General features: G+C 43.7%; 3 protein-coding genes and 1 pseudogene across 5 annotated transcripts; all 4 read right to left on the bottom strand.

Moving 5' to 3' along the window:
* Positions 1 to 4,629: 4,629 nt before the first annotated feature.
* LOC139577002 (probable G-protein coupled receptor 21) lies at positions 4,630 to 11,842 on the bottom strand. The gene has a single exon (XM_071403688.1). It carries the CDS (start codon positions 10,673 to 10,675, stop codon positions 9,617 to 9,619), a length of 1,059 nt encoding a protein of 352 aa, XP_071259789.1. The 5' UTR covers positions 10,676 to 11,842; the 3' UTR covers positions 4,630 to 9,616.
* A 10,810-nt stretch (positions 11,843 to 22,652) lies between these two features.
* Positions 22,653 to 27,289, bottom strand: LOC139577001 (zinc finger and BTB domain-containing protein 26-like). The gene is made up of 3 exons (XM_071403687.1): positions 27,137 to 27,289; positions 26,197 to 26,364; positions 22,653 to 25,987 (listed from the first exon to the last, which is right to left on the bottom strand). Exons 2-3 carry the CDS (start codon positions 26,335 to 26,337, stop codon positions 24,776 to 24,778), a joined length of 1,353 nt encoding a protein of 450 aa, XP_071259788.1. The 5' UTR covers positions 26,338 to 26,364; positions 27,137 to 27,289; the 3' UTR covers positions 22,653 to 24,775.
* A 24,324-nt stretch (positions 27,290 to 51,613) lies between these two features.
* On the bottom strand, positions 51,614 to 53,362 carry LOC139576999 (UDP-glucuronosyltransferase 2A2 pseudogene; annotated as a pseudogene).
* Positions 53,363 to 61,757: 8,395 nt separating this feature from the next.
* Positions 61,758 to 71,763, bottom strand: krt1-c5 (keratin, type 1, gene c5). 3 transcript variants are annotated; one of them, XM_071403684.1, is made up of 9 exons: positions 71,191 to 71,758; positions 70,089 to 70,513; positions 69,724 to 69,806; positions 68,903 to 69,059; positions 67,642 to 67,806; positions 67,241 to 67,366; positions 66,002 to 66,219; positions 63,010 to 63,035; positions 61,758 to 62,863 (listed from the first exon to the last, which is right to left on the bottom strand). In XM_071403684.1, the coding sequence occupies exons 2-9, from the start codon at positions 70,494 to 70,496 to the stop codon at positions 62,748 to 62,750; spliced, it is 1,299 nt and encodes a 432-aa protein (XP_071259785.1). In that variant the 5' UTR covers positions 70,497 to 70,513; positions 71,191 to 71,758; the 3' UTR covers positions 61,758 to 62,747. The 3 variants fall into 3 exon arrangements, with proteins under 3 accessions (XP_071259785.1, XP_071259786.1, XP_071259787.1); XM_071403685.1 differs by having other exon boundaries at positions 70,089 to 70,508; XM_071403686.1 differs by lacking the exon at positions 67,241 to 67,366 and having other exon boundaries at positions 71,191 to 71,763.
* Between the last annotated feature and the right edge of the window lie 326 nt (positions 71,764 to 72,089).

The raw sequence follows: 72,089 nt of genomic DNA, 5'->3' as shown, positions 1-72,089 counted from the left end.
CCATTGATCATCCTTGAGATGTTTCTACAACTTGATTGGAGTCCACCTGTGGTAAATTCAATTGATTGGACATGATTTGGAACGCACACAACCTGTCTATAAGGTCCCACAGTTGACAGTGCATGTCAGAGCAAAAACCAAGCCATGAGTTCGAAGGAATTGTCCGTAGAGCCCCCCGAGACAGGATTGTGTCGAGGCACAGATCTGGGGAAGGGTACCAAAAAATGTCTGCAGCATTGAAGGTCCCCAAGAACACAGTGGCCTCCATCATTCTTAAATGGAAGAAGTTTGGAACCACCAAGACTCTTCCTAGAGCTAGCCGCCCGGCCAAACTCGGGGGAGAAGGGCCTTGGTCAGGGAGGTGACCAAGAACCCGATGGTCACTCTGACAGAGCTCTAGAGGTCATCTGTGGAGATGGGAGGGAGAAACTTCCAGAAGGACAACCATCTCTGCAGCACTCCACCAATCAGGCCTTTATGGTAGAGTGGCCAGACGGAAGCCACTCGGCAGTAAAAAGCACATGACAGCCCGCTTGGAGTTTGCCAAAAGACACCTAAAGACTCTCAGACCATGAGAAACAAGATTCTCTGGTCTGATGAAACCAAGACTGAACTCTTTGCCCTGAATGCCAAGCGTCACTTCTGGAGGAAACCTGGCACCATCCCTACGGTAATGAATGGTGGTGGCAGTATCATACTGTGGGGATGTTTGTCAGTGGCAGGGAGACTAGTCAGGATCTAGGCAAAGATGAACGGAGCAAAGTACAGAGAGATCCTTGATGAAAACTTGCTCCAGAGCGATCAGGACCTGACTGAGGCGAAAGTTCACCTTCCAACAGGACAACGACCCTAAGCACACATTCAAGACAATGCAGGAGTGGCTTCATGACAAGTCTCTGAATGTCCTTGAATGGCCCAGCCAGAGTCCGTACTTGAACCCGATCGAACATCTCTGGAGAGACCTGAAAATAGCTGTGCAGCAACGCTCCCCATCCAACCTGACAGAGCCTGAGAAACTCCCCAAATACAGGTGTGCCAAGCTTGTAGAGTCACATCCAAGAAGACTCAAGGCTGTAATCGCTGCCAAAGGTGCTTCAACAAAGCACTGAGTAAAGGGTCTGAATACTTCTGTAAATGGAATGGTAACTGTGTAGCTGTTACCATTCCACATTGGGATTCGATACCACTACTACTATAAACTTACCAACCAGTTTATTATTATTAGGTACACCACCTGTTCACTTCTACAGACAGAGAGTCATGTGACCATGGCTTGCTACAGTATATAAAACAGGCAGACAGGCATCGAGGCATTCAGTTACTGTTTGATTGAAAGTTAGAATGGGCAAAACGAGTGACCTAAACAGCTTTGATAGTGGTATGATCGTCAGTGGCAGGCACGCTGGATCCAGTATCTCAGAAACGGCCGGCCTCCTGGGCTTTTCACGCATAACAGTGTCTAGGGTTTCCCAAGAATGGTGTGACAAAAGAAAATCCAGTCAGCGGCAGTCCTGTGGGTGAAAACAGCTCATTGATGAATGAGGTAGAAGGAGAATGGCAAGCTAACGGGCGGGCCAAAAACAGAGAAAAAACAGCACAGTACAACAGTGGTGTGCAGAACGGCATCTCAGAACACACAACCCATCGATCGTTGTCACGGATAGGCTATTGCAGCAGACGACCACACCAGGTTCCACTCCTATCAGCTAATAACAAGAAGAAGCTGCTCCAGTGAGCACGCGATCACCAACATTGCACAATTGAGGAGTGAAAAAACATTGCCTGGTTTGACGTATCCCGCTTCCTGTTGCGTCATGCTGATGGCAGAGTCAGGATTGGGCGTACCGCCGTCAAATCTGCAGCAACTGCGTGATGGCATGGACCATCATCCCTGTGGAATTTTTCAACTTAATTTTCAACTTCTAGAATCCACGCCCCGGAGAATTCAGTCTGTTCTGGAGCTAAAGGGGGGTCCAACTCGGTACTAGATGGGTGTAGCTAATAAACTGGCCAGTGAGCGTATTTAAGCTACTGTTCACTGAGAGTGAGTTCCCTTTTACAGCATGTCTACATGTTTACTGTGAGAGATCCATGTCCTCATCTCACTGTGCTCCATTGAGTTACAGGACCAAGGCTTCAGAAGAATTGCATTGCCATACGTTCTGGTATAGTCTGTATTAAATGATGAAGTCTGGAATGGTGCCATTTCACATATCCATAGGCTCCCACCATGAATCTATCATGAGATGTGATGTGGAAGGGAGATGAGCTGTTGCAAGGATTACAGTATATTACAGGGCCTGTCGGCCGGCGCTCAGACCCAGGCATCCAACCATGTGCCACATAGATTACAATCCTGCTCTTTTCAATGATTAATTACCTGTAGCTCAATTATTCATGCTATGTTTATGTGGACCAGAAAAACCTCTATGAATAATAGATTGGGGCTGGCTCCATCATGTTCACCAGCTCTGGGTTGATTGAGGAAATCAGAGAGGAGAGGGGGAGAGAGGATCCAGAGTGTTGTCTCAAGCTCAACACCTCTCAGCTCATCTCTCATCCTACTCTGACTTCACTTTATACATTTACTGTACAGCTTAAGGAGGGATTCCTTCTTTACATGTTTTTTCTTTTAATTATGTGACTGTTTGCGAGATAAAACGGTGTTGGTTGGTAGGGTTTCCTGAAAGTGCTGAGGAAGTGGATGAGAGTTGCCAGACCGGGCTGAGAGCTAGGTTACAGTACAGTAATGTCATTCTACTGGCCCATTCATTTCCATTTAATCTCAAACAGAAATCTTCACACAATAATCAAACACCTACCATGAACTTTACTTGCTTGTTTGCCATATCAAGTGTCTTGAGAACTGTACAAAAAGTAATGTGATTTAGACAAATCTTTCTACAGTACATTAATAAGGCACTGTGTTTAGGGGTTAGCCTGCAGTGGTAGGGTTATTGTAACTGTGGTATGTAGTGGTAGGGCTATTGTAACTGTGGTATGTAGTGGTAGGACTATTGTAACTGTGGTATGTAGTGGTAGGGCTATTGTAACTGTGGTATGTAGTGGTAGGGCTATTATAACTGTGGTATGTAGTGGTAGGGCTATTGTAACTGTGGTATGTAGTGGTAGGGCTATTATAACTGTGGTATGTAGTGGTAGGGCTATTGTAACTGTGGTATGTAGTGGTAGGGCTATTATAACTGTGGTATGTAGTGGTAGGGCTATTGTAACTGTGGTATGTAGTGGTAGGGCTATTGTAACTGTGGTATGTAGTGGTAGGGCTATTGTAACTATGGTATGTAGTGGTAGGGTTATTGTAACTGTGGTTTGTAGTGGTAGGGTTATTGTAACTGTGGAACAGTTACTGCCTGTTCACCCCGCTATCATCCAGAAGGCGAGGTCAGTACAGGTGCATCAAAGCGGGGACCGAGAGACTGAAAAACAGCTTCTATCTCAAGGTCATCAGACTGTTAAACAGCCATCACTAACATTGAGTGGCTGCTGCCAACATACTGACTCAACTCTAGCCACTTTAATAATGGAAAAATTGATGTAATAAATGTATCACTAGCCACTTTAAACAATGCCACTTTATATAATGTTTACACACCCTACATTACTCATCTCATATGTATATACTGTACTCTATACCATCTACTGCATCTTGCCTATGCTGTTCGGCCATCGCTCATCCATATATTTATATGTACATATTCTTATTCATTCCTTTACACTTGTGTGTATAAGATAGTAGTTGTGGAATTGTTAGGTTAGATTACTCGTTGGTTATTACTGCATTGTCGGAACTAGAAGCACAAGCAGTTCGCTACACTCGCATTAACATCTGCTAACCATGTGTATGTGACAAATAAAATTTGGTTTGATTTGGTTTGTAGTGGTAGGGTTATTGTAACTGTGGTTTGTAGTGGTAGGGTTATTGTAACTGTGGTTTGTAGTGGTAGGGTTATTGTAACTGTGGTTTGTAGTCATCTACCCTCTGGCAGAATGACTGACTGCAGCAGCTTCACATCAGAGATGAAGTCGCTGTTGGCTATTTCTGTGTACTGAGGGAACATCCACATTAATTGGGCATAAACAACAAACTTACTTAAACTTACTTACTTAACTTACAGCTATCAGAACCCCAGTTCCCATTTAGATTAGAAAAAAGGGTAAAACCAACAAGAAAGAAAGAAAGCAAGGAAGAAAGGGTAATAAACAAAGAACTTCCAGGAGGGAAGCCGAAGGAATTCACATTTTCCATATCGGAGGTTCCCACCGACCACAGCCGCCATCCCGTCCATGGGCGGTGACTCAGGCCTGGATCAGGTTGGCAGCATCCAGCGATCCAGCCAGCCTGGTCACGATAAACATCAATGCTCGTATTCCCTCTATTTCTGGCTTGACATACACTCCGACATGGTTACCTCACTGCCATTGCTGCATCACAGCACCTCTACATCAACACACTTTGTGTGTGAGGGAGAGAAACACTACAGGTGTGTGTGTGTGTGTGTGTGTGTGTGTGTGTGTGTGTGTGTGCGTGCGTGCGTGCGTGCGTGTATTTGTTTGTATGTTTGTGTGGACAGATGAGCCTGAAAAACAGAGGGTAGAGTCCGTGCCATGTCAATTTGAGGAAACATTTATCTCATTGCCCACAATGCTAAAGCAAAAAAACACACAACCTAAAAGAAATGAGCCAAAAAGTGCTCCAGCAGGTGGAGTCACATTTAGTTATTGGTTGCAGGATACAATCAGAATCAAAATGGTCATCAGTAATTGTCATAAAATACATACAGTACGTATCATCACGTCAGGTACAGTCACCAACACGCGAGGTACAGAACATTTGTTGAAGAGCTTGCTTTTTACATTGGAAAACCAGCATTGTCCCACCTTATATCTTAGTTAAAATGTGCAATAAAACATCACTTGTGGAGTTTCTAATGGTGGCAGCAAAGCAAAAGTCTCTTTCCTGTTTAGTATGTATAATAAACTAGTTGTTCAGTTACACGTTAATTAAAAACACAACCCAAGGAAACATTTTATATTTCATGAAGTTTGGCCATTATCTCCCTGTATTCCTTGGAATTAATGATAATTCATTCCTTATCAGAATTCATAGGAGAGTTGAGATGGTGGTCGCGGTTCTAAATACATTACAACTCAAACCATCCCAAACCTGCCCTCATTTCAACGTTTCTGGAAGTTTCACTTCATTTCACAATAAGGTACAGATATGAAGTGAAACTTCCAGAAGCTTTCAAATGAAGGCCAGGTTGTCAGGATGGGTAGTGTACTGTACAAGTACACATTAATTACAAGTAAGTACCACTCAAGATACACTTCATTATAACTAGCTAAATCCTGTGTATCACCTAATAATTACATTGTACTTAGGCAAACATTACATGTACTACAGTATGCTTGAAATAGTGCATTTTTCCTCATCTGGGATGACCAAGTTAACCCAGATGGTACACTTTATTTTGGTGGCAAGTGCTAGCAATAACATTGAGTGGAGATATATTTTAAACAGTGCACATTCATGGGTAAGTAATTAGAGCCTATTAAGCATAATCTCTCGGACACCCAGCACATCCACAGACAGTTGTTACTGAATCGGATGCAGCTGAGAAGAAACAAAACATTAAGCCCATTTGTAACAAGCATGGTAAAAAGCATAAATTGTTACACCTTTGTAATTACAGACTGCAATTACTACCAGTTACATTTTGTTACTACACTGTAACTATTGGTTGTTACTGTTAACTACAATACGTGCTACAGTGTAATTACACATGTAATTACATTGTAATAAGAACCCCTTAAAATGAAGTGTAACCTAAAGTACATTGAGTACTGTACTTTCCCATTGAAGAGCATTCATGTGAGCTCAATATAAAACAAACACTCACGTTTCTAGTCATTTGAGCGCAATAGAACACACACTACATGCTCCCATTCTAGAACAGTCATGTGAGCCAGATAAAGCAGAACTACTCTCCAATCAGATACAGATATGTCACGTTCCTGACCTATTTTTATGTTATTTTGATTATTGTTTAGTTGGTCAGGGCGTGAGTTGGGGTGGGCATTGTATGTTGTGTGTGTTTTGGTTAGTCTATGGGTGTTGTATGTGTATGGGATAGAGTTTGTTAGGTTGTCTAGTTATGTCTATGGCTGCCTAGATTGGGTCTCAATCAGAGACAGCTGTCATTCATTTGTCTCTGATTGGGAGCCATATTTAAGGTAGCCATAGGCAGTAGGCTTTTGTGGGTAGTTGTCTTGTTTAACGTTTGTTGCTCGTCTGGGCACTTGCGTTATTTAGCTTCACGATCATTTGTTGTTTTGTTTGTTTGTAATAGTGTTTTCGTTTCATGTTCATCTTCGTTCGTTTAATTAAAAGAAGATGGCTTATTTTCCTCATGCTGCGTTTTGGTCCGTCTCTCCTCCACACGATCGTGACAGAACTACCCACCAAAAGCCTACTGCCTATGGCTACCTTAAATATGGCTCCCAATCAGAGACAAATGAATGACAGCTGTCTCTGATTGAGACCCAATCTAGGCAGCCATAGACATAACTAGACAACCTAACAAACTCTATCCCATACACATACAACACCCATAGACTAACCAAAACACACACAACATACAATGCCCACCCCAACTCACGCCCTGACCAACTAAACAATAATCAAAATAACATAAAAATAGGTCAGGAACGTGACATAATCAAAATAACATAAAAATAGGTCAGGAACGTGACAAGATAGATATCAAATATCACATGCACATAATGCATTTTACCAACAAGCTTGTGTTAGATATCCAAGAAGAGCCCTTTTGTGGCAGGCCTGGCAGTCATTGTAAATAAGATTTGGTTATAAATGGACCTGCCTGGAATAATACAAATAAATAAAAGTAATACCACTACTGATATGTTTTTACTATCTTGAGAAGAGTTGGGAGAGGACAGAGACTTGTATTGCACAGACCCCCACTGCACAATCAGACAGAGACAGCAGCATGGGGAGAAGGAAAAGAGTCCTACAGATGGCCCCTGAGGAAAAACAGACATCTTTCCAAATATTCTAAATAAATACAGACTCTTTTCTGACATGGCCTTTTCCCTGTGTAAATCTGATCTTTTGGAATCTGATCTTTTGAGTTCAGATTTATACCACATCCATATGTGGATCTCAATTCTGATACAGTTCTGATGCTCCATATGCAACCTCAGTCTGGACGCTCAGATCAGATTTTTTTGCTCTGAAGTGCCGTTACCAAGACGACTACCCAAAAACGTTAAGGAACACTGACAGGAAATGAGCATTGCATCTATGTGCTACTTCAGATAGAATGCTCAAATCTGATATGGGTCACATATAAAACTGAGTGTGGACAGTCAGGAAAAAAATATTGTATATGGAGAAAGAAATCTGAATTGGGTTCTTAGTGTGGCTGTGTAAACACAGCCATAAAGACCCAAACAAAAATACATCTGTTTTCTTGAACTACTAAGGTCGTTCCCGGAAAGGTGACGTTTCTGAAAACTAGACGACCTAAAGGAAATACTGTATAATATGCTATTTATACACCATCATAAATTGTTGTGTAGGCTATAGCCGAAAAAAATTATTTACGTAGCATCATCCTAAAAGGAGTGTTGATTATCTCACCCATTATTTATTTTTTTTAAATCTAGGATTATCCTATATTAACCTGGGATATCAACTGTCATAACTCCACAGTGACACACTATTCTTGCAACAGATATCCAAAAACATACAGAACAGTTCATTTTTGAAACATAACAGATGTATACAAGCTTTGCATACACACTATAGTAAAAAGATGCCTGCATGCTGTCCTTGTGGTTCTTGAAATTCCTAGAATGGAATGCAATCTTTCCTGGGGATAAGAATATAGAGTGCTGCACTGCAGACCCATCTTAAAATGCTCTTTGCTTAATTGCCACGGTAGTTTGACCCTAGCTTGCTCTACTGTGTGTGTGAGGGAGTGATTGTCTACACCTGGGTACCAATGGGTTCGTCATATAAGAAGAGTCCCGCACATACAAAACAATCACTGTTGCACCTTTTATTGTATTGTTTCAATTAAGTTTACACTGTCCAAAGTCTGCTCTCCTATCCTACATATCAGATCTAACTTAGTTCACATAGAAACCTATATGAAATTCACAAGTCTACTTTCCATAAAAGCCTTCGAGACCCACTGGAGTTCCACCTAAACCTACTTTACATGAAACCCCTAGAAACACATTGTCTCCATGACCCCACTGCCTTCTAGAAGGACAGTCTAGACCTCTGATTAATGTGCTACTCCTCCACTCAGTTCATCTGTACAGATATCAGGAGCCAGAGAGCACAGAGGGAGAGAATAGCTCGACTGTAAGTAGTCAGCATGCACACAGTAATGAGTGTGTCTCTCTTTGTGTTTTGTTGTGCATCTGGATCGGTAGCATGCCTAACATGATGCAATTCCAATCTATAAGAAAATCTTGACTATGTTATTGCTGTCATATTATAATGTGGAGCATGTCATGCATTTGCAGTCTCAAGACCAGTCTAAAGGCATCAGCAATTAAGAGTGAACAAACAACTGACGTTCAACCTGAGGAGGGAACATGGACAGAAAATACAATTCTCAAATAAATCTACTTGTCTCCTTGTTGAGAATGCAGAATGAAGACATAGGTCCATGATAAACCGAAATGCCGGTGGGCATAGAGTCGGCCATCTTGCCAAAATTGGCAATTTTATACATCAACATTCCCGCCTAGAAGAATCCTTTGGATAAAATACACAAAATACGCTTCTGAACAAACTAAATGATTTTCTCGGAAACTGACTGTTACTGGTAACTGGTATCCTTTCTGTATGTAATACTGTAATGTAGTGCACAGCATCATTAACAGATCATTTGACCCTCAAATATTTGAAGTTTTCAATAATTGCTACAAAACTGAAACTGTCTGTTGCAGTTTCTAAGAGAAGAAATACAGTCTTTTTAGTACTTTTGTTTCGAAATACTTGTTTTGATTCACTATTGTCTACCCTGAAGGAACACAATGTAACAGTTTTGCATCAATGTTGAAATAACGTTTTTCACTGCAGTGGTTTACACAATACAAGTCGTGTTGTGCTGATATTGTCATTTTTTTGCATTTGGAAGATATTTGGTAGGCTAAAGGTTCACAGGCGCCAAACATGGCACCAAAGCTATACGACTGGAGTTGCTACTTTTTTCCTCAGATCCTTTCTGATGTTCATCTAAACTACCTTACACCTTCTCCTCCACGCACAGTGGTGATCCACACAGCCAGAAACAGACAGCCCACGCTTGGGAGAACACTGCAGAAAAAGACTGGAGAAAACCCCTACCGTCTGTAGACCACCCCTCTGAAATGAAGGGCATAGACATGGGCACCTCTCTGGCCTGGCCTCAGGGGTCTATGCACTACCATTGTAGAGAGACACCCTGTGACATGCAATGTAGTAATACACTGCACTCACCAGGAGCTAAAGCCGAGGCCTTAGCTTACTGTAGCTAACCAACCAGACAGTGTCTGTAGGAGACTGTCACACCTAGCAGGCCTGGGCTGGGCGCTGGCTGGGTGGAGCAGGACCCTTCTTCCCCTCGGTGCAGCAGTCCAGTTCCAGACAGGGGGAGAAAAGTGACGTGAACAGGCGGCCCAGGACCTTCCGGAACATGCTGTTGGAGAGACTATAGATGAGGCAGTTGCAGAAGCTGTTGCTGATGGCTAGCCATGTGGTGAGGAAGGAGGCCACCAGGTGGCAATAGAGGCCGGCGCTCTCCAGCAGGAAGTAGACGATGTAGGGCATCCAGAGCACGTAGAACACGCTGGTAATTCGGAACAGCACCATGGCGTAGCGCTTATCCAGGCACCCTTCACCACGCTCGCCCCTCTCGTTCCCCTGGGGGCCGAAGCGTGTGAGGCGTTGGGTGATCTTGCGGGTGTGCTGACGGCAGATGCGGAAGATACTCCCATAGGTGAAACACACAGTGAGGGTGGCTGGAGCATACAGCAGAGCCACGATGAATGAGCTGAAGCCCGGATCGGTCTGCCACGAGGTTGCACACCAGCTAAATATATCTCCGTGGTAGCCAGGCTTCCCCCACCCGAAGAGGGAGGGCAGGAAGATGAGGGCGGAGTAGAGCCAGATGAGGCCGATACAGACGCGCAGGCGACACGGTGTGACCAGCGTAGCATAGGAGAACGGCCGTGTGATAGCGATGTAGCGGTCAACACTAATACATGCCAGAGACGCCATGGACACACTCTTCAGCACAGACACCAGGTAGACAAACACCTTACAGGTGAGCTCCTCATCCAGCCCCTTGAGGTAGTGGAGCAGGGACAGGGAGGGCACCAGGCAACTCACCCCCACCAGGAGGTCTGCGTAGGCCATGGTCTGGATGAAGTGGCTGGTGGTGTGGTGGTGAAGCAGTGGAGCACAGTGGAACACAAAGATCACCACCAGGTTGCCGCTGATAATGAGGATGGTGAGGAAGAGAATGACGGACACCTCCAGCACACAGGTGTTGAGGTTGTAGGAGTATCCCAGGCCCAGCAGGCAGAAAGGAGAGCTGCTTTGGTTCACATCAGAGGAGGAAGAGTTCATGTTGGAGCTGCGGGAAACAGACCGGTCAGTTCAGTTCTGCTCTCATCTCTTATTATGGTCTTTATCACTTTCTTTAACCAGATGGTCAGTTTCTCTCTCTTTAACCAGACGGTCAGTTTCTCTCTCTTTAACCAGACGGTCAGTTTCTCTCTCTTTAACCAGATGGTCAGTTTCTCTCTCTTTAACCAGACGGTCAGTTTCTCTCTCTTTCACCAGAAGGTCAGTTTCTCTCTCTTTTACCAGATGGTCAGTTTCTCTCTCTTTAACCAGACGGTCAATTCATCAATCCGTGCTCCTCTCCCTTGCACTTTAGTTCCCCCCTGGAGGTAAGCTGCTACTCAATGGTTGTTTCTTCCCCTCCTCTTCTCTGCTGCTCCTCTCCTTCTTGTCTCTTTTTTGACTTTTCTGGCCTCAGAGCGCAATGCAGTCTTACAGTAGCAAACGTTGTCCTCTGTTGCGCACTGAGAACAGCAGAGAATGTTGCTGTGTATGAGTGTGTGTCTCTGGGTGTGTGTGTACGTAATTGAGTCGTGCGCCAGTACCAGCCAGCCTTCTGGTGGGCTAACCTAGCACATGCAGGCTCTGGTGTGTACAGTACACATGGCTGCAGTAGTCTGTCTACCCAATAGTTTCGGTTCCACCTTTAGTCCTCTCTCCTTCCCACTGAGCTGCAGAGGTGCATACAAACACAATCTCTGGAGGTCAACTTCTGTGCATGCCCTGTACAGTACCCGCAGGTGGAGTTCAAGGAGTCCCGGAGGTCATCTAAAAGTCTAGATCTATAAGTCCTCGGTGAAATTATAACCAGTGTAGAGAGAGATTTAACGGACAAAAACAGTCATCAGAAGCCAGAAACACATTCCAACCAAAACAGTGCCATAAATGTCTAGAAGTAGCAGCAGCAGCAGAAGTGCTTAGCAGGAGAGACGCAAAGAAATAGAAATCCAGAATACCACAGCATCCACAGAGAGTAGGAGGATAGGAGGAGGATAGTAGAGCATCCAGCGGTGCAAGGAGCTCCAGTCTCTGATTCCAAACCTCTTTTGAACCAGTGAGTGTTTAGAGTAAAAGAATAAGGAGGAAACGATAGTCCTTTACTGCTCCACTCTGCTGTGGCACTGATGCAGCAATGGTACTGCCCTCTCCTCCCCTTACTCTCTCTCTCTCGCTGTCTCTTTCTCTCTCTCTCTTTCTCTCTGTTTCCTTTGCTATGCCTGCAGCAGCAACAGCCTGAGAGGAAGAGCTCCTCCCTCTCTGCAGGCTCAGCCAGTGAGTATAGCTGGGTAGAGCTCTCTCCACACAGCCTGTGCACACCCACCTACGTATACACAGAAGACTCTGAAGGCTACCCCATCACATACTGTACACATGTGTGCATGCGTCCCCTGACACACAAATATGCACACAGAGAGACAAAGTTATGCATTCATGTACACACATGCATGGACACACACACACACACACACACACACACACACACACACACACACACACACACACACACACACACACACACACACACACACACACACACACACACACACACACACACACACACACACACACACACACACACACACAAACTCACACTGACACACACAACACTGACACAAGCACACACAGGTTAAGGAAAGGGAAGCCATGGAACCATCCTTTTTGATCATGCATAACATAACTCACTGTGGGATTTAAACAAGATACTTGGTGAAGACGAAGGTTTTCAGACGGATTTCTGCTGGGGTGGGACGGCCAAGAGTCCAGAGGGTTGAAGTGTAGGGTTTGAACCTGAAATTAGGGAGGAGCAGTTCCCCTTGCGTATCCATAGGCAAGCACCAGGGTCTTGAAGTAGTTGCGAGCTTCGACTGGGAGCCAGTGGAGAGCGTGAAGGAGTGGGTTGACATGGGAGAACTTGGGATGGTTGAACACCAGACGGGCTGCAGCGTTCTGGATGAGTTACAGGGGTTTGATGGCACAAGTGGGGAGCCCAGCCAGCAGAGAGTTGAAGTAGTCTACGTGGGAGATGACAAGTGCCCAGATTAGAACCTGTGACGCTTCCTGGGTGAGGAAGGATCATACTCTATGGATGTTGTAGAGCGTGAACCAGCAAACCAGAGTACTGCTTTCAGAGAACGACAGGATGTTGTCCAGGGTCAAGCCGAGGTTTTTTGCACTCTGGGATGGGGACACCGTAGAGTTGTCAACTGTGATGGAGAGGTCTTGGAGTAGGCATGCCTTTCCTGGGAGGAAGAGCAGCTCCTTTTTGTTGAGGTTGAGCTTGAGATGGTGGGCCTTCATCCAAGCTGAGCTGTCTGCCAGGCACGCAGAGACGCGTGTCGCCACCTAGGTACCAGAAGGGGTGAAGGAGAAAAGTAGTTGAATGTCATCTGCATAGCAATGATAGGAGAGACCATGTGAGGATATGACGAAGCCAAGTGACTTGGTGTATAGAGAAAAGAGGAGAGGGCCAAGAACCGAGCCCTGGTGGACACCAGTAGCGAGAACACGTGGTGCAGACACATCAGCTGGTAGGATCAATCTGACAGGTAGGATGCAATCCGAGAGACGCCCAGCCCAGTCTGCAGTGTGTGCGAGTTTGTGGAGAGGAACAGAGCAGGCATTGAGTGGTGGTTTGTTATTCTTCACCATATGGAGGGGGTGTCAGTCATTGATCGTGTTTACCACTGGGTCAAGGGTCACTTCATGCACATCTGCCGCCATTATGGGGCCAAAATCGGCCTGGACCTGCTGAACAAGCGCTGAGTTGTTCCATGGCCTTCACCATGCAGAGTAGGTAAACATCAACCCACATGTCTCACCCCAATATTACCACAGGAAATAGTAAACCAGTAAATAGTAAACACTGTTCTCTGGGAGAAGGTGGTGGTTGAGGGTGGGGCTGTGACTAATTTCCCTTCGTTTCTTCAGGTATGATCAGCTTCACAGAAAGGTCAAGCTGCAGTGTGTGTGTGATGGGTATACAGCTATATTGAGAGAGTAAAGAGTACCAGAAGTAGAAGTAATTGCTTATACAGTGGAACTGGAAATATGATATAGCCAGTATTTCTGTAAGAAGATGTATATCCGAGTACAGAACATAGAGCCATACCTTCACTCAAAATCACACACACGTGCTGTGCATCACTGTAGTGTATCCATTTCCCTATTATAACTAACTCCTACTCGTAAAGACAGTCTCTTTGCCGCCACACTCCTTCTGGCCAAATTGAGTTAGACACTGGCACTTGCTCGATTACTAAAGGCCTGACTGGTGCCAGAGACAATTTCTTTCATTTCTGCAGGACGAGTCCACTGTCTGGTTTGGCATCATCCTCAAGGGACGGACTACAGACAACCTGATGGACAGTGGAGAATGAGCCTATCTTGATTGTGTTGTCATCTGCCTCTGTGATCTTGTTGTTGTCAGTTGATCTCGTTGTTGTTTGCATATGTTGATTGTCTTTGAACTAAAGAGCTGATGATGCAAGACAAATTCCTGAATAAGGTCAATAAAGTGAACTGAGTCTGTCGGTCATTATTTCATGACTCAATAAATCAGGTGGGATGACATTCACCCCTCGCATCAAAACAACAGCAAAAAACGGATAAAAAACAGCAATTTTATCTCATGAACGTTATCCATACCAGCATGAGCCAGTGGGGATGCATCATCACCTAAAGGTCATAGGTCAGATGTACTATCTAAGTGCTGAGACCAGAGAGAGGCGGTGGCATTTTACTTTTCCTCTCCATGACAACCAACCAGTCCTGACACATCATGTTGTTCCTTGATAATGGCCATGATCAACACAGTTAAGCCAGTCAGTTATAGGTGCTGAAGTGTACATTACTGTCTATGACCCACGCTTCTATAAACTGTACACTTCTGTGTACTGTACTTTACCTTGCCCAGGTATAGTGCATGTTGTTGTATTCTACATTGTAAAATAGGCTTACACCATCAGACACACATCCAGGTCTCTTTATAGGCTACCAGTACACTGTATTGTAATACTTTCCTGTAGCTAGATTCAGACCTGATACAGATGCCAGACCTGCCTATCTGTTGTCAGTCTGTCTGAGTCAAAACACTGTTTATCTAGTGACACTTAAGAGCATGTAAGTGTGACTACACATCCATCAGAGTTAAGAACGATGGGCTTAGTCAGTCCAACAAACTCACTAAAGCGCAAATAAAGCATTTATAATTGTATTCTATTATCTTGTTTATTTATGTAAGTCTTAAAAATACATACTGTATAGCCAAAGAGTGATGGGATACGTTTGTACACTGACATATTATCAGTAATTATCAGTAACATTATCACAAAACAATCACTTCTATGACATGTTCTACTGCGCTGCTGGGCACATCAAACAGAGGCAGGATGCAAACATACACTATATATACAAAAGTTTGTGGACACCCCTTCAAATCAGTGGATTTGGCTATTTCAGCCACACCCGTTGCTGACAGGTGTATAAAATCAAGCACACAGTCATGCAGTCTCCATAGACAAACATTGGCCGTAGAATGTCCTTACTGAAGAGCTCAGTGACTTTCAACGTGGCACCGTCATAGGATGCCACCTTTCCAACAAGTCAGTTCGTCAAATTTCTTCCCTGCTAGAGCTGCCCCAGTAAAACGTAAGTGCTGTTATTGTGAAGTTGAAATGTCTTGGAGCAACAACAGCTCAGCTGCAAAGTAGTAGGCCACACATGCTCACAGAACGGGACCACCGAGTGCTGAAGAGCGTAGCATGTAAAAGTCGTGAGTTGCAACACTCACTACAGAGTTGCAAACTGCCTCTGGAAGCAACGTCAGCACAGTAACTGTTTGTCAGAAGCTTCATGAAATGGATTTCCATGGCCGAGCAGCCACATACAAGCCTAAGATCACAATGCGCAATGCCAAGCGTCGGCTGGAGTGGTGTAAAGCTCGCTGCCATTAGATTTTGGAGCAGTGGAAACATGTTCTCTGGAGTGAAGACTCACACTACACCATCTAGCAGTCTGACGGGCGAATCTGGGTTTGGCAGATGCCAGGAGAACGCCACCTGCCTGAATGCATAGCGCCAACTGTAAAGTTTGGTGGTGGAGGAGGAATGGGGCTGTTTTTGTGGCTGTTTTTCATTAGGCCCCTTAGTTCCAGTGTTAGGCCCCTTAGTTCCAGTGAAGGGAAATCTTAACTCTACAGCATACAATGACATTCTAGACGATTCTGTGCTTTCAACTTTGTGGCAACAGTTTGGGGATGGCCCTTTCCTGTTTCAGCATGACAATGCCCCCATGCACAAAGCGAGATCCATAAAGAAATGGTTTGTCGAGATCGGTGTGGAAGAACTTGACTGGCCTGCACAGAGCCCTGACCTTAACCCTATCAAAAACCTTTGGGATGAATTGGAACGCCGACTGTGAGCCAGGCCTAATTGCCCAACATCAGTGCCCAACCTCACAAATGCTCTTTAAATCAATTCAAATCAAATTTTATTTGTCACATGCGCCGGTGTAGATCTTATTGTGAAATGCTTACTTACAAGCCCTTAACCAACAATGGAGTTTTAAGACAAATAAGAGTTAAGAAAAATATTCAAGAAATAAACAAAAGTAAAAAATGTAATAGCAACAATAAAATAACAATAACGAGGCTATATATAGGGGTACCGGTACCGAGTCAAGTGCGGGGGCACAGGTTAGTCGAGGTAATTGAGGTAATATGTACATGTAGCTAGGGGTAAAGTAACTACACATAGATCATAGATAATAAACAGCAGCGTAAAAAAAGGGCAATGCAAATTGTTCAGCAGTCTTATGGCTTGGGGGTAGAAGCTGTTAAGAAGCCTTTTGGACCTAGACTTGGTGCTCCGGTACCGCTTGCCGTGCGGTAGCAGAGAGAACAGTCTATGACTAGGGTGGCTGGAGTCTTCGGCTATTTTTAGGGCCTTCCTCTGACACCGCCTGGTGTAGAGGTCACGGCTGTCTTGGTGTATTTGGAACCATGATAGTTTATTTGTAATATGGATACCAAGGAACTTGAAGCTCTCAACCTGCTCCACTACAGCCCTGTCGATGAGTATGGGGGTGTGCTCGGCCCTACTTTTCCTGTAGTCCACGATCATCTCCTTTGTCTTGGTCACATTGAGGGAGAACTTAATGATGGTGTTGGAGTCGTGCTTGGCCAATCATTCATGGGCGAACAGGGAGTACTGGAGGGTACAAAGCACGCACCCCTAAGGGGCCCTTGTGCTGAGGACACTATGGTGTTGAACGCTGAGCTGTAGTCAATGAACAACATTCTCACGTAGGTGTTCCTTTTGTCCTGATGGGAAAGGGCAGTGTTGAGTGCAATAGAGATTGCGTCGTCTGTGGATCTGTTGGGGTGGAATGCAAATTGGAGTGGGTCTAGGATTTCTGGGATTATGGTGTTGATGTGAGCCATGACCAGCCATTCAAAGCATTTCATGGCTAGAGACGTGAGTGCTACGGGTCGGTAGTCATTTTGGCAGGTTACCTTGGTGTTCTTAGGTACAGGGACTATGGTGGTCTGCTTGAAACATGAAGCCATGAGAGACTCGGCTAGGGACAGGTTGAAAATGTCAGTGAAGACACTTGCCAGTTGGTCAGTGCATGCTCGGAATACATGCCCTGGTAATCCGTCTGGGCCTGAGGCCTTGTGACTGTTGACCTGTTTCAAGGTCTTACTCACATCGGCTACGGTGAGCATGATCACACAGTCATCTGGAACAGCTGGTGCTCACATGCATGCTTCAGTGTAGCTTGCCTCCAAGCGCGCATAGAAGTAATTTAGCTCGTCTGGTAGGCTTGTGTCACTGGGAAACTCGCGGCTGGGCTTCCCTTTGTAGTCCGTAATAGTTTGCAAGCCCTGTCACATCCGATGGCAAGCCCTGTCACATCCGATGAGCATCGGAGGCGATGTAGTAGGATTCAATCTTAGTCCTGTATTTACGCTTCGCCTGTTTGATGGTTCGTCTGCAGCTCTACCCTTTATCTCAGTGAGGATGTTGCCTGTATTCCATGGCTTCTGGTTGGGGTTTGTAGGTACGGTCACTGTGGGGACAACATCATCGATGCACTTATTGATGAAGCAGGTGACTGATGTGGTATACTCCTCAACGCCATCGGATGAGTCCCAGAACGTATTCCAGTCTGTGGTAGCAAAACAGTCTTGTAGCTTAGCATCTGCGTCATCTGACCACTTCTGTATTGAGCGAGTCACTGGTACTTCCTGCTTTAGTTTTTGCTTGTAAGCAGGAATCAGGATAGAATTGTGGTCAGATTTTCCAAATGGAGGGCGAGGGAGAGCTTTGTACCCGTATCTGTGTGTGGAGTAAAGGTGGTCTAGAGTTTTTTTTTCTCCTCTGGTTGCACATGTAACATGCTGGTAAAAATTAAGTAAAACAGATTTAAGTTTCCCTGCATTAAAGTCCCCGGCCACTAGGTGCTCCGCCTCTGGATGAGCATTTTCTTGTTTGCTATGGCTTTATACAGCTCGTTATGTGCCGTCTTAGTGCCAGCATCGGTTTGTGGTGGTAAATAGACAGCTACGAAAAATATAGATAAAAACTCTTGGTAAATAGCGTGGTCTACAGCTTATCATAAGATACTCTACCTCAGGCGAGCAAAACCTCAAGACTTCCTTAATATTTGATTTTGCGCACAAGCTGTTATTGACAAATAGACACAGACCTCCACCCCTTGTCTTACTGGAGGATGCTGTTCTATCTTGCCAATGCATGGAAAAACCAGCCAACTGTATATTATCCATGTCGTTGTTCAGCCACGCCTCGGTGAAACATAAGATATTACAGTTTTTAATGTCCCATTGGTAGGGTAGTCTTGAACGGAGCTCATCCAGTTTATTCTCCAATGATTGCACGTTGGCCAATAGCACGGATGGTAGAGGCGGCTTACCCACTCGCTGACAAATTCTCACAAGGCACCCCGACCTGCATCCCCTGTCTTGGCGTCTTCTCTTCATGAGAATTACATGTGTGTGACTGAATGGAAGCAAGTCCCTGTAGCAATGTTCAAACATCTAGTGGAAGTCTTCCCAGAAGAGTGGAGGCTGTTTATAGCAAAGGTGGGACCAACTCCATATTAATGCACATGATTTTGGAATGAGATGTTCGACGAGCAGGTGTCCATATACTTTTGGTCATATATAGTTTGTGAACGTACATACTGTACACAGACACACACGCGCACACACAGTCTTGTACAGATAACCTTGTGGGGACACACAATTCAGTCCCATTCAAAATCCTATTTTCCCTAACCCCCCTAACCTTAACCCAAAAACCTAACCTTAACCTTAACCCAAACCCTAAACCTTAGCTCCTAACCCTAAAACTAACCCTAGTTCTTAGCCCTGACCCTTAACGTAATTCTAAACCTAACACTAATTCTAACCTTAAGTCTAAACCCCCTAGAAAAGGCCTTTGACCTCGTGGGGACTAACAAAATGTCCCCAGTTGGTAAACTTTTGGTTTGTTTACTATTACTTCCAGAAGTCCCCACAAGAATAGTTAAACATGTCCACACACACACACACACGCACGCACGCACGCACGCACACGCACACATACACACACACACACACACACACACACACACACACACACACACACACACACACACACACACACACACACACACACACACACACACACACACACACACACACACAGTGACAGGAAACCCCCGGCAGTAAGCTGCACTAATTGCCACAGCTGGAGTATGTTTTATTCATCTCAAGGTTCTGATTAAGAACAATGAGTGAGAGTGATAAGACTGAGAAATGGAAGTGGGATTTTAGCAGCGCTCCCAGCCTCTGCACCCTCGGCTTTGCCTGAGGACAGATAAGAGATTAGTAAAAATATCTAATTTCCCCATGAATGGTTTTTAATTAGTAGAATGTATGTGTGTGAACAGGCGAAAGACAAAGAGAGATGGAATGAATGAAAAGAAATACAGTGAGAAAGAGACAGTGAGGGACTGTGTGTGTATAGAAGAATATGTCCCAAGGCTGGTAGGCTACTGTGTGTAAAGCAATGACAATGTGAAGTTTAAATACAGTAACTGTGAGCTAATTAAGGACAATTGCACAAATTCAACATCCTTTTGAAGATGGAAACTACATTTGGAGAAACAGCGCCACAGTTTCCCCCAGTGCCTTTCTTATTGTTTTTGTTTTGGTGATGAAACCGAGGAGATGAGGGATCTAGATAATTGCATGGTTAAAAAAATTGCAGTGTTTGTTGTTTGCATTAACTTCCTTGTTGTCGTAATATCCTAAACGGATATGGCAGTTTCACTAATTAAGGATTCTAGTTTTAAAGTGAAGAGCATACAACTTACCGCAGGATTTTGAAAGTCAACATGACTGACAGTGCTACTTCTGCTTCTCCCCAGGGCAATCAGTTAGACTTCATTCCACTTCACTGTATTTCAGTACTGTTCAATCACTCAAAGTAAATGTCTACACTGATTTCATAGATGTATTAATATGATCCCTCTCACACCAGGCAGCTTGATATGTTTAAAACAGTCATCTTGGTCTTAACACCAGAGGAAAGCAGCAGCAATTTGGACAAAGTTGACACACACACACGCACACACATACACACACTTTTGTCAGAAATCAATATCACATATCAGCAATTTCTCATGTAGCCTATGATTAATTTATAGTTTGGATGAAGAACGGTAGCTCTGTATATTATTAAATCATTATATTTTTTAGCCAGAGAGACAGGAACGAGGACATGTAATCTTGTTTTACCTTCTGGTAGCTGTCCTTTTGTTGATGTGGACACATCACAGCTGCTCCTCAGAACCTTGATTAGGAAGGTTGGTTACAGTAGCGTTGGAGCAAACGCCTGCACATCCAGTAGCACTCCAGGGCAGGGGAGGACTGGGACAAAAATTAGGCTCTAGCATTTTATTCACACCAGCCCACGTCACTACACGCTCCGCTAACTCACGCTCCACACACACACCCCATCCCCAAACATACACCCTACACCCTGACACAACAGTGCTGACACATAACATTTACATCTTTATGTGCACTAACTAATATCATAGGCTAATTGGAGTTCAACACCTGAGGAAGTAGAAACTCAAAACACATTAACTAGATCGCTAACTCTAAATAATACCCACTGCTGGTTAGGGCCGTTACGATACCAGTATCGCGATACTCGTTAGTATCAGGGAAAGGAAACAAAACACAAAATGGATTCAACTTCTTTAGGAAAACAGCCCTAATGTTGGAAACAAACATCATTATGTTGTCATCCAGAGTCACATTTATTTATTTTCCAAGCTACAGCACAGAATATTTTACATACAGCAGGTTTTTAAAGGACCAAAGAGTTTTATCTGCTTCGCCATGGACAAATATCGCAATACTGGTATCGTCCCGGCCGTACTGCTGGTAGTAGCCCTCACAATGGCCGGTGAGCACTTCGCGCCGCTCCATATCTCAAAGCCATATCAAATATCTTGCTTGTAAAATAGTTGCTATTGAGAGTTGAGAAATAACTACACTTACAGCAGGCCCCAGCTAAACAGGCACAGGGGTAGGGCACACACCTTCATTACAGAAATCATGAAGATAATACACTTTACTGTAATGAAAGTGTAAAACAAATCTTAACAGGCTCATGGGCCACCAGCCATGTCACCTTTTTCATTTATTTTATTAAAATAAATAAATATTTATGTGTGTCAATTTCGACCAGCCCACCCAACTAAAAAATGGTCCAGCTCATCTGTCATTTGCCAAAATTGCCAGATGGCCACTCTGCCCCTGCTCCAGGACATATCTACTGAAGTGGATACTACCGTGGATAGGTATTATGCACTTCACTTGACAATATAATGTCCTTAGTACCTATGATTTACATCATTATGTTTCTGTTATCTGACAGAAAACACACTGACCGGAGTCAGACAGGGACAGGACCAGTTCTAAAAACATTGTATTTCTTCTCAGTATAATTGAATGAATGTTCTTGACATCCAGCCCCTTTAAGACAGACATATTCTGTGAGACAAGCAGCCACTTAAAACATCTTAAAATGTCCAGCGGAGAACAAAAGGAGCTCTGAGGGCTTCACTGGGTGACTAATATTTGATATTCTGCACTAAAACAAAACATTTGAAGCTATTTCTAGACAAGACTTGTTTAACAAAGGGCTCCATATTTCTACCCAAACGTCCCATTTGTAAAAACAATGACCACAGTTTGGAGTCTGAAGTCCCAGAGTGGTAGTACATGTCTAATATTCTATCTGAGGTGCACATGGCTTCTTGGAAAAGATCTTTCACCATCAGTCGTGGCGGACTTGGCTGGTTGATAACGTTCCGTATCACTGTTGTTTTGTGGATTCAGTTGAATAATAACAGCAAATTAGGGCAAGTGGCCATAGACAGTTCTCTGGGCATTGTGTCTGCAGACTCCAAAACAGAACATCAACAAAACTCACACTTCTTTGGCATTGTGTTTTTGTCATAGAGCGCATTAAATTGACAATTATCACCTTTAGGCTAAGAGCTCCTGCCCACAATTAGCAAAACATTTGAGGAACTCATGAATGTGAATACAGAGCATTTTTGCCAAATTAACGAATCAAATTAGATGTTTCAGTTTACATAATTAAGCAATTCGAAGATTAAAGCTATGTTGCTCTTGTAGCTGCTGCTTAATGGATTCACACACACACACACACACACACACACACACACACACACACACACACACACACACACACACACACACACACACACACACACACACACACACACACACACACACACACACACACAGAGCTGGTTTAATAGGGGCCACATACACAAAAAAGGCTATATCTGTACGAACAGAACATAGACAGTGACAACGTCTAAGTGAGATATTCCACAGAACAATTGTAACATAGACACAGGAAGTCAGGAAGCAGGTGCAGTTAGTGAGTTTAATGATAGCGAACATGGAATGATACAAAACAAGAGAAGCGTCTCACACAAACAATACTACCTGATGACTGACAAAACAGTGCTAGATAAATGTTAAGTAATGAAGGTTGTGATGAAGTCCAGGTGTGACTGTGCAGGTGTGCGTAATGATGGTTGCCAGGTGTGCGTAAAGATGGGTTGCCAGAACCGGTGGATACGGTGACGTTGAGCGCCGGAGCGGGAGGAGACTTAACAACGAGCACACCCAGTTAGCCATGTGAGCTGACTACAGTAATTGTGAGTGAGCCAAGAGTCAGGATTGTGACTGGCTGCGCAGCAGAGGTGCAGAGTTTCAGCCAAGCAGATCCTGTCTGCCTGAGTGATTGGGCTAGGCACAGGAAGACATGCCAGCTGCCCCACAGACCATGCGTCCATGCACCACCGCACACACACACACACACACACACACACACACACACACACACACACACACACACACACACACACACACACACACACACACACACACACACACACACACACACACACACACACACACACACACACAGAGGGCGTATTCCAGATTTACAGACATACTCTGTGCAGGCCTGCTCAGATTTGTAGATATTTGTAATCCCTGGTGATGTGTTTACCTTCTCAGAAATGCCATCAATATGATACAGTATAATGATCTTGTAATCTGCGCAGGCTAGACTGCACTCAATGTGCATATAGAACTGTCTGTACGTTACTTGTAACCAGTCAAGTAGTCAATCAACTGATGTGGCCCCTTAATTTGATATCTATGTAAATAAAACAGAGATCAGTGTGACAGTGAATACATCTATTCATAAGGCATGGTATGAAGTACAATGGTATATTGATATCTAAATGGAGCAGATAAAAAGACTAGTGTAAACATTCATTTACTACATTATAATAACCCTGATGCTGTGGCATGAGGAATGGTCATCAATGTAAATCCTCTTACAATCTTGAATTACAGTACTGTAACAGCAGTAATACAACCACAACAATGGGTAACTACATGTAGTGTTCTCAGAGAATACAAAAGACAGCGCAGCATGTTGTGAGATTACATGGTATACAATGGCTCCATCTGCTGTAGGAAGCATAGTAATGCTTTTGGGGTTACAGGCTGAATGCAGTAACTTGATTGGTTCCATTGTGCTGAAAAAAAATACTAGTATTTACATGGTGGTTACATTGACAGGTACAGTGTAATTACAGTGTAGATACACATTGTTGCATAGTACTTACTGCATAGTACTTACATTGTTGCACAGCTAACTATAGCTGTTTGGACTTTGTAGGCTATCAATTAGATTTGCAAATAAATTCTAATTGACAGTTGGGCCCAAACTGCCCGTACTACGTACCAATGTGTACACACACTGTAATTAACCTGTACCTACCAATCTAATAACATTGCAAATAGATCAGCTTTTAGTGTCACTTAAAGTAATGTGGGACTCATTGTTTTCCTGTTGGGTGTCTGCTCCTCTGATATGGTAGAAACACAACATCCTCATCATTCTCACCCACGTCACATCCTCATACAAGATACAAGCATTTATTGTCTACCCATTTTCAAAACAGGCTTAATCGACAATAATAACATATTATGTTTTAAAGACACACTATCATCACTTTGGTCCTACTGTGGGCTACCTTAGCCAAAACAATCCTCCTGAGGACAAATTATGTCAGTAATATTTTTGGCACTCATTTCACTTAAGAACACTTGTTGTGATTTAACAGAAATGTCAGCATTACACATTTTTAAAGCTTGCTATTTTAATCTGATAAAAAATCGAACAGATTCACATTCTGTTGTCTATTCATAAATAAAATATGCATTTACATGTATTACAAAAATGACACCACACAATCAGGGCAGCTTTTTAAATATCATGTTAACTCATTCACTAAATTAACATTGTTATAAAATATGAACACATACTGTATACACGTCTACAGTAACTTTTATTCTAATATTCAGTGTTGTACCTTCAAGTACCGTACGATACGGTTTACAATTCAGCTAACACTACTACGCAGCTATTAATTTATGACTCAGCAGAAATTAAACTTGATACAGCACTAAAGAGAGTCATCCATAACAACAGGCTTATTGTCCATGCTATTGTCCATGCTACAGTCCTGCAGACGCCCGTACTCAAAATCAAGAACCCCGTCATGTAGTAGACTCCGCTCATTGGCGTTGTCAAAGCTGTTCTTGCCGTGGATTTGTTTGAGATGTTTGCGGAGCACTGGCTTGTGTGCGAACACCATGTCGCAGTAGTTACAGCGATGGGGCTTGTCTCCACTGTGTAAGTTCTGGTGGTCCAAGAGAGAGCATTTCTGAGTGAAGGTCTTGCCACATATGTTGCATTGAAAGGGCTTGATGCCAGCGTGGACCCGCATGTGCCGGTGCAGGTTACCCTTCTGGGTGAACGTCTTTCCACACAGCAGGCACATGAACAGCTTGTGCATCTTGAGGTGGTTGGCGTAGTTCTCTAGCTGGCGGAACACACGGGCACACTTTGGGCACTGGTGGTACCACTGAAGAGATTTGTCTGAGTTTCGTAGGTGCCCCCCCAGATTAGGTCTCCCTGTGGCTGAGGTGGGTAGTGGGGGGGGGCTGAGCGGGTATCCTGGCATATGTGGTATGGTCATCTCACCAGCCCGGGTGTCCACGGTGGAGTTGATTAGGGAGTGCTGGGGCTCAGGGGAGTGTAATGACGATGGGGGGCTGGTGTGGAAGCACCCTGCAATGGAAGCAGAGGAGCGGTCAGACATCTCCGACACCCGCTCACAAACGGCCTCCACCTTTACGATGGTGATGGGGCTCTCCTCGCCCTCACCCCTGTCTCGCCTCTGGGTTGGGGTCATCGGCTGAATTATCACATCATCATCTTCATCATCCTCCTCCTCACGATTTATTACCTGGGCATGGGGCAGCTCCTGTATTTTCTGGATGGGAGAGGCTCTGAGAGTCTCTCCATCTCCTTCCTCCTCCTGAGGCTGTTGTTTCACTTGGCAGTGTCGTGGCTGGATGAACTTCTTGAGAGCCTGGGTGCACTGCTCCACCACGTGGCCCATCTGGAGGAAGCTGGCCACAGTTAGGTAGTTGACCAGCTCCAGCTCAGGCAGCTCCAGGGTGCCTGTGTAGCAGGACAGCAGCAGCCGCTGGCCCACCTCTGCCTCCTGGGTCATGGAGATCTGGACCTCCCTTGTGGACGAGTCCTGAAGGAAGAACTGGTCCCGGAGGAAGGGAGAACCGGCAGCCAACACCACCTTGTGACCGGGGACCTAATAATAATATTTTTTTATTTTTTATTATAAAATGTATAGCACAATTCATACAGAGACTGCACCTCATGGTGATGTGCCTAATAAAATAATGATAAAAAGAAGATACAAAATATATAAAAACTTGGTAAACAGAAAATGCTTATAATATAAGCAGCAGAGAATGCTTATAATAAGTGCAAAAACACAGGTGGTTGATAGATGTGTACCTCCAGGTCATTGATGCGCACGGTGACATCACAGAAGCGGGTCTGGCGGCGAAGCAGGTTCATCTTCTGCAGCATAGAGTCTCCGAAGGTTCCGAAGCGGAACTGGAGGATCACCTGGTTCTGCTGCTGGGCCATGGACATTGTGGCTTCCTGCACCTGCCTGCAGGCCTGGTGGGAGGGAGAAAACAGTGGCAATGCATTTGATAACAGGTATATGGAATATCATGTGGTTGAAATTAATTTTAAGACTTTTTATGAGAATATGATCCCTTTATGAGGTAGTATTATCAGAATTATCCAGATTTAATAACAGCCAGCTTGAGGCAGTTGAAAATGTCCTAGATTGAGACATAATATGTCATTATAAAGGCTTATAAGACATCACAAAGGCTCAAACTACATTATCAGGGTCAAACATGATGATAAAAGAATGCAACATTAATTTATGTTTCTGAGCAATGACTATCAGTGTAATGTGAAGTGTACCATACCCAAATAGAAAATCATGACATAATATATTCGTTCTAATTATCAAATAAATCTTTGAACAATCAATAATGCTGATATTATAAGAGATCAATATGAAAACTGAAACATATCAAAACGTAAAACAATCTCAATTGATAATATAGTAGGATTAATATTCTTAGGCCTATTATTATGCTGCTGTGCGGAGCCTAATCGTCAGAAGACAAACTGATGTTTGATAAATATTCTGAAAAAAGGATGTCACTCCATTTGGATCAAACAGAAACACAGCTAGGCGTCATTCATTGTTTTAGTGAAACGATCAAGCAAAAGCATATTATGTCTACTCGGCGTTCTTTCTCTTCATCACGGGAATCTAGATGCGGCTCTAAAACAGTGGCCATATTTTACCAGTGTCCCGAATGTAAAGACAACAGCATTACTACATTTCAGCGCTAGAGAAAACATTCACCTATCGTCTATTGTCAATAGGAAAATCACGCCTCGAAAACTGTCTCGGTAAAATCACTTTACATTAATCTACTTTTCAATCTAGAATCGTCTTGAAAAAGATTGCAGTTTGCCTACAGTGCGGAAGTGCTAGTAAGGAGGTTCGTCACTAGATCGCACAGCCATAAAGTCATAAACCCCGCCTATTTCTACCGTTTATTTTCGTAAAATTAGTTTTTAAAGCTAACCCTAACCTTAACCACACTGCTAACCTTATGCAAAACCCTAACCTTAAATTACGACCAAGAAGCACATTTTAATTTTCACACATCTTTACGATAATAGCCAAATTTCATTTTGTGGCTGTAGTAACTAGTGGAAACCAGTGAGGAGGGGCAGCGCCACAGAGTTTCTAAACCCAGAGACCCAACATCGCGAGACTTCCGGGAATGCTTGCGAAGCAGACTCGGCAGTCAATGGGCGCGTTCGAGCGAATCACTTTTGTCAAATTGATGTACATCGTTGGTCACTGCCTTTCAAAAATCACGTGATCAAAGGTCATGAAGTTTTGGTAGTAGTAGATAAAAAGTTATGTTTATTTGTACTAATAGCACAAACTCCGTGAACATTGAGTTATAGGATTCAGAAGGGGCGTGGCATTGATGGAGTTCGATGCGCCATGAGTTTGTGCTATTAGTACATAAAAACATTGTGCTAATTTGTACATAAAGTACATAATGAATGAGAGACTGGGTTGCAACTCCTTCTATATAAAATAGTTTTTGATGAAAATGAAAACGTGTCAGTTTGTCACTTTCACGAGTTTGTAATAATGACATGTTCAGCTACATAAAATAACTGCTTTGAATCGAGGTTGTACTATTAGAAATCGATCAAATTAACAACTTAGTTTGAATTTTTCACTTCTGTCATTGAGCACGTTTGAGTGGTAAGTCGAACACAGCTTCTATCTCAAGGCCATCAGACTGTTAAACAGCCATCACTAACACAGAGAGGCTGCTGCCTACATCAGACTTGAAATCATTGGCCACTTTATTAAATGGATCACTAGTCACACAGCTGGTCTGCACATGCTCTGAGGATGTGGCTAGGGATGTCGTCTGGGCCAGCAGCCTTGCGAGGGTTAACATGTTTAAATGTTTTACTCACATCAGCCACTGAGAAGGAGCGGGGGGGGCCGCAGTCTTTGTTAGCGAGCCGAGACGGTGACACTGTATTATCCTCAAAGCGGGCAAAGAAGGTGTTTAGTTTGTCTGGAAGCGTGACGTCGGTATCCGTGATGTGGCTGTTTTTATTTTTTAGTCCATGATTCCTGTAGACCCTATCACATACCGAGCCGTTGAATTGCGACTCCACCTTGTCCCTGTACCGGCATTTCGCTTGTTTGATTGCCTTGCGGAGGGAATAACTACACTGTTCATATTCAGCCATATCACCAGACCTCTTTCCCATGGTGAAATGCAGTGGATCGCGCATTCAGTTTTTTGCGAATGCCGCCATCCGTCCATGGTTTCTGTTTAGGGTAGGTTTTAATAGTCACAGTGGGTACAACATCTCCAATGCACTTATTTATAAACGCACTCACCGAGTCAGGGTATAGATCAATGTCGTTCCCTGAGGCTGACTAGAACATATTCCAGTCCGCGTGATCAAAACAATCTTGGAGTGTGACTTCCGATTGGTCAGACGTTGAATTGTTCTCGTCACTGGTACATCCTGTTTGAGTTTCTGCCTATAAGTCGGGATGAGCAAGATGGCGTCGTGGTCGGATTTGCCGAAGGGAGAGCGGGGGAGGGCTTTGTATGCATCGCGGAAGTTAGAGTAGTAGTGGTTGGTGAGTATTAGCCCTATGTGTCGTGCAATCAATATGCTGATCAAACATTGATCTCAAATTTGCTTTTTTTAAATCCCCAGCTACAATAAATGCAGCCTCCGGATATATAGTTTCCAGTTTACATAGAGTCGAGTGAAGTTCCTTGAGGGCCGTCTTGGTGTTTGCTTGAGGAGGGGGATGTACACAGCTGTGACTATAACTGACGAGAATTCTCTTGGTAGGTAGAATGGCTGGCATTTGATTGTAAGGAATTCTAGGTTGGGTGAGCAGAAGGACTTGAGTTCCTGTGTGTTGTTATGATCACACCATGAGTTGTTAGTCATAAAGCATACACCCCCGCCCTTACTCTTCCCAGAGGGCGATGCATGGAAAAGCCCGTTTGCTGGACCGATTCCGACAACATATCCCAAGAGAACCATGTTTCTGTGAAACAGAGAATGTTACAGTCTCTGATGTCTCTCTGGAAGGCAACCCTTGCTCAAATTTTGTCTACCTTGTTGTCAAGAGACTGGACATTGGCGAGTAGTATACCCGGGAGTGGTGAGCGATGTGCCCATTTACGAAGCCTGACCAGAAGACAGCTCCGTCTGCCCCTTCTGCGTCGCCGTTTTTTTCGGTCAGCTGCTGGGATTAAATACATTGTCCTGGGTGGTGGTCCGAAGAGAGGATCTGCTTCGGGAAGTCGTATTCCTGGTCATAATGTTGGTAAATTGACGTTGCTCTTATATCCAATAGTTCTTCCCGGCTGTATGTAATAAGACTTAGGATTTCCTGGGGTAACAATGTAAGAAATAATACACTGCTCAAAAAAATAAAGGGAACACTTAAACAACACAATGTAACTCCAAGTCAATCACACTTCTGTGAAATCAAACTGTCCACTTAGGAAGCAACACTGATTGACAATAAATTTCACATGCTGTTGTGCAAATGGAATAGACAAAAGGTGGAAATTATAGGCAATTAGTAAGACACCCCCAATAAAGGAGTGGTTCTGCAGGTGGTGACCACAGACCACTTCTCAGTTCCTATGCTTCCTGGCTGATGTTTTGGTCACTTTTGAATGCTGGCGGTGCTTTCACTCTAGTGGTAGCATGAGACGGAGTCTACAACCCACACATATGATTCAAGATGGCTACCATTGTTCCTGTACCCAAGAAGGCAAAGATAACTGAACTTAATGACTACCGCCCCATAGCACTCACTTCTGTCATCATGAAGTGCTTTGAGAGGCTAGTCAAGGATCATATCACCGCCACCTTACCGGCCACCCTAGACCCACATCAGTTTGCATTCCGCCCCAACAGGTCCACAGATGACACAATCGCCATCGCACTGCACACAGCCCTATTCCATCTGGACAAAAATAATACCTATGTAAGAATGTTGTTCATTGACTACAGCTCAGCATTCAACACCATAGTACCCTCCAAGCTCATCATCAAGCTGAAGGCCCTGGGTCTCAACCCCTCCCTGTGCAACTGGGTCCTGGACTTTCTGACGGGCTGCCCCCAGGTGGTGAAGGTAGGAAACAACATCTCCACTTCACTGACCTTCAACACTGGGGAGTCAATATGGGCCAGCATCCCTATGGAACGCTTTCGACACCTTGTAGAGTCCATGGCCCAATGAATTGAGGCTAATCTGAGGGCAAAAAAAGGGGGGGGGTGCAAGTGCAATGCAATATTAGGAAGGTGTTCTTAATATTTTGTACACTCAGTGTACACACAAAATAATGTCATATTGCAATGAGAACATAGCATTTTACAAACAACATCATATGACTCTATAAAGGAATACCCCAATAAAGTGCTGTAAGGGATGGATGCAGATTAACACAAATATTGATGGTTGTCCTTCTGGAAGGTTCTCCCATCTCCACAGAGGAACTCTAGAGCTCAGTCAGAGTGACCATCGGGTTCTTGGTCACCTCCCTGAACGAAGGCCCTTCTCCTCCGATTGCTCAGGTTGGCCAGGCAGCCGGCTCTAGGATGAGTCTTGGTGGTTCCAAACGTCTTCCATTTAAGAATGATGGAGGCCACTGTGTTCTTGGGGACCTTCAATGTTGCAGACATTTTTTGGGAACCCTTCCCCAGATCTCTTTCTGTCTTGGAACTCTACAGACAATTCCTTGGACCTCACTTATTTATACTTATACTTATACTTACTCATGGCTTGGTTTTTGCTCTGACATGCACTGTCAACTGTGGGACCTTATATAGACAGGTTGTGTGCCTTTCCAAATCATGTCCAATCAACTGAATTTACCACAGGTGGACTCCAATCAAATTGTAGAAACATCTCAAGGATGATCAATGGAAACAGGATGCACCTGAGCTCATAGCAAAGGGTCTGAATACTTATGTAAATAAAGTATTTCTGTTTTTTATTTGCCAACATTTCTGAAAACCTGTTTTCGCTTTGTCATTTTGTGGTATTGTGTGTAGGTTGATGAGGAGAAAAATGAATTTAATCAATTTTCGAATAAGGCTGTAAAAATGGGGGAAAAGTCAAGGGGTCTGAATACTTTACGAATGCACTGTACCCTACCGGGACCTGGGAAGATGCAATCCGAAAAACGGGAGCCGCTGAGCAGACAACTTGCGCGATACGGCTAAAGCCAACGTTGCAAGAATACATGTGAGACAGTGCGTGGTCTGACGTACGGTTTTATATGAACCGCGGGCACGTCCTCCTTTCCTTCCAGTGAAAATGAATGGGAAGCGGTGTTTCACCGCACGGCACCGCTTGCTAGTGAACATGAACACGAGGCATTCGCCTGCGCAGAGCGTGAGGGATATAATCCATACTTTCAACCATAGTGACCGTCTGAAAGTTATTAAGTAGAACAACACTTAAAAATTGATCAGGAACATACCGATCAAGTATGACTTTTCTTGCCAGCTAATGAATGTATGCACTAGAAATATTTCAGAAGTTTATTGACCTGACAGCTCATGTACACTTGCACAAGATGCCGGGCGGTGAAACATCGCTTCCTATTCATTTCAATGGAAGGAAAGCGGTGAGAAGCGGAGAGGGCGGTGCGAAGGTGGCGTGGGAGGAGGTGAAAAACATAAACTTTCCCCAACTTTATGCAAATCACCAGCAACAACCGCTGGGCGATGGCCAATCATATCGGGTGGTTCCCATGACGAATTTGAGCTATGCGACCCAAGGCTTGAGACTTTCTACAGCAAAGATGGCGGACAAAAATACTAGGATGGAAGCAAATGTAAGTGATTATAACGTCATAACTAATCATGCAAACAAATTACAGTTGACAGGAATATTTTAGTTAATGTAGAGACAAACGATTATGCTTATTTCTTTGTCATAAAGTTAATTTACGAAAATCGCGATTGAACAAGCTAGCTGACTAGCTAACATTAGCCTGCTAGCTGGCTAGCTTTATGGGTGTTGTGACATGAGTATGAAATTGTAATTCTGGTTGTTTCATGTTTTAGGGACTCCTGAAACAACCAGCATACCAGGCTGTCGTCTAGTGAAACAGTGGATGTAAAGAATCTAGCTAGCTGAAGCATTTACTGCAAATTGAATGTACAATTGTGTAAGCTTGGCATGCTGATATTTGCCATGCAATGCAGATGAAATAACATAGCTAGCTAACTATTTTCTTGCAGTGTGTGCAGTGGAGGATAACAATACCATTATGCCTATGGATGTGTAGCTAGCTTTGAGGCTGATCTGTGTACGGACCCTAAAACGTTTGGTGTACATATTAGTTCAGAGCCTAGCTATAAACCTCAGCGATCATAACCAGTTGTATCAATTTCAAAACCGTTTGAATGACGTAAATGAAGCCTATGGATTGAGTAGAATATAATATACAGTTGTCGGAAGTATACATACGCCTTAGCCAAATACATTTAAACTCAGATTTTCACAATTCCTGACATTTAATCCTTGTAAAAATTCCCTGTTTTAGGTCAGTTAGGATCACCACTTTATTTTAAGAATGTGAAATGTCAGAATAATAGTCGAGAGAATGATTTATTTCAGCTTTTATTTCTTTCATCACATTCCCAGTGGGTCAGAAGTTTACATACACTCAATTAGTATTTGGTAGCATTGCCTTTTAAATTGTTTAACTTGGGTCAAACGTTTCAGGTAGCCTTCCACAAGCTTCCCACAAGAAGTTGGGTGAATGTTTACCCATTCCTCCTGACAGAGCTGGTGTAACTGAGTCAGGTTTGTAGGCCTCCTTGCTCGCACACGCTTTTTCAGTTCTGCCCACAAATGTTCTATAGGATTGAGGTCAGGGCTTTGTGATGGCCACTCCAATACCTTGACTTTGTTGTCCTTAAGCCATTTTGCCACAACTTTGGAAGTATGCTTTGGGTCATTGTCCATTTGGAAGACCGATTTGCGACCAAGCTTTAACTTCCTAACTGATGTCTTGAGATGTTGCTTCAATCTATCCACATAATTTTCCTTTCCTCATGATGCTATCTATTTTGTAATGTGCACCAGTCCCTCCTGCAGCAAAGCACCCCCACAACATGATGCTGCCACCCCCGTGGTTCACGGTTGGGATGGTGTTGGGATGGTGGGATGGTGTTCTTCGGCTTGCAAGCCTCCCCCTTTTTCCTCCAAACACAATGATGGTCATTATGGCCAAACAGTTCTATTTTTGTTTCATCAGACCAGAGGACATTTCTCCAAAAAGTATGATCTTTGTCCCCATGTGCAGTTGCAAACCGTAGTCTGGCTTTTTTATGGCGGTTTTGGAGCAGTGGCTTCTTCCTTGCTGAGCGGCCTTTCAGGTTATGTCGATTTAGGACTCGTTTTTACTGTGGATATACAGTGGGGCAAAAAAGTATTTAGTCAGCCACCAATTGTGCAAGTTCTCCCACTTAAAAAGATGAGAGAGGCCTGTAATTTTCATCATAGGTACACTTCAACTATGACAGACAAAATGAGAAAAAAAATCCAGAAAATCACATTGTAGGATTTGTAATGATTTTATTTGCAAATTATGGTGGAAAATAAGTATTTGGTCACCTACAAACAAGCAAGATTTTTGGCTCTCACAGACCTGTAACTTCTTCTTTAAGAGGCTCCTCTGTCCTCCACTCGTTACCTGTATTAATGGCACCTGTTTGAACTTGTTATCAGTATTAAAGACACCTGTCCACAACCTCAAACAGTCACACTCCAAACTCCACTATGGCCAAGACCAAAAAGCTGTCAAAGGACACCAGAAACAAAATTGTAGACCTGCACCAGGCTGGGAAGACTGAATCTGCAATAGGTAAGCAGCTTGGTTTGAAGAAATCAACTGTGGGAGCAATTATTAGGAAATGGAAGACATACAAGACCACTGATAATCTCCCTCGATCTGGGGCTCCACGCAAGATCTCACCCCGTGGGGTCAAAATGATCACAAGAACGGTGAGCAAAAATCCTAGAACCACACGGGGGGACCTAGTGAATGACCTGCAGAGAGCTGGGACCAAAGTAACAAAGCCTACCATCAGTAACACACTACGCCGCCAGGGACTCAAATCCTGCAGTGCCAGACGTGTCCCCCTGCTTAAGCCAGTACATGTCCAGGCCCGTCTGAAGTTTGCTAGAGAGCATTTGGATGATCCAGAAGAAGATTGGGAGAATGTCATATGGTCAGATGGTATATTTTGGTAAAAACTCAACTCGTCGTGTTTGGAGGACAAAGAATGCTGAGTTGCATCCAAAGAACACCATACCTACTGTGAAGCATGGGGGTGGAAACATCATGTTTTGGGGCTGTTTTTCTGCAAAGGGACCAGGACGACTGATCCGTGTAAAGGAAAGAATGAATGGGGCCATGTATCGTGAGATTTTGAGTGAAAACCTCCTTCCATCAGCAAGGGCATTGAAGATGAAACGTGGCTGGGTCTTTCAGCATGACAATGATCCCAAACACACCGCCCGGGCAACGAAGGAGTGGCTTCGTAAGAAGCATTTCAAGGTCCTGGAGTGGCCTAGCCAGTCTCCAGATCTCAACCCCATAGAAAATCTTTGGAGGGAGTTGAAAGTCTGTGTTGCCCAGCAACAGCCCCAAAACATCACTGCTTTAGAGGAGATCTGCATGGAGGAATGGGCCAAAATACCAGCAACAGTGTGTGAAAACCTTGTGAAGACTTACAGAAAACGTTTGACTTCTGTCATTGCCAACAAAGGGTATATAACAAAGTATTGAGATAAACTTTTGTTACTGACCAAATACTTATTTTCCACCATAATTTGCAAATAAATTCATAAAAAATCCTACAATGTGATTTTCTGGATTTTTTTTTCTCATTTTGTCTGTCATAGTTGAAGTGTACCTATGATGAAAATTACAGGCCTCTCCCATCTTTTTAAGTGGGAGAACTTGCACAATTGGTGGCTGACTAAATACTTTTTTGCCCCACTGTAGATACTTTTGTACCTGTTTCCTCCAGCATCTTCACAAGGTCCTTTGCTGTTGTTCTGGGATTGATTTGCACTTTTCACACCAAAGTACGTTCATCTCTAGGAGACAGAACGCGTCTCCTTCCTGAGCGGTATGATGGCTGCGTGGTCCTATGGTGTTTATACTTGCGTACTATTGTTTGTACAGATGAAAATGGTACCTTCAGGCATTTGGAAGTTGCTCCCAAGGATGAACCAGACATGTGAAGGTCTCCAATTATTTTTCTGAGGTCTTGGCTGATTTCTTTTGATTTTCCCATGATGTCAAGCAAAGAGGCACTGAGTTTGAAGGTAGGCCTTGCAATACATCCACAGGTACACCTCCAATTGACTCAAATTATGTCAATTAGCCTTTCAGAAGCTTCTAAAGCCATGACATAATTTTCTGGAATTTCCCAAGCTGTTTAAAGGCACAGTCAACTTAGTGTATGTAAACTTCTGACCCACTGTCACGGTTGTGTGTGAAGACGGACCAAGGCACAGCGTGCTCTGAGTTCCACATCTTTATTTATGTGAATCTTACAAAAACAAAAGGAAACAAACAACAAACCGTAACATAAGAGGTGCTACATGCACTAACTTAAAACAAGATCCCACAAAACACAGTGGGGAAATGGCTGCCTAAATATGATCCCCAATCAGAGACAACGATAAACAGCTGCCTCTGATTGGGAACCATACCAGGCCAACATAGACATAAAAAAAACCTAGATAGGAACACCCCCCCCTAGTCACACACTGACCCTACCAAAATAGAGAATAAAAAGGCTCTCTATGGTCAGGGCGTGACACCCACTGGAATTGTGATACAGTGAATTATAAGTGAAATAATCTCTCTGTAAACAATTGTTGGAAAAAAATACTTGTGTCATGCACAAAGTCGATGTTCTAACCGACTTGCCAAAACTGTAGTTTGTTAACAAGAGATTTGTGGAGTGGTTGAAAAACGAGTTTTAATGACTCCAACCTAAGTGTATGTAAACTTCCGACTTCAACTGTAACTTTGTGCCAAGGATGTAAGTCGTATATACAGTACATGTAGTTATTACCATGCATGAGATCCTCACATTATAGCCTGTACATTTAATGTATTCACTGATCATGTACTCTACCTTGGCAAATAAAGGTGCAGTTCAGGTATGAATGTCTTTCAGATAATTTTTCAATCATATCCAATACCAGGAGTATCAAATTAGTCTTTGCTACTGTGTCTGCATGTATGTATTACAATTATACACTTCAACAGTGTTTACCAATCTTGGTCCTGGTACATCAATGGTTACACTTAATATGCAATGGTCTAGAAACATGATTTAACTAGTTATGGCTCATTTGTAATTCATATATACAGAAATATAATTTAAAAACTCTACACTACACTTCCTATGCATCATGTAAATACTCCAAAACCGGTTCATCTCAATATCTAATTTCCTTCATCCGTATTGATCTGATAAACACAGGATAGGTGTAGTATTTCATCAAATGAGAGACTTAATTTCAACTAGAAGAGAATGTGAAACGCTTTATTGAAAGAAGTTAATTATCCAAGTGTTATAAATACATGCATTATAAATATTATAATTGTGATATTATGAATACAAGTTCAATCTTTACTTCAATATGTTGTGCATTATAAAAACAGAGGAAGAAAGGGGTGGCGAGAGAGGTGTAAAAGACAGAAAGGGAAAGAGGTAAGGACATAGGAGCAGGGAAGGCAGCATGTGATTAATGAATCACAGTGCTACCCTAATATTCTCTCAGTTCATCACAATTACATAAGTGTCTCTAGTGATCTCCTAACCAGCCTTGGACTCCCAGTCCCAGCTAACCACTGCTAGCGGTCATCAGCTAACCTTTAATAGCGGGTGAGGTGGCGATGACGGGACTGGGGGTTGGCATCCTCTCTCACATCAAAACATACCTGCAGATGAGAGACAGATGGCGAGAGATATAATTTAAAAAAACACAAGACTTAAACATGCTAACACTGTCAGTCATCAATCATCAGGAGGTGAAATGCAAAACTGACCGTGGATCACTAACTCTGGGACTACTGCATCTCTATCTGTATTTCAATGTAAAGCATATCTTTAATAATACTTCCTGTTGACCTGACCAAGTGACCTCTCACCTCTGATCATGCTGTGCCCTCTATGTAGCCAGTTCAGATGCAGGAGGGGTTCACCGACACAGCTGCTATAACCTAGAGGATTTAGGGAGAAGAGGAGAGAGGGATGTGTGTGTGGCCTCACCTGGTGTCCACACTAAGTGGCTGCAGAGTACTCTATGCTGAAAAACATGAACGGACACACAAGGACAAAAAATATAGCGTAGTTATAGAAATAATTAAGTGTCTTACTGTTCTCCATGGTTGGCCCTCTTGCCTTTTCTTTGAAGGTGGAAGGAGCCACAGCTATACACCTGAGCCTGCTTACTGCACTACATAATCAATCAGATTGATACATGAGAGTGTAGGTGTGGGTTATAGGGTGTCTAATTGTTCTGCATTTTTCGATATGGGTGACTTAAAATAGCCTGTTTTGTTTTTGTACATACATCACACCCTTACCGAAACAGCACCCTCACCTGAGAAGTAGAAATCAAAGTGATAGAAAATGGGAATTTAATAACTGCAGTTGACATAGCTAAGTAAAGGGAAGAATACTCTTATTGCAATGTGGATGGCTCTTAGAAGAGCCTTTGGTTGTGCATAGTCTAGTCTATGGTGTTGCCAGGGAACAGCAACCTCTTCGAAGAAGTAGGAGGTGAAGATCTCTTGCACACAGATTACCTGTCTTGCTGCGTTGTTGGACCCCATTCTTGAAACATCCTGCAGAGCAGGAGACTTCTACTCTGGCACATAGCGGTGAGCTGCAAATCCCCTCCTGTTCCTCGTGTACATGCTCATGAAGTTATGAAGGACATAGAAAGCCATCACACGTCTGAATTCCTCCAGGAGGCAGTCCCAGATGGCCCTGGTAACCCAATCTTGCAGTGCCCTACACGGTAACTTGGATCATATGATCCAAGATGGCGTAGCATTCAGACATCTTTGTCTTGTCTCGTCCCATGTATATATCTTTTTCTTTTTAATATTTTTCCTAAACCTCAACTTCAAAATACTATCCTGCAACCCACCTCACCCAATGTGGTGTGGATCTGTTTTTTTTCTTAAGTATTTCTATTTACCTCCGAACTGGAATACCTCAACTGAAGCTAGCTAGCCAACTAGCTACCAGCTATCAGCTATCAGTCAGCTAACCACTGCTAGCGGTCATCAGCTAACCTTTAGCAGCGCGTTTCAAACCAGAGCATACCGGACCTATTTTTCTCCCCGGATTCCTACCGCAAACCCTGAACCTTTTCATCTGGATCATCGTAGCTAGCTAACCGCAACCCGGGTTGACTACTCCTGGCTAACGTTTCCGTCACGGAGCTAGCACCAACTAGCCTGGAGCTAGCCCATGCTAGACCCATCTCCCGGCTAGGGCTCCTGGGCTACTCCTGAAGCACACTCCTCGGCTACAATATTCGGACCCCTTCTACTGCCGGTACGGGGCACGGAACTCCGCCGATCCTTCATGAATGGAATACCGACATAATCTGCCCGAGGATCCCAACAGGCCCCTCAGGTGCGACGTTCCCTGAAGGCCCATTCTGCTAACCGCGGCCTGCTAGCTATCTAGAGCATATTGGACTGTTAGCTGAACCATCGGCCAGTTTCTTGGACCACTATACCCATTTTGTCAATTGAACTTGGACCCCTCTGCTACTTGGAACCCTACTAATTCCATGACTGGTCTATCGACGTCACCGCACGAGGACGCAAAAACAGACTTTCCCCCATTGCGACGTCCATCTAAGGCCCTTATCCCCGGCCTTTTAACTGCTAGCTTGCTAGCCCTGGTCTGCTAACTGTATGAATCGCCGTGTCCCCAGCCAGCCCAACCACTCACTGGACCCATACGATCACTTGGCTACGCATGCCTCTCCCTAATATCAATATGCCTTGTCCATTACTGTCCTGGTTAGTGATTACTGTCTTATTTCACTGTAGAGCCTCTAGCCCTGCTCAATATGCCTTAACCAACCATGTTGTTCCACCTCCCACATATGCGATGACATCACCTGGTTTAAACGTCTCTAGAGACTATATCTCTCTCATCATTACTCAATGCCTAGGTTTACCTCCAATGTACTCTCTTCCTACCATACATTTGTCTGTACATTATGCCTTGAATCTATGCTATCGTGCCCAGAAACCTGCTCTCTTTACTCTCTGTTCCGAACGTGCTAGACGGCCAGTTCTTATAGCCTTTAGCCGTACCCTTATCCTACTTCTCCTCTGTTCCTCTGGTGATGTAGAGGTTAATCCAGGACCTGCAGTGCCTAGCTCCACTCCTACTCCCCAGGTGCTCTCATTTGTTGACTTCTGTAACCTTAAAAGCCTTGGTTTCATGCATGTTAACCGTAGAAGCCTATTCCCTAAGTTTGCTTTATTCACTGCTTTAGCACATTCTGCCAACCCGGATGTCTTAGCCGTGTCTGAATCCTGGCTTAGGAAAACGACCAAAACCCCTGATACTATAACATTTTCCGCCAAGATAGAACTGCCAAAGGGGGCGGTGTTGCATTCTACTGCAGGCTATCTTACCATCCAGGTCTGTACCAAAACAATTTGAGCTTCTACTTCTAAAAATTCACCTTTCCAGAAACAAGTCTCTCACCGTTGCTGCTTGCTATAGACCACCCTCTGCCCCCAGCTGTGCCCTGGACACCATATGTGAATTGATTGCCCCCCATCTATCTTCTGAGCTCGTGCTTCTAGGTGACCTAATCTGGGACATGCTTAACACCCCGGCCATCCTACAATCTAAGCTTGATGCCCTCAATCTCACACAAATTATCTCTGAACCTACCAGGTACAACCCCAAAGCCGTAAACACGGGCACCCTCATAGATATCATCTTAATAGATATCATCCTAACTAACTCGACATCCAAATACACCTCTTCTGTTTTCAACCAAGATCTCAGCGATCACTGCCTCATTGCCTGCATACGTAGTGGGTCTGCGGTCAAACGACCACCCCTCATCACTGTCAAACGCTCCCTAAAACACTTCAGCGAACAGGCCTTTCTAATTGACCTGGCCGGTTTATCTTGGAATGACATTGACCTCATCCTGTCAGTAGAGGATGCCTGGTTATTCTTTAAAAATGCCTTCCTCACCATCTTAAATAAGCATGCTCCATTCAAAAAATGTAGAACCAGGAATAGATATAGCCCTTGGTTCACTCCAGACCTGTCTGCCCTTGACCAGCACAAAAACATCCTGTGGCGTTCTGCATTAGCATCGAATAGCCCCCGTGATATGCAACTTTTCAGTGAAGTTAGGAACCAATATACACAAGCAGTTAGGAAAGCTAAGGCTAGCTTTTTCAAACAGAAATTTCCATCCTGTAGTACAAACTCAAAAAAAGTTCTGGGACACTGTAAAGTCCATGGAGAATAAGAGCACCTCCTCCCAGCTGCCCACTGCACTGAGGCTAGGAAACACTGTCACTACCGATAAATCCACAATAATTGAGAATTTCAATAAGCATTTTTCTACGGCTGGCCATGCTTTCCACCTGGCTACCCCTACCCCGGTCAAAAGCCCTGCGCTCCCCACAGCAACTCGCCCAAACATCCCCCACTTCTCCTTCACCCAAATCTAGATAGCTGACGTTTTGAAAGACCTGCAAAATCTGGACCCCTACAAATCAGCCGGGCTAGACAATCTGGACCCTCTCTTCCTAAAATTATCTGCCGAAATTGTTGCAACCCCTATTACTAGCCTGTTCAACCTCTCTTTCGTATCGTCTGAGATTCCCATAGATTGGGAAGCTGCCGCGGTCATCCCCCTCTTCAAAGGGGGAGACACTCTAGACCCAAACTGCTACAGACCTATATCTATTCTACCCTGCCTTTCTAAGGTCTTTGAAAGCCAAGTTAACAAACAGATTACCGACTATTTCGAATCTCACCATACCTTCTCCGCTATGCAATCTGGTTTCAGAGCTGGTCATGGGTGCACCTCAGCCACGCTCAAGGTCCTAAACGATATCATAACCGCCATCGATAAGAGACATTACTGTGCAGCCATATTCATCGACCTGGCTAAGGCTTTCGACTCTGTCAATCACAACATTCTTATTGGCAGACTCAACAGCCTTGGTTTCTCAAATGATTGCCTCCCTTGGTTCACCAACTACTTCTCCGATAGAGTTCAGTATGTCAAATCGGAGGGCCTGTTGTCCGGACCTCTGGCAGTCTCTATGGGGGTGCCACAGGGTTCAATTCTCAGGCCAACTCTCTTCTCTGTATACATCAATGATGTCGCTCTTGCTGCTGGTGATTCTTTGATCCACCTCTACGCAGACGACACCATTCTGTATACCTCTGGCCCTTCGTTGGACACTGTGTTAACTAACCTCCAGATGAGCTACAATGCCATACAGCTCTCCTTCCGTGGCCTCCAACTGCTCTTAAATGCAAGTAAAACTAAATGCATGCTCTTCAACCGATCGCTGCCCGCACCTGCCTGCCCGTCCAGCATCACTACTCTGGACGGTTCTGACTTAGAATATGTGGACAACTACAAATACCTAGGTGTCTGGTTAGACTGTAAACTCTCCTTCCAGAGTCACATTAAACATCTCCAATCCAAAATGAAATCTAGAATCGGCTTCCTATTTCGCAACAAAGCATCCTTCACTGATGCTGCCAAACATACCCTCGTAAAACTGACCATTCTACCAATCCTCGACTTCGGCGATGTCATTTATAAAATAGCCTCCAACACTCTACTCAACAAATTGGATGCAGTCTATCACAGTGCCATCCATTTTGTCACCAAAGCCCCATATACTACCCACCACTGCGACCTGTATGCTCTCGTTGGCTGGCCCTTGCTTCATACTCGCCGCCAAACCCACTGGCTCCAGGTCATCTACAAGTCTCTGCTAGGTAAAGCCCCGCCTTATCTCAGCTCACTGGTCACCATAGCGGCACCCACCCGTAGCATGCGCTCCAGCAGGTATATCTCACTGGTCACCCCCAAAGCCAATTCTTCCTTTGGCCACCTCTCCTTCCAGTTCTCTGCTGCCAATGACTGGAACGAACTGCAAAAATCTCTGAAGCTGGAGACTCTTACCTCCCTCACTAGCTTTAAGCACCAGCTGTCAGAGCAGCTCACAGATCACTGCACCTGTACATAGCTCATCTGTAAATAGCCCATCCAATCTACCTCATTGTCACGCCCTGACCGTGGAGATCCTTTTGTTCTCTATGTTTGTTTGGTCAGGGTGTGACTCGGGTGGGAAATTCTATGTTCTATATTTCTTTGTTTTTGGCCGAGTGTGGTTCCCAATCAGCGGTAGCTGTCTATCGTTGTCTCTGAATGGGAATCCTACTTAGGCAGCCTGTTTTGCCACCTTAGTTGTGGGATGTTGTCTTCGTTTAATGCATGTATAGCCTTACGGAGCTTCACGTTCGTTTTTTGTTGATTATTGTTTTGTTTGCGACATTTAAAAATAAAGAAAAATGTACGCTCACAACGCTGCACCTTGGTCCGGTCATTTTCAAGACGACGATCGTGACACTCATCCCCATACTGTATTTATTTATTTATTTATCTTGCTCCTTTTCACCCCAGTATCTCAACTTGCACATTCATCCTCTGCACATCCTACCATTCCAGTGTTTAATTTCTATATTGTAATTACTTTGCCACCATGGCCTATTTATTGCCTTACCTCTCTTATCCTACCTCATTTGCACATGCTGTACAGTGATCCCTCGCCACTTCGCGGTTCACTTATCGCGGATTCGCTATTTCGCGGATTTTCATAATGCATTTTTTTTTTTTTTTTTGGTGCATTGTGCTCTGCATTCTGATTCGCTAAAAACTCACTCCCGCTTCTTGTATCAAAACATGCTACGAATTGTGCTATCATTTTGTCGTCTCGTGCAGTTATGTGTACGTACATAAAACAGCTTGGCAAATTTACATTAAGTTGGCCAAATTATCTTGTAATTTCGAACATCTCCTAAACCCATAATGTCGACGAAACGGCCTACACGTGAGTCACTGTATTTGTATACATGTAATAGTTGCTAATTGTAAAAAAAAAAAAAAGTTTTCTATTTCGCGGATTTCACTTATCGCGGGTCATTTTCGGAACGTAACCCCCGCGATAAACGAGGGATTACTGTATATAGATTATTGATTGTATGTTTGTTTATTCCATGTATAACTCTGTGTTGTTGTATGTGTCGAAATGCTTTGCTTTATCTTGACCAGGTCGCAGTTGCAAATGAGAACTTGTTCTCAACTAGCCTACCTGGTTAAATAAAGGTGAAATATAGATATATATATATTTTTAAACTGTAGGTAATCGTTTTGAAATAATCTCCAGTTACAAGGTATCTGTAGGAATATGGAAGATAATGTCATTATTAGACTTTTACATCACTAGGTAATTGTGGATTACTAAAGTATAATATCCCTTATAACAAATCATGATAACATTGGATAGATAGATGCATGTGCACAAATCAAATCAAATCAAATTTTATTAGTCACATACACATGGTTAGCAGATGTTAATGCGAGTGTAGCGAAATGCTTGTGCTTCTAGTTCCGACAATGCAGTAATAACAACAAGTAATCTAACCTAACAATTCCACAACTACTACCTTATACACACAAGTGTAAAGGGATAAAGAATATGTACATAAAGATATATGAATGAGTGATGGTACAGAACGGCATAGGCAAGATGCAGTAGATGGTATAGAGTACGGTATATACATATGAGATGAGTACTGTAGGGTATGTAAACATAAAGTGGCATAGTTTAAAGTGGCTAGTGGTACATGTATTACATAAAGATGGCAAGATGCAGTAGATGATATAGAGTACAGTATATACATATACATATGAGATGGGTAATGTAGGGTATGTAAACATTATATTAAGTGGCATTGTTTAAAGTGGCTAGTGGTACATTTTTACATAATTTCCATCAATTCCCATTTTTAAAGTGGCTGGAGTTGAGTCAGTATGTTGGCAGCGGCCGCTAAATGTTAGTGGTGGCTGTTTAACAGTCTGATGGCCTTGAGATAGAAGCTGTTTTTCAGTCTCTCGGTCCCTGCTTTGATGCACCTGTACTGACCTCGCCTTCTGGATGATAGCGGGGTGAACAGGCAGTGGCTTGGGTGGTTGTTGTCCTTGATGATCTTTATGGCCTTCCTGTGACATCGGGTGGTGTAGGTGTCCTGGAGGGCAGGTAGTTTGCCCCCGGTGATGCGTTCTGCAGACCTCACTACCCTCTGGAGAGCCTTACGGTTGTGGGCGGAGCAGTTGCCGTACCAGGCGGTGATACAGCCCGACAGGATGCTCTCGATTGTGCATCTGTAGAAGTTTGTGAGTGCTTTTGGTGACAAGCCGAATTTCTTCAGCCTCCTGAGGTTGAAGAGGCGCTGCTGCGCCTTCTTCACAACGCTGTCTGTGTGGGTGGACCAATTCAGTTTGTCCGTGATGTGTACACCGAGGAACTTAAAACTTTCCACCTTCTCCACTACTGACCCGTCGATGTGGATAGGGGAGTGCTCCCTCTGCTGTTTCCTGAAGTCCACAATCATCTCCTTTGTTTTGTTGACGTTGAGTGTGAGGTTATTTTCCTGACACCACACTCCGAGGGCCCTCACCTCCTCCCTGTAGGCCGTCTCGTCGTTGTTGGTAATCAAGCCTACCACTGTAGTGTCATCCGCAAACTTGATGATTGAGTTGGAGGCGTGCATGGCCACGCAGTCGTGGGTGAACAGGGAGTACAGGAGAGGGCTCAGAACGCACCCTTGTGGGGCACCAGTGTTGAGGATCAGCGGGGTGGAGATGTTGTTACCTACCCTCACCACCTGGGGGCGGCCCGTCAGGAAGTCCAGGACCCAGTTGCACAGGGCGGGGTCGAGACCCAGGGTCTCGAGCTTGATGACGAGTTTGGAGGGTACTATGGTGTTAAATGCTGAGCTGTAGTCGATGAACAGCATTCTCACATAGGTATTCCTCTTGTCCAGATGGGTTAGGGCAGTGTGCAGTGTGGTTGCGATTGCGTCGTCTGTGGACCTATTGGGTCGGTAAGCAAATTGGAGTGGGTCTAGGGTGTCCGGTAGGGTGGAGGTGATATGGTCCTTGACTAGTCTCTCAAAGCACTTCATGATGACGGAAGTGAGTGCTACGGGGCGGTAGTCGTTTAGCTCAGTTACCTTAGCTTTCTTGGGAACAGGAACAATGGTGGCCCTCTTGAAGCATGTGGGAACAGCAGACTGGGATAAGGATTGATTGAATATGTCCGTAAACACACCAGCCAGCTGGTCTGCGCATGCTCTGAGGACGCGGCTGGGAATGCCGTCTGGGCCTGCAGCCTTGCGAGGGTTAACACGTTTAAATGTTTTACTCACCTCGGCTGCAGTGAAGGACAGCCCGCAGGTTTTGGTAGCGGGCCGTGTCAGTGGCACTGTATTGTCCTCAAAGCGGGCAAAAAGGTTATTTAGCCTGTCTGGGAGCAAGACATCCTGGTCCGCGACGGGGCTGGTTTTCTTTTTGTAATCCGTGATAGACTGTAGACCCTGCCACATACCTCTTGTGTCTGAGCTGTTGAATTGCGACTCTATTTTGTCTCTGTACTGGGACTTAGCCTGTTTGATTGCCTTGCGGAGAGAATAGCTACACTGTTTGTATTCGGTCATGTTTCCGGTCACCTTGCCCTGGTTAAAAGCAGTGGTTCGCGCTTTCAGTTTCACGCGAATGCTGCCGTCAATCCACGGTTTCTGGTTTGGGAATGTTTTAATCGTTGCTGTGGGTACGACATCGTCAATGCACTTCCTAATGAACTCGCTCACCGAATCAGCATATTCTTCAATGTTGTTGTTGGACGCAATGCGGAACATATTCCAATCCGCGTGATCGAAGCAGTCTTGAAGCGTGGAATCAGATTGGTCGGACCAGCGTTGAACAGACCTGAGCGCGGGAGCTTGTTGTTTTAGTTTCTGTTTGTATGCTGGAATCAACAAAATGGAGTCGTGGTCAGCTTTTCCGAAAGGAGGGCGGGGGAGGGCCTTATATGCGTCGCGGAAGTTAGTATAACAATGATCCAGGGTTTTACCAGCCCTGGTAGCACAATCGATATGCTGATAGAATTTAGGGAGTTTTGTTTTTAGATTAGCCTTGTTAAAATCCCCAGCTACGATGAATGCAGCCTCAGGGTGTGTGGTTTCCAGTTTACAAAGAGTCAGATAAAGTTCGTTCAGGGCCATCGATGTGTCTGCTTGGGGGGGAATATATACGGCTGTGATTATGATCGAAGAGAATTCCCTTGGTAGATAATGCGGTCGACATTTGATTGTGAGGAGTTCTAGATCAGGTGAACAGAATGACTTGAGTTCCTGTGTGTTGTTATGATGATCACACCACGTCTCGTTAATCATAAGGCATACCCCCCCGCCCCTCTTCTTACCAGAAAGATGTTTGTTTCTGTCGGCGCGATGCGTGAAGAAACCAGCTGGCTGCACCGACTCCGTTAGCGTCTCTTGAGTTAGCCATGTTTCCGTGAAGCAGAGCACGTTGCAATCCCTGATGTCTCTCTGGAATGTTACCCGTGCTCGGATTTCATCAACCTTATTGTCAAGAGACTGGACATAAAAAAACAAAATACTGCATATTTTCCAAGGAACGCGAAGCGAGGCGGCCATCTCGGTCGGCGCCGGACTATTAAGATCAGACACACATGTGCATGTGACAATAACAGGATCATATCAAGGATAGCATCACAAATGAATACATAAATACCACTTGAAACTTGATGATGAGTTGATCATTTGAATCAGCTGTGCAGTGCTAAGGCAAAAACAAAACTGTGCACCCCTTTGAGTCCCCTGGACCAGGACTGAGACCCACTGCTCTTCAGTGGGACCTTATTCATCTGTAGACAGGCTTTCATAGCTCTCTTTATCTGAGGACAGAAAACCTCTCAAGAAACAGACTTCATTATACTCAAATTACACCGCACTGAATATTATGTTTTTTATCATCTCCATCCTCACTTCGAGGGACTGGAACTATACAATTACCTGCCCTATCCAGAATAGCTTACTCTCTCACTTTGACAGTTGGGGCTGCTATCCTTTCACCCGCCTCCATGGTTGTTAGCTAGCTACCTACAAATGCATTTGGAGTTTTTACAGTGATAAATACATCAAAACAGCTATCTAATTAAGTACCTGGTGATATTTAATTCACTTAGCTAGCTATCTATTCAGTATGTAAAGTTGGTTAGATAGCTAGCTAGCTCATTTAGCAGCTAATTTGAGTTAGCCTGTACTGTAGCTAGCTAGCTAGCTAGCTAATAATACATGTTTTTTTTGTCACCAGAGCGTTTTAGAGCATATTACTGTAATGACCTGACTAGATCATAAATGAACAATCGTCCAGACAGAGGATTGAGTTTGCGAATTGACGGTTTATTAAACCAACTTTACACAGGCTACTGTTTGGCCGTAGCCCACGCCAAATAAATGACAGATAACCCACAAGCCAATCGTGACCTTCTCTTGTGAAGCCCAGACGTAAGAGAGAGAACAAAGGCTAAACCTGGTCTTAACTTCCAATGCTCCATCCCCCTGCCCAACCCCCCTCCACGCCACTCCGCCAACCGCCAGGATGCCCGGCATCAGAACATTCCAGGCATTCCCGTGATTGGCAGATAGCAGGTTGATTGACATGTCGGACCCCGTGAACACTGGGTACTGGTCAGTACAACACAACCACCTACTAGCCTAACACATAACACACAGCTGTCTGTGCGGGTCGCTACACAACTATTGAACTATTTACCCATTTAATAACCAGACCTTCATACAAACTTGCAATGCTGAATTCTTGACGCACAATCGAAAGTGCTGCCATATGCTGCCAGCACGCCCTCAAGCTAGTCACAATGGGCGGCCTAAGTGGCATGCGGCAATTTACCGCTTGCTAGTGTACACATGCCCCGTGAGAATTGTTCATGTTACTGAACTAAATCTTAATATCTTAATTTAACTCTGTTCGCCACAGAATTGGGGAAATTTGCTTTTACTCCCCCCCCCCCCCCTTATGTGTGGAACAATACACAGAATTCCTTGCAATTAGATATTCTGGTGCCTTAAATTATTGATTGGAGACTTTATGTTACAGAGTGTAATTGCTTTTCTTAAATATGTTTAATGTGTATTATGTGTTTTATTATAGTGTGTAGTTATTTGTAATGTTTATGTAAGGCTGTTGTGCTTTATTTATGCACTGGTTTTTGTTTGTAAACCTATACAGGGCTCTCTTGTAAAATATTTTTTTTATCTCAATGTGAGTCCATGTTTAAATAAAGGTTAATAAAAAATGTAAATACATTCTACTAGGCCTAACCCTGATTGCAGACTAACTTTGATATTAGGCCTACACATGTAATAATATTGATAAACCAATATGAATTGGGTAGATTACAACAATTGTAGTGTCATGGAGGCACACCTTATTCTCATCCCTGGTCCCATTGCATGTTGACAGCTACATGTATGACATCTTCTATTGTGTCCTCCTGGCACTACCGACTGGCATATCTGCTACTTTCCTGATTCATCTTGCAACTTGTAGATCTGTCATAGTGCCTTTGATTTGACGGCATGCACATGCGCAGTTCGGAGGGACACGATTGTGAGTCACATTGAGGTAAAAAAATAATTGCCCATGACATCGCCTATAGGCGTGAAAATGGATGTGTATTGGGAGAAGCAGTATCAACATATCTTCATACTAAATAAACCAGATTTTGCGCCGCTCTCTAAGCTAGAGCAGTCTGGAGAGGGATGACTATTTAAAGCGGTAGAGCTTCATTTCAGCTACTGGTCAGTGGTGAGTGAGTGGTGACATGGACCCAGTGTTGCCACCTCCTCAGTAAGGAAAGTAGCTATTGGCTGTCCTAAAAGTCACTAGAAGTCGCTAAATGACGTCATCACCTAATTTGCATAATTTACCATGTGCATGTAATTGTGATGGAAGCTGTAGGAGAGAGGAATAACGTTGTGGGAGAGACGAAAAGTGAGTAAAAAACACCCTAAATATGTTTAGAACTACAAACTTTGTTTTTTTTAATGTCACAATTCCAATCCTCCTCCTTTATCCGGACTTGGGACCGGCAAAAGTGACCCAAAAGAGACACTTTGGCGGAGTTACTTCGTTTTTTATTTTATTTTTATTTTTTGTTTTTTAGTTTAGTTTTCTTAATTTGGTTTGGTTTTTAATCTTATGGTCCACTGAGGAGCCTACAACAAGTCACAGTAAAACATGAACATTTTTAACTGTAGTATTTAAAAATAAAATAGAGATATATATGTATACACTCTACATTAACAATCTAAATGGACCAAAAAGGGACAATAGAAAAAACTGTCAATGGCAAAGTGAGAAAATTATGGTAACTAGTCTGGCCCTAGTTCAGGTATTTTTTTAATTTTTATGTAAGCCAGGGCTGGATCAGCCAGCGGCAGCTTCCCGCATGTGTGATTCATTTGCAGTCTGGACGCGGAGGGGTGAACATCTCCTGCTCTGACTGCACCTGGGAGGGACTGCTGTGTGAGGACTGGGCCGCCTGTGAGTGCTTTTGGGACGGGGGTGGGGCCCACGGCAGCACCCGCTGCTCGTTGAGAAGAGTAACGATACGTGCTTTCACGTCAGAGTCTCCAAAAGTCTCCAATAACACCAGAAAAAGTCGCTAGATTTGTCGCTCGTCGCTTTTTTGAAAATGTGTCGCTAGAGGGGTCTGAATACTCGCTAAATATAGCGCGAAAGTCGCTAAGTTGGCAACTGTCACATTCGTCGTAGTGAGGAGACCAAGGTGCAGCGTGATGTGAATACATACTTCTTTTAATAAAGAAATAACACTGATCAAACTAAACAAAATAACAAAACGAACGTGTACGCTATATACAACGAGTGCAGACATGCAACTTCACATAGACAATAACCCACAAACCAAACTGGAAAATGGCAACCTAAATAGGATCCCCAATCAGAGACAACGATAAACAGCTGCCTCTGATTGGGAACCAATTCAGGCCACCATAGACCTACATATGCCTAGACTACACACACACACCTAGACATACAAAAACCCTAGACAATACAAAACAATCATACCCACCCTCGTCACACCTTGACCTGACCAAAATAATACAGAAAACATAGAATAAATACTAAGGTCAGGGCGTGACAGCAACACTGCATGGACCCAATGCTCAGCAGGCCACATAGCCTACCATGTGGACCAGTATGTGGTCTACTGAGCATTTTAGGTTAAAAAAAAGGGAGGTAGCGACCTCAGGTTCATAGAGCTAAATAGTTTATTAATAATGTATGAATTTAAATTATTTTATATTTTTAATCAAGTGATTTGCATGCAGCAACTCTGCATTCTATTGAAGTTCTATTGATTTGGGTTGCTATAAATCAGATAACAAAATTGGCGTAGAATGCTTTACAAGCTTTAGCCTACCTACGAGCCTACCTACAGCTCTTTGCCTCAGTCCCTTAACTCTTTGTTTACCTATGCCTTACTTACCTCTGCCTTTCCTAAACTTCGAGAGAAGCTATGCAGAGAGCTGAAGGAAGAGCTGAAGCTGAGATGCAGCATCCTGCTAAACCACAGCGGTACCATGGACACATCCCCTGGGAGGTGAGGCTATGCTCTGGACACACAAACACAGGCATACACACATGCCACATGCACGTCGTACACACGGCCCTTTGGCCTTGTTATACAAATGTAATAACTATTTGTAATCAGATCCAGGAGTTTTATCAGCTCTTGTCAAATATCAGAGAGACCTCCTCGCTCTCTCTCTCTCTCTCTCTCTCTCTCTCTCTCTCTCTCTCTCTCTCTCTCTCTCTCTCTCTCTCTCTCTCTCTCTCTCTCTCTCTCTCTCTATCTTTCTCTCAACCTGGCAACTCAAGTTTTTGTGCTGTAGTACAACATTTACAACATACAGTAATATCAAATTTGGAGCACAATACTTAATGTGAGGGTGACATTTAAAAAATGGAATGCAAAGATATATTGTCAAAAGTAACCAACTGTATTGTTTCAAATACCCACATAAATGATTGTGACCTTCTTATTGATGTTAGGAAGAATACCATCAAATAATGTTTTGAATATTTTATTAATGATAATTTGATAATATATTCATATTCATTAATACATTGATATCATTCATGTTTCACTTTCCTCCTACAAAACACCTTACGCCACAAAAACCTTACAGCTAAAGTGCTAACCAGCATTATGAGCAACACAATGGCCAGTAGCGTGGCTACGACGTCAACAGAGTGGTAGGTGAACCAGGACATCTTATAGGACTCTGTCCTCAGATGTGCCGCTCCTTTGTTCCTCATGACAAACTCAATCCAGAACATGGCGCGGTCCAGTGGTTTCATGGGCTGGTCTCTGTGCAGCCTGGATAGCCTCTGCATGTTCTCCCTGTAGGTCGGCTCATAGAGAACAGCCTTCACTGCCTCCAGGAAGATGTCTCTGTCTACGGTGGTGATGTCCACTATCTTAGCCACTCCCTTAGCCCTCATCCTATTGAGGTTATCATGCTGGTCGAAGACCAACGGGAGGCCGACAATAGGGACACCATGGTAGATGGCCTCCTGGACTCCATTGGTTCCGCCGTGGGCAACAAAGGCTCGGGTCTTGGGGTGTCCAAGGAGGTCATTCTGGGGGATCCAATCCACTAGTAAGGTGTTGTTGCCCACGGAGGTGGGTCTCTTCCCAGTGTGCCTCCAGACGACCCTCTGAGGCAGTTTGGCGAAAGCAGCTACGATGTCCTCAGCGATGTCCTCAGGAAGTTGTCCCACCAAGGTCCCCAGGGACATCATGATGACCCCATGGTCCCCGGACTTCTGGACAAATTCCTCCATGTCCTGGGGAAGCGGCTTCGAGGGCTTGCACTGGAAGCCGCCCATGTAGACCACGTTTGGCATGGTGGGCCGCGGAAACTCAAAGGTAAAGTCATTCCTCATGAGCCATATGTCTGCTGCCTGGAACAATGACATGTAGTGAACGTCAGGGCCAAAGTAACGATGTACGAACGGAATGTAGTTAGGGTCCATGACGTATGCAAATTGAAACCTTGTAAAAAGATAAAACAGAACATTTATGACTCTCTCTTGAAAAGTCATTTTGTCTGTCAACAGTGCTCCTGGCAATGGGACATATGAGAGAGGCGAGGGGGCTATGACAAAGTGACCCTCGCCCTGGACTGTCCATCGGACATTGAAGACAAGAGGAAGACCAATGCGGTGAGCCAGAAACACGCCCCCACCAATGGCAGGATCCGTCAAAACCAGGTCATAATTTGCATCGCGAAGTGATTGCATTAGTTTGGCATCTTCGAATATCGTAGTCATCATTACAACCAAATCCTTGTGTATCTCATAGATCTCCTTCACCACCTCAAGCTCCAGACTCATACGAGACCAGAAACCTCCACCCTCCCTTTGGATTTGCAATTGTCTGGTCACAAACAAACTAAAGACCTCCTCAACAAATCCACCACCAGATACTGGGATGGTAATGCACGAGTAGTGAGGGGATTTCTCCTTGATGTACCAGTTGGTGGTTGGACGAATCACTGTGATGCTATGGCCTCTGGAGTACAGCTCTTCGATGAGGACTTTCATATTCACCCAGTGGCTTCCATCCAATGGGAAGACCAGCACATTCCCCCCAGAGACAGTGGTGAGAGAGAAGAGCAGAACAGCAACCGTGACCAGGGCTGGTTGATGCATCTCTTAGGTGAATCCTTTGATAAAAGATACAAAGGAAGAATAGTTAGTTACAGAGAAACTCCATCTCTTATTTCCTAATAAATAGGTTTCAATTACATTAACATTTTAGTCACTAAGCAGACACTCTTATCCAGAGGGACTTACAATTAGTGCATTCATCTTAAGATAAACTGGGTGAGACAACCACATATCACAGTTGTAGAAAGTACTTTTTCAGTCAATAAAGTAGTTGTTGTCAGTTCTCGTGCTAATGCTAGTAGAAAAATACAACTTTTCTGTGTAGATCAATAATTTACCGTGTTATTCATATGTTAGTCATGTACAGTGCCTTCAGAAAGTATTCACACCCCTTGACTTTTTTCAGATTTTGTTGTGTTACAGCCTGAATTTAAAATGAATTCAATTTAGATTTTGTGTCACTGTCCTGCACACAATACCCCGTAATGTCAAAGTGGAATTATGTTTTTAGACATTTTTACAAATTCAGAAAACATTTTAAGCTGAAATGTCTTAAGTCAATAAGTGTTCAACCTCTTTGTCTAAATAAGTTCAGGGGTAAATATTTGCATAATAACAAGTTAAATCAGAAGATACTCACTCTGTGTGCAGTAAGTGTTTAACATAATTTTTTTATGACTATCTCATCTCCGTACCCCACACATACAATTATCTGTAAGGTCCCTTAGTCGAGCAGTGAATTTCAAACACAGATTCAACCACGAAGACCAGGGAGGTTTTCCAATGCCTCGCAACGACGGGCACCTATTGGCAGATGGGTAAAAAGTCATCTTGAGAGTCTGTGGCAAGACTTGAAAATGGCTGTCTAGCAATGATCAACAACCAACTTGACAGAGCTTGAAGAATTAAAAAAAGAATAATGTGCAAATATTGTACAATGTGTGCAAAGCTCTTAGAGACTTACCCAGAAAGATTCTAATATGTATTGACTCAGGGGTGTGAATACTTATGTAAATGGTATATTTCTTTATTTCATTTTAAATAAATGTGTAAAAATGTCTAAAAACATGTTTTAACTTTGTCATGATGGGGTATTGTGTGTAGATGGGTGAGAAATAAAATATATTTAATACATTTTGAATTCAGGCTGTAACAACAAAATGTTAGGGGTATGAATACTTTCTGAAGGCACTGTAGAGTATATACGTACATATGAAGTGGGTAAAATAGTATGCAAACATTATGTTACAGGATTTTTGTGTTTAATGACTAAAATATGTATACATTTGACTTAGACGTTACTGTATGAATGAAACTTATTATAATCATAATTCTGAATGTTATGTGTTCCTTGTTAGAAAGAATGGGTTTATCTTCAGACAGGCTAGAATGATGTCTCTACCCAGGGAGGGGAAAGACCTTGAGTTGGTTGTAGATAGTTGAACAGGTGGCAGACAGTAATGAGAACTCGAACTGTATTGCCATTGTATCCGAGAGGAGGTTGGACATTAAAACCTATGACATCATTCTTATTATATAACCTGATGTAAAATGTATTATGATCAGTACTCTCGAGAATAAACGCTATTGATTGATTGATTTTAAGACTGGTTTTCTGTCCATTTGGCTGATAATTATCTTACAAATTCTTATTTATGGGCAGAATGTTTTAATTGAATTGGTTGATGAACAGGAATCAAAATTCCTTTAACACATTATTAAAGTGACCATTGTTTAATGTCTATGTACATAGCGCAGCAGTCTCTAAGGTGCGGGGTAGAGTACCAGGTGGTAGCTGGCTATTAACAGTGACTAAGGTCCAGGGCATAGTACTGTGCGGATGCCGGCTAATGGTGACTATTTAACAGTCTGATGGCTTGGAGATAGAAACTGTTTTTCATTTTCTTGGTCCCGGTTTTAATGCACCTGTACTGTCTCCGCCTTCTAGATGGTAGCGGGTCGAACAGGTCATGGCTGAGGTCCTTGATGATCTTCTTGGCATTCCTGTGACACGTGAGGTCCTTGATGATCTTCTTGGCATTCCTGTGACACAGCAGTGTGCCCCCAGTAATGCGTTTCGGCTGACCGCACCACCCTCTGGAGAGCTCTGCGGTAGCGGACGGTGAAATTACTGTACCAGACGGTGATACAGTCCAGCAGGATGCTCTCAATGGTGCATCTGTAGAAGTTTGTGATAGTCTTAGGGGCCAAGCTGAATTTCTTCAGCCTCCTGAGGTTGAAAAGGCGCTGTTGCGCTTTCTTCACCACACTGTCTGTATGAATGGACCATTTCAGGTTGTCAGTGATGTGCATGCCGAGGAACATGAAGCTTTTCACCCTCTCCACTACGGTCCTGTTGAGGTGGATGGGAGCGTGCTCCCTTTGCTGTCTCCTGAATTCCACGATCAGCGCCTTCGTTTTGTTGACATTGAGGGAGGTGTTATTTTTCTGGCACCACTCCACCAGGGTCTTAATCTGAGAACGTTGTAGGTCTGATGATGCCATGTTTTCAACACCAGGTACTGAGATCAGAAACTGTTTCAACAACAGGTTTAACTATTCCGATATTCCACTACTTTAACTGTTACTTTAAACTAGATTTTATTCATATAAACACATACCAAAAAAATCCCAGTCTGCAAGTAGCCTTAAATCTAAAGTGATGTTTGGCCAACCCCCCCTAAACAGCAGTTTGCAAACAGTGAAAGTAGTCCTATGGCTGTGGCTTTGAGCTGGAGTAACCTAATTTATGCTGCCACAACTAATCTGTGCTCTCTTGTTCAAAGTTCATAAATTCTGACATGCAGCGTAATAACACCCCTGTAATTGCGTAAGGCTTTCATGTGTTGGCTTCCTGTTATGTATTAGGAAATGGTCATTAGTTCGACATTGTTATAGTGAACTGAAACGTAAACTTAAATGGAAACTAATCATGAAAAAACTGTTTAGTAAACTGAAATGAAATAATTAACAAATCTGTTTGAAAAACTAAAATTGGAGTTGGTCCAGGGAGTGGGTCCAAGGCCGGTCATGTGTGTCATTCTCCTAAGTACTCTATGCAGCCTACTGCAAATTATGTTTGATATCCATGTCATTTGAATACAGTCAGAGGTGATACTATAAGTATTATGGGCCATAATTCATGGATAATACGGTCTATTTTCAACACACCTTAGCAATGTTTTCAGTGTCTATATATAAATTACTGCCTGTCTGTGCACACACTTCTTATTCTGTGTAAAAGGTGCGTAACTGGCTGCAGGGAAGTCAGGCACAGGAGAGCAGAAATGGGTAACAACCGGAGCACTTTAATAAGGCAAAACACCCTGTACCCAGAACCACAAAATACGGGTCGAAATAACCCGTCGCAAACCAGTCTAGAGTGCACATACACTTTACAACAAACAATACCACACACAGACATGGGGGGGAACAGAGGATAATATACACGTAGAGTAATGAGGGGATGTAAACCAGGTGTGCGGGAAAACAAGACAAAACAAATGGAAAATGAAAAGGTGGAGCGGCGATGGCTAGAAGACCGGTGACGTCGACCACCGAACGCCACCCAAACAAGGAGAGGGACCGACTTCGGTGGGAGTCGTGACATTCTGAAAAGTGTGGAAGCATCTACCTGTGAAGGGGAGTCTACATGGTAGTAATAGTAGTAGTATAAATGCTATAAGGTTTTTTGTGTTAATTCTTAGATTTTATTTGACCATGGGAAAAATAGCTACAGTACTGCAGGGAAACAACATGCAGGTTTTCTTGAACTGAGCCTTAAATATTACTTGTCAGACTTGGCCACCGGGGGGCAGTCCTCTCATGCAAAAGAATAAAGCCTACTGAAAAACATTCACCAGAGGTATTCTGCATAATGGTGGTTCCATGAGGACACACTACCTGCACTATTCCCACACAACACCGACAGATGCAACTGCAAAAGTGGATATCAATTTACACCCCCAATAGGGCTGTTGTGCAAACTACTTTCAAATTTCACAGGGAGTTTCCAGGAATGTGTTGCAGATTTGTCAGACAGTGATGTGGTAATATACTGTACATCGTTGACATGATATGAAAGCAGAGAATTAACTGAGATTTGGTGCCAGTCACTGTTCTTCTTATTCCTTTTTTGGAAGAAAGATATTTATTGTTTGAACTGCACCTGTTTGCTTATATATTTGTAAATCTTTGTCTGTGTCTTTGTGTGTGCGTGGGTGGGAATTACAGGGAGAATTTATGTTGGCATTTAGGGGAACTAATGACAAAGGTTAGGATAATTTACGTTGCAGATTAGGTGAAATGAGTTAAATTTAGAATAAGGGGAAAGGTTAGCTAAAATGCTCCAGTTGTCCCTGACGCGACTCAAACACTCAACCTTTGGATTGCTAAACGGTTGCTGATTGCGCCTCCCCGACCAACCTCCCTACTTTCGTTTCTGTCTAAAGTAACTAGACCAAGTAGGTATCATACGTCTTGGAGGTGCTCAGAAATACGTAAAGTATGTTTCGTATGACTCTGAGGCCAGGCTGACCTACACCTGCATGCTGGTGTGTGTGACCTCATAAATGAATGCCTTGAGTAACCACAGCCCCTCCGTGATGTTGTCTCATCTTCCATTCAGTTGTTCTTCAAAAGTATGACTGTGAGACAAAACCATTCATAATCTTTTGTTTAGCGTATAACGTTAAAAATAATAACTCTCCCTAACTCACATTAACAGTTCCTGTTGGAAAAATGTACTTTCATGTTGAACATGGATGTGACTCGCATAGGTGTGCTATTCCCCCTGATAGTTTCTCTTTATTCTGCTGCATTAAACCCTCCTGGTTCATATGACCACTGACACTATGTCATAGTCTTTGTATTGTGAAAATGTATGTCAGCGGCCCACTGTGTCATTTAACAATATAGAGAACATGACAAGGAATATTTAATATTGTCAATAGACTATACTCTACACAGTCGTCAAATGACTATCATGAAATCAGCCTCCATACTGTAAATATGATGTGGCGGATTATCAGTAGAGATTTGCATACTTAGGGTAGATTGATACATGTCGTATGTGTGAAGTGAGCGGAGGAGGAATCATGTTATATACAGTGCTTCAGTGACCTCAGTACCTCAGCTGCTTAGCAAATACATACAGTAGCCAATCACTATTACAGATTTTTTCATATAAAAACAAAATTAATTCTTCACTCAGATATGCTATTATACTTACCATGGTTTCTATGGCATTACAGGGTCCGATACCTGCAGCTGGTTGGGTGCACACACACACACACACACACACACACACACACACACACACACACACACACACACACACACACACACACACACACACACACACACACACACACACACACACACACACACACACACACACACACACACACACACTCAGATGTCACTGGTGAACTTCACACACTAGTGAGGGCCTCAGTAATTAGAGACTGAACTCATGGTCAGGGCAATGAAAAGGGTAGAAAAAAAGGGTGCTTTGAAAAAGGAGCATTGTGCACTTAATAGATATTGAGTTACACAGGCTCATTATAAAGTGGTAGAAGATAAAAGTTTGTCCCTTATCTACAACTGATCATCCAGGTTAACAAGAGTAATAAAGAACTTAGATAGACGATGGAAAGATCAGACCAGTAGCCATAGATGGTATTATAACTGACATGACACCTGATCTTAACTCTATGCGTACCACAATAATCCGGAAAAACAGGACAATACAATGCTTTTCATGACATCAATTGTACTGCCTGCCTAGGCTGTCAAGGGCATCACTGTTGTCATCGCAAACTAATGTGTGTTTCAGTTTGAGAAACGTTATTTAGACATCTCAAATCAAATCAAATCAAATCAAATTTTATTAGTCACATACACATGGTTAGCAGATGTTAATGCGAGTGTAGCGAAATGCTTGTGCTTCTAGTTCCGACAATGCAGTAATAACCAACAGTAATCTAACCTAACAATTCCACACTACTACCTTACACACACACACAAGTGTAAGGGATAAAGAATATGTACATAAAGATATATGGATGAGTGGTGGTACAGAACGGCATGGCAGATGCAGTAGATGGTATAGAGTACGGTATATACATATGAGATGAGTACTGTAGGGTATGTAAACATAAAGTGGCATAGTTTAAAGTGGCTAGTGGTACATGTATTGCATAAAGATGGCAAGATGCAGTAGATGATATAGAGTACAGTATATATACATATGAGATGGGTAATGTAGGGTATGTAAACATTGTATTAAGTGGCATTGCTTAAAGTGGCTAGTGGTACATTTTTACATAATTTCCATCAATTCCCATTTTTAAAGTGGCTGGAGTTGAGTCAGTATGTTGGCAGCGGCCGCTAAATGTTAGTGGTGGCTGTTTAACAGTCTGATGGCCTTGAGATAGAAGCTGTTTTTCAGTCTCTCGGTCCCTGCTTTGATGCACCTGTACTGACCTCGCCTTCTGGATGATAGCGGGGTGAACAGGCAGTGGCTTGGGTGGTTGTTGTCCTTGATGATCTTTATGGCCTTCCTGTGACATCGGGTGGTGTAGGTGTCCTGGAGGGCAGGTAGTTTGCCCCTGGTGATGCGTTCTGCAGACCTCACTACCCTCTGGAGAGCCTTACGGTTGTGGGCGGAGCAGTTGCCGTACCAGGCGGTGATACAGCCCGACAGGATGCTCTCGATTGTGCATCTGTAGAAGTTTGTGAGTGCTTTTGGTGACAAGCCGAATTTCTTCAGCCTCCTGAGGTTGAAGAGGCGCTGCTGCGCCTTCTTCACAACGCTGTCTGTGTGGGTGGACCAGTTCAGTTTCACACTCTCTCTCTCTCTCTCTCTCTCTCTCTCTCTCTCTCTCTCTCTCTCTCTCTCTCTCTCTCTCTCTCTCTCTCTCTCTCTCTCTCTCTCTCTCTCTCTCTCTCTCTCTCTCTCTCTCTCTCTCTCTCTCTCTCTCTCTCTCTCTCTCTCTCTCTCTCTCACACACACTTGACATCTGAGACTACTGTATTTGGGCCTCTCCTCAGTTTCTGCCTCCCTATTATTTTCAGTCCCTGATTATTCTTCCATAGATTTTCCATTTAGCATTATGTCACAACTATGACAGCATATAAAGTACCAGTGAAAAGTTTGTACACACCCACTCTTTCAAGGGTTTTTCTTTAGTTTAACTTTTTCTACATTGTAAAATAATAGTGAAGACATCAACACTATGAAATAACACATATGGACTCATGTAGTAACCAAAAAAGTATTAAACAAATCCAATCCAAATTCTTCAAGTGCAGTCACAAAACCATCAAGCGCTATGACCAAACTGGCTCTCATGAGGACCGCCACAGGAAAAGAAGACCCAGAGTTACCTCTGCTGCAGAGGATAAGTTCATTAGAGTTAACTGCACCTCAGATTGCAGTCCAAATAAATGCTTCACAGACTTCAGGTAACTCAGAGGAGACTGTTCAGAGGAGGCCTTCATGGTCGAATTGCTGCAAAGAAACCACTACTAAAGGACACCAATAATAATAAGAGACTTGCTTGGGCCAAGAAACACGAGCAATGGACATTAGATCAGTGGAAATCTGTCTGGTCTGATGAGTCCAAATTTTAGATTTTTGGTTCCAACCGCTGTGTCTTTGTGAGACGCAGAGTAGGTGAATGGATGATCTCCGCATGTGTGGTTCCCACTGTGGAGCATGGAGGAGGATGTGTGGTGGTGTGGGGGTGCTTTGCTGGTGACACTGTCAGTAATTTATTTACAATTCAAGGCACACTTAACCACCATGGCTACCACAGCATTCTGCAGCGATATGCCATCCCATCTGGTTTGTGCTTAGTGGGACTATCATTAGTTTTTCAACAGGACAATGACCCAAAACACACCTCCAGGCTTCCTAAGGGCTATTTGACCAAGGAGAGTGATGGGAATTGCAAAGAGAAATCCATATCTCAGACTGGCCAATAAAAAGAAAAGATTAAGATGGGCAAAAGAACACAGACACTGGACAGAGGAAATCTGCCTAGAAGGCCAGCATCCCAGAGTCACCTCTTCACTGTTGACGTTGAGACTGGTGTTTTGCGGATACTATTTAATGAAGCTGCCAGTTGAGGACTTGTGAGGCGTCTGTTTCTCAAACTAGACACTCCAATGTACTTGTCATCTTGCTCAGTTGTGCACCAGGGCCTCCCACTCCTCTTTCTATTCTGGTTAGAGCCAGTTTGTTCTGTGAAGGGAGTAGTACACAGCGTTGTACGAGAGCTTCAGTTTCTTGGCAAGTTCTCGCATGGAATAGCCTTCATTTCTCAGAACAAGAATAGACTGACGAGTTTCAGAAGAAAGTTCTTTGTTCCTGGCCATTTTGAGCCTGTAATCGAATCCACAAATGCTGAGGCTCCAGATACTCAACTAGTCTAAAGAAGGCCAGTTTTATTGCTTCTTTAATCAGGACAACAGTTTTCAGCTGTCCAAACATAATTGCAAAATGGTTTTCAATTAGCCTTTTAAAATTATAAACTTGGATTAGCATACACAATGTGCCATTGGAACACAGGAGTGATGGTTGCTGATAATGGGCCTCTGTACGCCGATTTAGATATTCCATAAAAAATCTGCCATTTCCAGCTACAATAGTCCTTTACAACATTAACAATGTCTACACTGTATTTCTGATCAATTTGATGTTATTTTAATGGACAAAAAATTAGCTTTTCTTTCAAAAACAAGGACATTGCTAAGTGACCCCAAACCTTTGAACGGTAGTGTATATATAACTGAACGGTAGTATATATATAACTGAACGGTAGTGTATATATAACTGAATGGTAGTGTATATATAACTGGCATATATATATATTATATTTAATACAATTCCATATGGTAACACAGGATTCTGTTATTTGGGGGGATTCCACTTTGTAACTACTGCTAACAGAGAGTTTCCTTTCATTACAATACAATCATTATTTTAGAAACTTTATCTGCAGCTACAATATAGGCATAATTACATTTTGGTGAATGTACAGCATAGCTACAAAGTTACTATATGCCATAAAGAACTTAATATAAAGTAGAATGTTGAAGGGATCTCTCATGCTCTCCCGCTCATATAAAAATAGACACACTTCTAGTCCACAATTAACCTACTACTGTTTACTATTTCCCAAATAAACCTCAAAATGATATATTCCCAATATTGATTATACATTGACCCCACACATTTTCCACGTTTTAGTCTACAGTTACTGCATGTCCAGAGATTGGTGGTCGAACATCTCCTTAGTCGACTCAGACTGTCCTTGTTTGTAGATAAAAAGCATTCTTTCACAAATTTATGATTCCAACTAGAATGTGGAGGGCCAAGGCTCTGTGTATGTGATGATGAGGAAGATATAAAAGAATGGAGCTGATCAGCTTATTTCTTGCTGTCTTTGATCTGCTCCACCTCACTGGATTCTTCCACTACCCTGCCGTTGATCATGGTCTGGGTGACCACCTTGACGATCTTCCTGGTCCTCACCTCAGGCTCCTCTGTAACACAGAACAGATCCATAGTTTCAGTTTCCACTTATCAGCACTAGTACACTGTAATAGCTGGTGTGTGGCACAAAATGGCTGCCAGGATTTTAAAGGCTGGGATAGAGGTTAGAGAAGAAATTATCTGACAATGTACTTACTTTTAGGAACAGGCATTTCCTTGATCCTGAAAGTCAAATCAATAAAACACAGTTTACTTACATTGAACAAAAATATAAATGCAACATGCGACAATTTCAAAGATTTTACTGAGTTACAGTTCATATAAGGAAATCAGTCAATTGAAATAAATTCATTAGGCTCTAATCTATGGATTTCACATGACTGGGAATACAGATATGCATCTGTTGGTCACAGATACATTTTAAATAAAAGGTTGGGGCGTGACTGCCATTGGCTTGTGGAATGTTGTCCCACTCCTCTTCAATGGCAGTGCGAAGTTGCTGGATATTGGCGGGAACTGGAACAAGCTGTCGCACACGTCAATCCAGAGCGTCTCAAACATGCTCAACGGGTGACATGTCTGTTAAATATGTACAGTCATAGCCAAAAGTTTTGAGAATGACACAAATATTAATTTCCACAAAGTTTGCTGCTTCAGTGTCTTTAGATATTTTTGTCAGATGTTACTATGGAATACTGAAGTATAATTACAAGCATTTCATAAGTGTCAAAGGCTTTTATTGACAATTACATGAAGTTGATGCAAAGAGTCAATCCGCCCTGGCATGCTGTCAATTAACTTCTGGGCCACATCCTGACTGATGGCAGCCCATTCTTGCATATCAATTCTTGGAGTTTGTGGGTTTTTGTTTGTCCACCCGCCTCTTTAGGATTGACCACAAGTTCTCAATGGGATTAAGGTCTGGGGAGTTTCCTGGCCATGGACCCAAAAGATCGATGTTTTGTTCCCCGAGACACTTAGTTATCACTTTTGCCTTATGTCAAGGTGCTCCATCATGCTGGAAAAGGCATTGTTCGTCACCAAACTGTTCCTGGATGGTTGGGAGAAGTTGCTCTCGGAGGATGTGTTACCATTCTTTATTCATGGCTGTGTTCTTAGGCAAAATTGTGAGTGAGCCTACTCCCTTGGCTGAGATGCAACCCCACACATGAAGGAACTCAGGATGCTTTACTGTTGGCATGACACAGGACTGATGGTAGCGCTCACCTTGTCTTCTCCGGACAAGCTTTTTCCGGATGCCCCAAACAATCGGAAAGGGGATTAATCAAATAAAATGACTTTACCCCAGTCCTCAGCAGTCCAATCCCTGTACCTTTTGCAGAATATCAGTCTGTCCCTGATGTTTTTCCTGGAGAGAAGTGGCTTCTTTGCTGCCCTTCTTGACACCAGGCCATCCTCCAAAAGTCTTTGCCTCACTGTGCGTGCAGATGCACTCACACCTGCCTGCTGCCATTCCTGAGCAAGCTCTGTACTGGTGGTGCCCCGATCCTGCAGCTGAATCAACTTTACGAGACGGTCCTGGCGCTTGCTGGACATTCTTGGGCGCCCTGAAGCCTTCTTCACAACAATTGAACCGCTCTCCTTGAAGTTCTTGATGAGCAGATAAATGGTTGTTTTAGGTGCAATCTTACTGGCAGCAATATCCTTGCCTGTGAAGCCCTTTTTGTGCAAAGCAATGATGACAGCACGTGTTTCCTTGCAGGTAACCATGGTTGACAGAGGAAGAACAATGATTCCAAGCACCACCCTCCTTTTGAAGCTTCCAGTCTGTTATTCGAACTCAATCAGCATGACAGAGTGATCTCCAGCCTTGTCCTCGTCAACACTCACTCCTGTGTTAACGAGAGAATCACTGACATGATGTCAGCTGGTCCTTTTGTGGCAGGGCTGAAATGCAGTGGAAATGTTTTTGGGGGATTCAGTTCATTTGCATGGCAAAGAGGGACTTTGCAATTAATTGCAATTCATCTGATCACTCCCTATAACATTCTGGAGTATATGCAAATTGCCATCATACAAACTGAGGCAGCAGACTTTGTGAAAATTAATATTTGTGTCATTCTCATAACTTTTGGCTATGACTGTAGGCCATGGAAGAATTTTCAGCTTCCAGGAATTGTGTACAGATCCTTGTGGCATGGGGCCGTGCATTATCATGCTGAAACATGAGATGATGGCGGCGGATGAATGGCACGACAATGGGCCTCAGGATCTCGTAATGGTATCTCTGTGCATTCAAATTGCCATCGCTAAAATGCAGTTGTGTTTGTTGTCCGTAGATTATGCCTGCCCATACCATAACCCCACCGCCAACATGGGGCACTCTGTTCACAACATTGACATCAGCAAACTGCTTCCCCACATGGCACCTTACACGTGGTCTGCGGTTGTGAAGCCGGTTGGACATTTTGCAACATTTTCGAAAACAATGTTTGAGAACATGATGTTCGTCCACCAATCTCTGGCTTATGGTAGAGAAATTAACATTAAATTATCTGGCAACAGCTCTTTTGGACATTCCTTCAGTCAGCATTCCAATTGCACCCTCCCTCAAAACTTGATACATCTGTGACATTGTGTTGTGTGACAAAACTGTACATTTAAAGTGGCCTTTTATTGTCCCCAGCACAAGGGGTACCTGTGTAATGGTAATGCTGTTGATTCAGCTTCTTAATATGCCACACCTGTCAGGTGGATGGAATATCATGGCAAAGATAAAATGCTCACTAACAGGATTGTAAACAAATTTGTGCACAAAATTATAGACAAATAAGCTTTTAGTGCATATGGAACATTCCTGGGATCTTTTACTTCAGCTCATGAAACATGGAACCAACACTTTATATGTTGCGTTTATGTTTTTGTTCAGTGTACATATGAAGGAAGTAAGCCAAGTCACACATACAGTGGTAGCATTGTCACCAGGCTCTTGTTTCATTTACCGTCTGAATTAGACGACCGTTCACCAAGGCTCAGGCTTGTTTCCAAATAACTCATACCAAGAAGAATAATCCTCCCCCAGTATCTCACTGTATTTATGTTCAAATCTGAGGGAATGTCAGTGAGAGAAGGTGAGGGAATGTCAATCTTCATACTAATTATGTCTGTGTAAATCTGAGCTGAAAAAATGAATACAAATATTTAAATAAATCAATAGAGGGACTCACACTTCCTCTCCCTCCAGCAGTCTCCTGTAGGTGGCGATCTCCAGCTCCAGGTTCTGCTTGATACGGAGCAGCTGTTCATAGTCTGTCTTGTTGCGCTGCATGTCCAGACGCAGCTGGGACAGCTCCTCCTCCAGCTGAGACAGCGTGGCTTGCAAACTGTCCATCTCCAGAGCATACTTATGGCCTGTCTCTCTCAGGTTCCCTTCCAACACACCCACCTGCATTGGGGACAGACAGGACAGGCCAGGGCCGCCAAGTTAACCTAATGTGTTTCGCTAGATGTTGGGATCGTCGCTAAGCTAAGGCGCTAATTTTATACTCAGACATGCTAGAAATGTGATAGTGTCTTACCACTACACCACTCATCACTGTAATGCTTATGTTATACACAAACATGGCTGCCAAATTGTTGTAGTTTGCCACTAGCTCATCACTTTTCAAGCTGGCGCACTAATATTATACACAGACACAGCAGCCATGAGTAGCTACTCATGGCTACACAGCTACTCCTGAGTAGAACTACACAGTCTGTATATGGCTCTCGAATTCCACACCTGGCTCATCAATTTACCATCTGTCAAACCTCACCAATTGACCAGCAAGACCAGGGAGTGTCATCCTCACTCATCATTATTCAGCTTATAGAGACAGTAGGTTCTTTATCAGGTTGAACAAACACACATGATCTGTTTTCCAAACCAGCGCCTTCTCTATGTAGATCTGGAGCTACTGCAGGATGTATATATCTGCCCTCACATGTTACTGACAGTGCCACAGACATGACCTTGACTTGTCTGGTTCTGTCTGGGTCCTGACACATTGATGAATTGATCTCCATTCACTTCCATTCACTCAGGAGAGCAGAGGATATTCATTGTGTGCACTGCAGCACTGTTGCTTTATAATGGCAAAGCAAATGCAGATGTGAAGCAACACACTAAGAGAGGATGACTCAATCTATTTGAGCAGTGTTTTTCCATGTGCCTCCCACAGAGTTCATTTTAAAATGATGCCCAGGGATTCAGTATCCTCAAAATCCAAAATGAATTGACCCCAACCCTGCTTCTCATCAGGGAGAAAGCATTGGTAGAGGCCGAGGAAATGGTAGAGGACAGATAAGGGTGTGTCTGGACTGTTGAAAGGGGTATGTCTGGACAGCTGAAGCGTGTGTGTCTGGACTGAAAGGGGCGTGTGTTGACAGAAGGGGGCGTTTGGACAGCTGAAGGACAGCTGCAGTACCTGTTTGCGCAGACTGTCCAGTTCCCCCTCCAGGGCCTGTAGGAAGCGGCGTCTCTCGCTGAGCTCACTCTGAGCACAGCGTAGAGCCTCACCGCTCTCCTTTACCTCTGACTGCACTGACTCCAGCTGCAAAACACACACACACACGTACACACACACGCAGGCACAAACGCACGCACGCACGCACGCACGCACGCACGCACGCACGCACACACACACACACACACACATTCCATTGCACCAGCAGTGTTGCATACACACAGCAGTCATGAGTACATCTACCCACATACAGTACTACGTTCACAAACACAGATGATATACTGTAGAATACTTCTACTCAGTGACATCCTACTGAGCTCAGCTGAGTTCTTCATCATTACCATGTCAGATGTCTCACTGACCTTCTTAAGGTACCAGGTCTCTGAGTCCTCCTTGTTCTTACGCGCAATGCCCTCATATTGGCTCCTCAGCTCAGCCATTATGGCCCCAAGGTCTGGGCCCTGGGCTGCATCCACCTCCACATTCACCTGCTCGTTGGCCATACGGGCCTTCATGGAGCCCATCTCCTACAGGGATGGAGACCATAGTTGGGGTCAACTCCATTTCAATTCAGTCACCTCAGGAATTAAACTGGAGTTAGAATTGGAATGGAATTGACCCCAATCCTGATGGAGAGAGACAAACACTTTCAGTGGGCCTGGAAATTGAAAACTGTAATGGCTGATACTGATAGGTCCTAATCAATGTCTACACACTAACACCCAGATGTCAGACGACAGTTGAGGTCAGTGTGTTGTTGCTGGTTCTATGGGGAGGCAGCCAGGTGAGCTCTTAAAAAGGTATCTGACGGAAACATTGACACTTGTACATATGTGAAATAGGACAAATATAAGAACCCAATAAATATTTTTTTATTATTATGAATTATTCAGGTAATATTGTGTGTGTGTGTGAGAGAGAATTTCTACTAGGGAGCCTGAGTAGTTGGCCACATCCTGGACACCACACCTGGCTGTCTAAACACACACACTCCCTGTGGCTAGTGGAGCTCACGTAATGATATGTGTGTGTGTGTGTGTGTGTGTGTGTGTGTGTGTGTGTGTGTGTGTGTGTGTGTGTGTGTGTGTGTGTGTGTGTGTGTGTGTGTGTGTGTGTGTGTGTGTGTGTGTGTGTGTGTGTGTGTGTGTGTGTGTGTGTGTGTGTGTGTGTGTGTGTGTATATACAGTAGTCTGTATGATCATGGTATCACCAGACTCAAAGACTACATGGAGTACAGGGTGTGGTCATTCTAAACATGATTATATTTCAGTGACATTCAACATGCATGGGGAAATGAAACTGTATTCACGTACCAAATGAAAATATATTTTTTATTTTAACACAATTACCCATGTGCCAAAAAGCACCATTTACCTAAAATAATAAACTTTTTAGGAAGTAAAACAAGATGCCTTAAGGATACCATATGAACCCTCATGTTGTTTTGAGGATGTAATTCATAGAGTATGTGCACTGGGACAATCTGGAATACAACTCTGTTTCCTGGAACAACCCTCCACTGAACCAAAAACAGTTTGACAACGTGTGAAGTGATTAGGTTGATGTGTAATTACTCATCAGTAATAGCTGGGCCGGTTTTGACCCGTGCAGCGGAGCTCTCACCTCATCGTGATTCTTCTTGAGGAAGTAGAGCTCCTCCTTCAGGCTGTCCAGATCTCCTCTCAGGGTGGCTATGATCTGGTCGTGGTCTGACTTGGCCCTCCTGAGAGCCAGACAGTCCCTCTCTACAGACTGGCACAGTGTGGCCTCAGCCTCCCATCTACACCAATGGATGGTAACAGAGGCATAGCACACAGACATGGACACACACAGGTACACACGCCGGTATGCAGACACATGCACGCAGGTAGACACACACACACGTAACCATACCTCGGTCAGCAGATACATCTACACATACTGTGAGCACTGCTGCATTCCAACATTTGACTGTATACCATCAGTACATTGTGAATACATAGGGACCTTGACACAGACAACTCTGGCGCCTCTTGATTTGTGCTTCACCTTGCCAACCACAGATACCTCTGAAATGGATGATGTTTCCTTGACCCTATCTATCTATCATGGCCAGTGCTAACTGATGGCCTCCTTTCAGTCTGTGAGTACCGTGGGAGCAGGCTCTAATTTCTCGGCCTGACAGAGAGGTCATTTATCCAAAGTGCAACGTAGTCTAGCACTCCCATGTGAATCTCACAGACAGGCAGGTAAAAGAAAAGCCCCTCTGTGTTGGCACCATAGAGATCTTATTAAATTTCAAGAGGGGCTATGTCATGAACCCTAAAAGTTCCGGAATGGGGTGAAAGCACTGGCAAACCATGGTTGACCAGCTCCCTGACCAAAAAAGCTGACCTTTATCCCATCATAAGAAGGTTCATGTCCATTCTAGTATTCTAATTCCTAATTCTATGTTTGGCACTCACTTGACCCTGAAGTCATCGGCGGCCAGCTTGGCATTATCAATCTCCAGCATGATGCGAGCATTCTCCAGGGTCTTCTTTCTCACCTGAGAAGTAGCAGGAAGGAAGGAACACATTTACTTTAAAGTTAGACACTAAAGCACATAGATACACATCTGAAAGTGTCCCATCGCAGGACAGCAGTCGTATCTGATGTACTAGTGAAAGAAGAAAGTTGAGGAGCACGGCAGGGCACATACAGGAGACGTTTGTGGAATAGGACTACACAAATGTAAACAATAAGGGTACCCAGGTATTGTGATCTATACACAATTACTGACTAGCTGATTACATATCATATTCATCATTACGGCCAGGTGGGCACTGACCTCCTGTCCAATGGCGTGAGCCTGGGCCATCATACCCTCGATATCGTGACCTTTGGGGGCCCGCTCCAGCATCAGTTGTTTGATCTTGAGCTCCAGCTCAGCGTTGGATCGCTCCAGGGAGCGCACCTTGTCTAGGTAGTTGGACAGCCGGTCGTTCAGGCCCTGCATGGTCTCCTTGTCGCTGGCGCCCACACCCATGCCGTTCAGGGAGGAGAGGGTGCCCAGGACATTGAGCCCGTTGCCCATGGAGAGGGAGCGGGAGAGGGACAGGGTGTTGGCAGAGGACAGGGAGGAGACAGGGGCTTTGGAGCGGCTCCTGCCACCACTACTACTGCTGTCTCTCAGAGACATGCTGGAGAAGGATGGCTGGCGGGCTGAGTAGCTGCGCATGGAGAAGGTGGAGGACATGGTGCGTTTCTGCTGCTCTGGGGCAGAGTGGTGGAGAGAGTAGAGTGTTGTCAGTTGTCACTAACTGGCCAAGCTGCAAAGGCAAAGGTTATTCAATTTCTCTCCTAAAAATCTGAATTAAAAACTAACCATAACCTTAACCACACTACTAACCAGAGTAGAGGAGGACTAAAACACACTGTTTGAACTATTCTGTCATTTGTAATCATATAGCAGCTGGACTATACACCCACTGTAAATGCACTGTTGTGTCATTATAGAAACATACAGCACACAGAGCTCAGACCTAAACTCATAATATTCTGATCTGGTGGTGTAAATTAACAATACCCTTTGCTCATGTCAATTGTGCACAATAGACTCTCAGTCAATATTGCTTTAGCGAACAATAGAATATGTTTGAAATCATCCAAAATCATCCAATCATCTAATATCCATGAAGCTGAAGTCTCCATCTCTTTGCACCAGACAAATTAATTTAGCATCTAGATGTCACTGCTTCAGACCTACTGTACATTGTGTTTTAACTCTCCCCTCCCCAGTGTGAACTGAAAAAATACAAAGAAAAACACTAAAAAGCCTGTTAACTGTCAATTTCAGGTCACATAACAGAAATAAATTCAACATACATAATCATAATCTATTTACAAACTTTTGGAAAATAAAGAAGAACTTCAAAGAAAAAAGTACTTACATATGTATGTGTGCTGAAGCAGGTCCTGTGAAAGTTGTTTGTGGTGTGATGGGTTCTGACCCTGATGGTACAGGTGACTGTTATGGCTATATGAGAATCCTCAGGTGAGCTGGGCTGTGTCACCAAAGGGGGCGAGGGACTGGCTCAGAATATATGTGTATTGGGCGGAGCCATCATGGATGTATCCAATCAAAAGGATCCACTAGTAGAGAGCAATGTGACACCTTAGAGGGGTACAAAATTTGAAGTCTTGCCATGATAGATAAAATATATCATCATTATAATCCCGTCATATATTGTAATCCCATATGTCTTATTTCTCAGCTCCTTCACCAATTGACAAAAATGGAGGCTTACAAAAAATCCCATCATCGTAATGATACACCACCAACTGAACAAGTATGGCACAAATATATAATACAATAGACGTATATTAATTAGATTAACGTTATACTAAAAATCAATGCCAGCACATGACGGACCAATAATGCTAGGGCAAACTGAGAAGTCACACAGATAGTCTCTACTGCCTGTTATGCTTCCAATCTCAGTACAGCAACAGCATCCTCTTTAAAGGCACTGTCCTGTCTGACCTGATTAGCTACAATGGAAAGTTTAGCTAGGGGTGAACCCACACACACTCACTATCACACTGAACAGGGCTCCTATTGAGCCGCAGCACAATACAGAGTAACCGGATACAACTGTTCCATGTGAGGATGGGCTGAGGGCCGAGGGGCTGGGGAGAGCAGGGAGGAAGGGAGGAAGCTGGGACAATGGAGAGAGAGAGTGAGGAGAAAGGAAAGAAAGGAAAAACCCCTGAGAAATGGTACCGAGATGGGAGTTGGAGGTTGGGTTGGGGCTGAGCTCCGGCTTAAAAACACAGACATACCTTTGCA

Source organism: Salvelinus alpinus, chromosome 5 (assembly GCF_045679555.1).
Source record: "Salvelinus alpinus chromosome 5, SLU_Salpinus.1, whole genome shotgun sequence".
NCBI classification, from domain to species: Eukaryota; Metazoa; Chordata; class Actinopteri; order Salmoniformes; family Salmonidae; genus Salvelinus; species Salvelinus alpinus.
The sequence above is the reverse complement of the archived record's forward strand: the minus strand, read 5'-3'. Positions and strand labels throughout refer to the sequence as shown.

Coding starts and splice junctions, on each gene's coding strand:
- LOC139577001 (XM_071403687.1), bottom strand. CDS start 26,337: ATGTCCATGGCCCAGCAGCAGAACCAGGTGATCCTCCAGTTCCGCTTC. Junction 25,988..26,196: donor TGCGCATCAATGACCTGGAG/GTACACATCTAT, acceptor TATTATTATTAG/GTCCCCGGTCACAAGGTGGT.
- krt1-c5 (XM_071403684.1), bottom strand. CDS start 70,496: ATGTCCTCCACCTTCTCCATGCGCAGCTACTCAGCCCGCCAGCCATCC. Junction 63,036..66,001: donor CTGCTGGAGGGAGAGGAAGT/GTGAGTCCCTCT, acceptor TTTGACTTTCAG/GATCAAGGAAATGCCTGTTC. Junction 62,864..63,009: donor GGAAATGCCTGTTCCTAAAA/GTAAGTACATTG, acceptor TCTGTGTTACAG/AGGAGCCTGAGGTGAGGACC.
- LOC139577002 (XM_071403688.1), bottom strand. CDS start 10,675: ATGAACTCTTCCTCCTCTGATGTGAACCAAAGCAGCTCTCCTTTCTGC.